This window comes from Macrobrachium nipponense, chromosome 3, assembly GCF_015104395.2.
Source record: "Macrobrachium nipponense isolate FS-2020 chromosome 3, ASM1510439v2, whole genome shotgun sequence".
In the NCBI taxonomy this organism is placed as follows: Eukaryota; Metazoa; Arthropoda; class Malacostraca; order Decapoda; family Palaemonidae; genus Macrobrachium; species Macrobrachium nipponense.
Window position 1 is genome coordinate 94,655,969 of NC_087202.1, and position 65,584 is coordinate 94,721,552.

General features: G+C 36.0%; 1 protein-coding gene and 1 long non-coding RNA gene across 3 annotated transcripts; one reads left to right on the forward strand and one right to left on the reverse strand.

The window, feature by feature from the left end:
• Window positions 1–29,659: 29,659 nt before the first annotated feature.
• On the reverse strand, window positions 29,660–49,759 carry LOC135222249 (uncharacterized). 2 transcript variants are annotated; one of them, XR_010316244.1, is made up of 6 exons: window positions 49,619–49,759; window positions 42,498–42,600; window positions 42,203–42,332; window positions 38,521–38,628; window positions 30,632–30,759; window positions 29,660–30,311 (listed from the first exon to the last, which is right to left on the reverse strand). It is a non-coding gene; the product is annotated as an uncharacterized LOC135222249 (long non-coding RNA). The 2 variants fall into 2 exon arrangements; XR_010316243.1 differs by lacking the exons at window positions 42,203–42,332; window positions 42,498–42,600.
• Window positions 49,760–55,122: 5,363 nt separating this feature from the next.
• On the forward strand, window positions 55,123–57,246 carry LOC135222247 (uncharacterized). The gene is made up of 3 exons (XM_064260366.1): window positions 55,123–55,399; window positions 55,822–56,023; window positions 56,401–57,246. Exons 1-3 carry the CDS (start codon window positions 55,205–55,207, stop codon window positions 56,799–56,801), a joined length of 798 nt encoding a protein of 265 aa, XP_064116436.1. The 5' UTR covers window positions 55,123–55,204; the 3' UTR covers window positions 56,802–57,246.
• The last annotated feature ends 8,338 nt before the right edge of the window (window positions 57,247–65,584 follow it).

Here is a 65,584-nt window from a genome sequence, read left to right on the forward strand (position 1 = left end):
TGTGAGGAGTGGTTGGGTAAGCAAAATTCTACAAGTCAAGGGATCCAACAGGGAAAGCATCCCAATTTTAAAGAAGAAATGCGGAGATAAATAATCAATAAGAGGAGTATTAGAGAACAGCAAATTGTAAAACATTATCTCCTTTATTTTGGAATAATTTGTAAGCAATGATTGTAATACACATATCGTAATTTTGTAATCAAGTTCTTGATTAGGCTTAAAATACTGCATGTTACCCAGCTAAAGAAGGAGCCTTCTAGGATCAAGTTGCAATATATTGAAATTTTGCTTTGATATGAGTCAGTTGTGATGCAAAATAAGAGTTCATATTCAGTTCCCGTCCCGTGGATATCCAGTACATCAACGGTTCAGGAGTAAATTTGAGGTTTTATGTTCTGTAGAATTTAAGGAATGGATAAAATTATTAATGTTAGACATTAAAGCTAAATGTAAAAAATACACGAACACTGCAGTTCTTCTTATTTGTTATTATGTGTTTTGTATAATGGATAAGCTGTATACAGAAGCTTTACTGAAAATGAAACTTGGTGTTTTCGTGGAGGGAGATTAGATTATGTGGGATGATTTGCGTTAATGTTGTATGGGGAAAAATTGAAGAAGATTGTTACAAACAAATTCTTGTGTTAAACATTTTAATTGTTAAAATAATATAAATATTGTATTTTTTTATTTGTAAATAAAAGTAAAAAAAAAAAAGAATACTGAAGCGGACGATTAGATCCTACGACATGTAACAAAATATCCCTCAGGCGCTTATATTGTGACACACAAACGCACACTCATATATATCAGTAGTATATGTTTATATATATTTGGGTATATAATTATATATATATATATATATATATATATATATATATAATATATATATATAATATATATATAATATCTATATATATTATATATATGAATGAACATATGAACAAGGTTACAGCCACAAAGTTAAATTGAAACACTGGAAATGCCAAGTACTCTCGTCTAATTACCAAGACATGTTCCCAGCAACTAAAAATACACAGAAGCTAGGGCCTATACGAATGGTGGGTACAAATCATAAGGGAATACAAAAAGGTCGGAAGGTCACGGAATGGTCAACAGATTAAAATCGAAATCTACTTATTGGTAATGCTATTTATTCTAGCTCTCGATTCCTTATGGAACATGTGATTTATGACCGGGTCAAAAGAAAATAATCCTTGACTTACATTAGAATTATTCACTCAGGTTAACTTAATCAAAACAGATTCTAACAAGTTCCTTGTTAAAATTTGTTTTGATTCATTCAACCTTGGTGAATAATTCTAATGTAAGTCAAGGATTATTTTCTTTTGACCTGGTCATAAAACACATGTTCCAGAAGGAACTGAAAGATAGAATAAAGAGGATTACTAATAAGTAGATTTAGATTTTAATCTGTTGGCCGTTCCGTGATCTCCCGACCTTTTTGTATTCCCTTATGACTTATACCCACCATTTATATAGGCCCTAGCTTCAGTGAATCTTTAGTTGCTGTGAACATGTCTTGGTAATAAGACGAGAGTACTTGGCATCACCAGTGTTTCAATTTTCCTTCGTGGTTGTAACTTTGTTCGTATAATCATCAGGTTTTTTTATTTCTTCGTGATTTAACACACACACACACACGCACACACACACACACACACACACACACACACACACACACACACATATATATATATATATATATATATATATATATATATATATCGGGAAACTAAGAGAATATCAGTACTGTCTTTGCCACTATAATAATAAAACAGTAATCAATCCATGATTTTAAGTCGCAGTAATAGAATGTTTAGTATTTTTTGAAAATAATTATACTTTGAAATGTTTATACAACCAACAATATAATAATAATAGTCTTTAGGACGAATGCATGAAGCATGCAAGCAAAAACTTAATCGAAAATAACTCATAGCAACATCTGTGTAATCCCATATATTTTCAGATCATAAGTTGAGGAAGTATCTGAGTTTATGTTCATCCTCTTCGACAAATATAAGGAAAATATTTTATATAAAAACAATATGCTTTATCATTGTTGAAGGATATTACGTGCGTAAAAATCCCATTAGTTCCCTCTATAATAGAAACCAACAATTGTTTCCCTTGGATATTTGTTGCTGTTTTTGATTATGCTGACCTTGTATCAGCACGGGCTCTTGCTCACCTCCATAAACAAGAATTGCAGGGTTGTCGGAACTGCCAATCTGTATTATGCTTTTAAAGTTGAAAAATTAGAGTAGCTCATTATTTCAATTAAACTCCAGTTCAGAAACCATAAGTTAAAATTAACCTTAATAAAATTTTTTCGCTCAGAACTACAGAGTTCTTGCCCAAAATACGATATGTTGAAATTTATGTTGCTGGTATGCCTGGAATGTTGGATTTGTCAATCTATATGACTTTTAAAGGAGATGAATTAAACGTAGTTCAGTATTTCACATGGTCTGTAGTAAGTTTAAGAAACCCGAATTTAAGTAAATAACTTCGTGATTCGATCAATTTCGCTCAGAGCTGTGATTTGTTGTGTCCAAAATACGATGTTGCATTTCATTTAGTTGGTATGCCTGGATCATCATATCGTCTATGACGGGCGGTGGCATTTTCGTTATGGGGGAGGTTTGTCTGGAAGTTGATTTTTATCGTCTTCCGTAACTTCGAATTTTGGGTAATTTTTCCTTTACATGAATTACTCATTTCCAATTGAAGTTGAATGCTTATATCCCAATAGATTTATCATTTTAGATTATGAAAAAAAGATGGAATAAGAATAATCAAACTAGTATCCTCACCCATCTTTGAATATGCAGTTGTCAACTTGTGCTGAAATTCCTAGGTGGCCAATAGATGGAGTTCACGACTTGCTTATAGTAAAATATCCTCTGAATTGTTCTGTAGAGAAGGACTTCTTGGCGACCACGTGGCTGCTTCAGAGTGTACGGAGAATTGAAGACATAATTTAAGTACAATTTCATTAATTGATCATTTTGATACTATTACATAACATAATTAATGGAGTTTTCACAATTATCGTTCGTTAGTTTGTAGGCTGAAAATGAACTCAGACTGAAGCGAAATTTAACCTCTGAACAAATAACTTCCAATAATCAAATGAATATTATAGTTTATTTTTATTTATTTGAAACTAAGTCAAGACTGATGGGCAAAGAATATATTTAGACCCGAATCATTAAAATACAAAAATTCATGAACATGTCATGCAATCATTTTATTCCAGAACTACTTTTACAGAAAGCTTTTATAAAGGACACAAAATATCTACACTAACTGCAGTGTGCAATATGCGGTAATGTTGCAATCAACGAAAGAATCGTCAAAGTAATAAGGTTATGTATAGGGAGCACAATAGTCTTTAAATATAACACGATAAAATTATGTTTCTTGGACTTCTAGCAATGAATGTGTGCAAAGTTACACCATTTTGCTATTTTTTGCAATACGACAATGTTGAAAGTAGGGATTGATACTGGATAAAATGTTGTCTACTGGGCTTTGAAAGGCTTCCATATATGCATAATTTAATTCGTAAACATTAAAAAAGGTTTGTAATACTGTTGCAAGGAAAGATAAATTTTTTGGAAATAGCAGGTTTATATTCTTATTTTTTTTAAAGGAATAAACAAGTTTGACTTGAAATTGAATAAAATGTAGTCTATTGGATTTTGGGAGTTCAACCAACTACTGAAGCATCGAATCGAATAAAAGGCAGTCTACTGGGACTCTAATGGCAAATATACATTCTAAATCATAATATTTTGCAATTTGCTTGCAAGAGAGTGAGGTTCCACGGAAACTCATAACACAAAATAGCAAGAATATTAATAAGCGTGTTTTTGGGAACGAGCCCTTTTGCTTTAGACTAGAGAAAGTGAAAGTGACTGGTCTGTTATTGTAATTTGCGTCAGCAAAACTTATTATTTCAACATGTGTTTCTGTCATCAAATACTAACTTTAAGCGCTCTGTGACTTCATGGTTTTATTACTACAGTTACAGTCCTTCCTACTTTATACATTATCCAGTACTTTTCCGATATTTTGGTATCATAAAATTATGGTGAATTAATTTATCAGTTTCAGCAGGATAGTTGAAGAAGAACCTGTATTTGATTTGTTCATGAAAAATTGTAGGATTATATCTTGAACGATAACTATATGGTTTGTTAATCTTGAAGGATATTGAGTGCGTAAATAATAAGTCATTCCTTCTTATGAATTATTTTCATAGGATTGCCAACCCCCTCTCAAAAAATAATATATACTATGAGCATTTGTTTTCTGCAATTTTTAATTCCACGTTGGACGAGTAGATTTCGCGCTCAGCTACCAATCCGGTGGTCCGAAGTTCGATTCTCGGCTCGGCCAACGCGGAACCAGAGGAATTTATTTTTGGTGATAGAAATTTATTCCTCGATATAATGTGTTTCGGATCCCACAATCAGCTGTAGGTCCCGTTGATAGGTATCCAATTGGTTCCTAGTTAAGTAGAAATATCTAATCTTTCGGGCCAGCCCAAAGAGAGCTGTTAATCAGCTCAGTGGTCTGGTAAAACTAAGATATACTTAACTTTTTCTGCATTTATTTGTTCAAAGTAAAAGATGGCGAGACCTTTACGTCTACGAACAGTAACAGCAGGGTTATAGGAGCTGCCAATCTATACAGCTTTAAAGTTGATTAATTAAAGATAGTTTATTGTTTAAAGTATTCTGTAGTAACTTCAGAAACATTTATGTTAAGTAAATAACTTTTTATTCCAATATTCAATGCTCAGAATTGCAGTGTTACCGTCCAAAATACTATATGTTGAACTTCATTTTGTTGTTTTGCCTAGATGTCGAAACTGCCAATCTTTACTGAGCTTTGAAAGGAATTGATTTAAATATAGTTTCTTATCAAAGTAGTCTATAGTAAGTTCGGAAACATGAATATTACGTAAATAATTTTTTATTCAATTGTATTATGCTCAGAACAGCAGTATTGTAGTTTAAAATACGTTAGTGAAAATGCCACGTCATTTTCACTAATGGCGATAGTTTTAGTGTAAATTTTCCTTTTTATGAATTATTTATTCCCAGTTGATGTTGTATTTAGTTATCTTCACACAATTAACATGTTAAGTAATGAAGAAAATTTGTCATAAAAATACTCTAGCTTGCGTTCACAGCCATCTTTGAAGATGCAGTTGGTATATTTGCTCTGATTTTCTTAGGCGGCCAAAAGATGGTGATGACGACTTGCTTATAGTTTAAAATATTGTAAATTGTTCTGTGGAGAAGAGATCGCATGGCCACTTTGGAGCATACAGAGAATTGCAGACAAAACTGAAATCCGATTTCATTCATTATTTTGATACAATTTTCTGAGATAATGCTTGGAAATGTCTCAATTGTCATGCGTTTAGACAGAGCACTGAAACTGAGAAAAAATGTAATGTAATGTAGCATTTGAACACTTGGTAATTTCCTGTATCTCATGAAAATTACTGTTGAGTTTCATGTACATAAAACCGAATTAAGACCAATGAATAACTGCGATATGTAGACCCATATCATTGCTTGTCATTTGATTAAAGAATTCCTATCTCAGAAGGCTTTTATAAAGAGCAGCAAATACACGCACTCACTGCAATGGTACAGATGCAGGTGCTGTGTGAAAAATGATAGTAGGGGGGTAATAAGTTATTGTCGCAATTATTGCAAAATTGATATAAAATAGCAAAACCCCCTTAATTCTAACACGATATAAAATGATGTTTATTGGATTTTTAACTCGATAAAATTAAGTTTATTGGGTTTTTAATGAAGATTGAGCTCAGGCTTACAATATTTTGCAGTTTGCTGACGACAGGACAATGTTGAAAGCAATGGAATACTTGTTAGCATACCACGGAATAGCTCTAAGATTTTTTCTAGGTGAAAATCAGCTTTAATTTGAAATAGGACAAAATGTATTCTGTTGGAACTTAAAAACTTGCATGCATGCACAATGCTCTGTTATTAAAATAGGTTTGCAATATTGCAATGTTGCCAGCAGGGCTAAATTCGTGAAAATAACAGGTCTATAGAATTGTGTTTTTTATAGGCGCATACATTTTATTTGAACTTGAATAAAATGTAGCCTATTGGATTTTTAAGCTTCGAACTGAATAAAAGGCGACCACTGGGCCGCTAATGATAATTATGTATTCGAAATCACAATATTTTCCAATTAGCTTGCGTAATGGGAAGGTTACAAGGAAACTCATAACATTTAAAATAGCAAGGCAATTAGTTTTTTTAGGGGGAGAAAGAACCAGCTTTTGCATGAAACTAAAATAAATGGAGAGTGATCGGTCTGTTCTGAAGAAAATGTGGTCGAAAGTTTAGTATATTACAACTTTACTGCATTATTGCGGTGTTGCAAGCCCGGCATAATTCATGAAAAATACCAAAGCTGTAGATTTTGGAGATTTTTTTAAGGGCCCGAATGATTTCTCCTTCAAAGTTGATAAAATACAAATTAATGTGCTACGAACATCCAATATTCATGGAAGTTACAAAATATCGCACTGTCCTTGTAATATGGATATTTCAAGGAAGGCATACATTGCCAAAATAGCAAAGAAGTTTTGCCTTGGCAAACATCTTTTTCTTCAAACTCGATAACATTCACTATGTTGACATTCAAATAACAAAATTCTTAAGAAGTTGTCATATATGTCAATGTCCTTACCATAAGCCAATGTTGCAGTCAAACCAAGATTCGTTAAAAGCAATACTATAGCCAAAGTATTTGTTTGTAAGCGAAAATGATCTTGGTTTCGAAGTGGGCAAAATACGACTTTTTGTCCTTCCAATAACGAACATACATTGCATTGAAATTGTTTAATATCGTTGTTTTATACCACTACGCTCCCATACTCAAAGCATTTATGCCTAAAATCTCTACATGATGTCGAATTGATGAATGGTAATTCTCTGTCATTGTGGAGAATAAAAAGAAACTGTGCCCTCAATAATATCAATGAATTCTTTCAGAACAAAAACGATATCGAGTTATAGTTGTTTTGAAGTTAGAAATATTTAAAATTTAGTGCAGTTTGTGTAAAACAGGATAGAGTATTCCACTAAGTGTTACTGTCATTATATGCTACATTTCAAACGCTCTGTGCAAATTCATATTCTCATTGCAACCCAAGTCCTCACTACTTTATGCATTGCCTAATTGTTCTTAGATATTTTGGTATTATAAATTATGATGAAAAAAATCGTCAGTTTCAAGAGGTGAGTTGACGAAGAATCTGTATATGATCTGTTTATGATGAACTTTGGAAATATATCTTCAACACTAGCAATATACTTTACTTTGAAAGGAGGTTTAAATATGTAAGTAATGATATAATATTCCTTCTTCTTATATTTATATTCGAAGGATTCCACACTACCTCCTCCTCCACCACTGCTAAAAATACAAACTGGTAAAGGTATGAAATTTTTTTTCCTGCATGTATTTGGTCAGGGTAAAACATGCCAGGATCGGTATTCCTTCTCACAGTGACTGTAGGGTTCTCGGAACTGCCAATCTATGCAGCTTTTAAAGCAGATGTATTAAAGGAAGTTTATTATTTGACGTGGTCTGCAGTAAGTTCAGAAACCTAAATTGAAAATAGATTGCTTTTTATTTATTTCTCTTATGCTCAGAACTGCAGTTCTTATCTAAAATACTGAGTTAAATCTTTTCATGTTGGTATGCCTGGATCTTCATATCGTTTATTTTGCCATGTGTCTGTAATACGAGAATGTTGAAAAAAAATCGTCTACATAGCTGGGATAGTTCCAGGATTTTTCTCTGGGAGCAAAACAGCTTTACTTTGAAATTAAGGCGTTGGTATGGATATGCGGGTGAGGATGTGGATACAGTGGCTATAGATATGTGACTGAGGATGTTGATGTAATGGATGTGGATATTTGGATGAGGAAGTGGATACAGTTGTATAGATATATGGGTGAATGTGTGGATGTGGTGGATGTGACTATGCGTGTGTGAGGATACGGATGTCGTGGCTTTAGATATATCACAAATAGATGAGTGTGGATATGTGCGTGAGTGTGTGGATGTGCATATGTTCGTGAGGGTATGGATGTGGTTGGAGTGGATATGTGGGTGAGAGTGTGGATTCCGCTTGCAAGCAGTATAACACTGACAAAACAGTCTTCGAAGTGAGAATAATCTCCCAGCATAAAATGAGTGATCTGACGGTATAAATGGAGGGAAAGTATAAATGAGAGTTGATGTGTTAGCTTTGATGAAGGCTGAAGAGGCATCTGACGTTAGAGAGAGAGAGAGAGAGAGAGAGAGAGAGAGAGACGGGGTCGTGTTCCTTGACAATGACTTCTGTATCGTACATTATATGAGAGAATCGTCTTATTATAAAATAAAGTGGTTCCTGACTTCACTTTCGAAATCTTCTAATATGTGAAAGTGTAATGAAAGACGATGTGGACAATGTGGAATAGAGATAGCTGGAATAAAAGTATATATTAATGTTTCATATCGTCAGGCAGTGTGACTCAGGTAACTAGTAATGGAAGAAGTGGCGGAAGTTACCATGGGGCGTTTTGAGGTCAGGTTAGCTTTCCCAGCTGTCGTATTACTGACAGAGAGAAAAAGAGAAAGAGAGAGGGGCCATCGCCTTGTCTGAGTGTGCTGTCGCACTATTAACACTAACTATTATTATTATTATTATTATTATTATTATTATTATTATTATTATTATTATTATTATTATTATTATTATTATTATTATTATTATTATTATTTGCCTCTTCATGTTCTCTTATCACTCCCTTTTTTAATTGTTGTCTTATATTGAAGGATATTTATTCTATAAGCTACTGAAAAAAATGTTAAGTTTAATTTTCCCATTAACGTAGCAAGAGATGCAAAGTAATTAGAATCAGAGGACTGTAACCAGTAAACGGTTCACCAACATCGTAAGGATGGCTAAAACTTCTCTTGTTGGGTCATTACCGTATTAAAATGATGTTTGTAATGTTATAGAGAATTCTGGAGTTTACAGTGGCCTTTATGCCAGCCCAAGCACAGACCAGTGCTCCTTGAGCGGTGGGTAAGTGAAGTATGACGGGAGAAAAGCGTCTTTCGTGAGAACGTTTATATAACTCTACGGGAAACAATGTCCACATTTCAGTAACAGTGCAAATGGCAGTGGGCCTGATGGTTGGATACTTTCGGTCATTCATTCAAACGAGACCTGAAAAAAAAAGTTTGTAGAGAAATGCAGTTGAAAGGATGCTTGATGGAAATGGAAAGAAAATTCAGTTACTAAACCTAAGGAGGTGATGAAGGTAAAAGTTGGCGAGCTTCGGTCGGAGTAATAGATAGTTATAAATAAAAGTAATGAAAAGTAAGACTAATGACAACAACAACAAATAATGAATCTAATAATGGGAAAGTTTCATGAAAAACGAAGATATTTCAAAGCAATATGATACTTAAATATTAAAATTTAAAAATAAAAGTAAATATGTCATTTAGAATGGTAAACAAGAACTTCAGGAATAGGAGAAGTCTTGGTCTATCCTTAGTGCTCGGTAAGAACAAAGGTCAGCAGAACATGAAGATATGGTTTCAGGAAACATCTGTCTGGGGTCAGAAGTTCGGAAGATCGTGAGTAACGTCATATGCTTTCAGGTCAGTTGGGCTAAGGTGATTTTCCTCCACGCTGGGAACTCTCTGGGGTCCTTGCTTGGGGTATTTCCTGAGGGAGGCAATGACCCGTAGGGCTTTACGTACTGTGATGCCTTCTTTGGTCCAGTTTCTGAAGGATGTTCAGCTGTTAGAAGAGCTAATAATAATAATAATAATAATAATAATAATAATAATAAAAATAATAATAATCATAATAATAATAATCAAATAATATAATAATAATAATAAGAATAATAATTAAAATAAATCTAATAATATAAATAATAATAATAAGCATGGCATGGATAGACTATAAGAAAGCCTTCGACATGATACCACACACATGGCTAATAGAATGCCTGAAAATATATGGGGCAGAAGAAAACACCATCAGCTTCCTCAAAAATACAATGCGCAACTGGAATACAATACTTACAAGCTCTGGAATAAGACTAGCAGAGGTTAATATCAGGAGAGGGATCTTCCAGGGCGACTCACTGTCCCCACTACTCTTCGTAGTAGCCATGATTCCCATGACAAAAGTACTACAGAAGATGGATGCCGGGTACCAACTCAAGAAAAGAGGCAACAGAATCAACCATCTGATGTTCATGGACGACATCAAGCTGTATGGTAAGAGCATCAAGGAAATAGATATCCTAATCCAGACTGTAAGGATTGTATCTGGGGACATTAGGATGGAGCTTGGAATAGAAAAATGCGCCTTAGTCAACATACAAAAAGGCAAAGTAACGAGAACTGAAGGGATAAAGCTACCAGATGGGAGCAACATCAAACACATAGATGAGACAGGATACAAATACCTGGGAATAATGGAAGGAGGGGATATAAAATACCAAGAGATGAAGGACACGATCAGGAAATAATATATGCAGAGACTCAAGGCGATACTCAAGTCAAAACTCAACGCCGGAAATATGATAAAAGCCATAAACACATGGGCAGTGCCAGTAATCAGATACAGCGCAGGAATAGTGGAATGGACGAAGGCAGAACTCCGCAGCATAGATCAGAAAACCAGGAAACATATGACAATACACAAAGCACTACACCCAAGAGCAAATACGGACAGACTATACTTAACACGAAAGGAAGGAGGGAGAGGACTACTAAGTATAGAGGACTGCGTCAACATCGAGAACAGAGCACTGGGGCAATATCTGAAAACCAGTGAAGACGGGTGGCTAAAGAGTGCATGGGAAGAAGGACTAATAAAAGTAGACGAAGACCCAGAAATATACAGAGACAGGAGAAAGACAGACAGAACAGAGGACTGGCACAACAAACCAATGCACGGACAATACATGAGACAGACTAAAGAACTAGCCAGCGATGACACATGGCAATGGCTACAGAGGGGAGAGCTAAAGAAGGAAACTGAAGGAATGATAACAGCGGCACAAGATCAGGCCCTAAGAACCAGATATGTTCAAAGAACGATAGACGGAAATAACATCTCTCCTATATGTAGGAAGTGCAATACGAAAAAGGAAACCATAAACCACATAGCAAGTGAATGCCCGGCACTTGCACAGAACCAGTACAAAAAGAGGCATGATTCAGTGGCAAAAGCCCTCCACTGGAGCCTGTGCAAGAAACATCAGCTACCTTGCAGTAATAAGTGGTACGAGCACCAACCTGAAGGAGTGATAGAAAAACGATCAGGCAAAGATCCTCTGGGACTATGGTATCAGAACGGATAGGGTGATACGTGCAAACAGACCAGACGTGACGTTGATTGACAAAGTCAAGAAGAAAGTATCACTCATTGATGTCGCAATACCATGGGACACCAGAGTTGAAGAGAAAGAGAGGGAAAAAATGGATAAGTATCAAGATCTGAAAATAGAAATAAGAAGGATATGGGATATGCCAGTGGAAATCGTACCCATAATCATAGGAGCACTAGGCACGATCCCAAGATCCCTGAAAAGGAATCTAGAAAAACTAGAGGCTGAAGTAGCTCCAGGACTCATGCAGAAGAGTGTGATCCTAGAAACGGCACACATAGTAAGAAAAGTGATGGACTCCTAAGGAGGCAGGATGCAACCCGGAACCCCACACTATAAATACCACCCAGTCGAATTGGAGGACTGTGATAGAGCAAAAAAAAAAAAAAAAAAAAAAAAAAAAAATAATAATAATAAAACCACCCATCAACTCAAGAAGGAGACGAACTTCCTGCCAACGATTCTACGAACACCGACTTGATATGATCTCTAAGATACGATGAACTCTAGCAATTCAATTAAGCAAAAGACATCAGCTGACTAAAGCCTCATCCAGATGATGCAGGACATGAAGCCCCCAGTTCAGATCCAGCCCCAGGAAATGGTCCAGTGTGTGGCATCTCACCATCCTGAAGCACGTGACGTCACCTAATGCCTGACGGCAGGCTGAGAGCGTCTTTGAAACCCCCTAATGGTCATTTCAATCCGGTTTCTGTTTGTTGTTCTCAGTCCAGAGGTTCATATCAGTCATCTTGCTGATTTTAACGCCTTTGTATCAGTTATGGGTTGATGTGTGAATGCCCGTGATGATATAAGGCAAACTAAACCTGTAGCACCCAAACAACATCAGTGTCATCCAGCACTGAAGAATCACGGAACGATCACACCATTAGTGGAATAATGACAAAATACCTACAGATATTTTTCGAACCATTTCGTACTTTGTGTAATTTAAAGGTGTAGAGACTAACTTGAATCTGACTTGGCCTCTGTCCTAGAGAACTACAGACTTAAATAGAGGACAGAATGATATTTGCAAGACCAATCCCCCAGAGACTGAGGTCATAAGAAACTGAACAGACTCATTTTAAAGTAAACACCGCAGAGAAAGCGTTTGTTTTTAATGAGACAAGTCTGAAGGAGGGTCTTGTACTAAATTATTATTATTATTATTATTATTATTATTATTATTATTATTATTATTATTATTATTATTATTATTATAAATAACGAATGCGCCCACGCAGCTTAATGTATAATCAAGTTTCCCTCGCTTTTTTATAATTCTTTTATAGTGGGAAGGTCAGGTAATAATTGTCTTAAATTCATTTTATCAAAAGAAGGAAATAGAGATATTCAATAAAGCTTTCACTTTAATAAGATAAAGATAGAAAAATGTAAAATACAGCCGATAACGTTTTGCTGCAGTTCAACACATCACGGCCTCAACAAATTCTGAGATATACTGTATTATTACAAGGCTGTTTGTTGAGATGAAGAAGCTGGCCTTATGCACAGACAGAAAACAACTTCGGGTCCTTGGCACTCTCGTCTAGCTTATTTAGGGCATATGGAGAGGGAAGTGTCAACGGAGGAACCTCTGTTGGGCCTGTGCCTTCACTGTCGGAGCGAGTGCTCTGAAGGACTGAAGCTCAGTGCAATGACTGCTTCCGTTGAAAGGGCTCCTTCACACTGATCTTCTTGGCACTCCACAAATAAAGAACTCTAAAGGGCTGCCCAGGTGTTCTTCATTGATGACGTTCATTCTAACGATCAAATAGATAAGGAAAATCAAAGATCGTTGGGAAATGGACACTCGTCATCCCCAAGCGACGACAGAACACCAACGATTTATTTTTGGAATGAAATGCTGTCTAATGTTCTCCTATGCATGGAAGGTTGCAATATATTGCAATTTCCCTTCAATAAGGAATACTTCCAGGATGTGTAAATTCGTGAAAATGGCAGGTATGTAGCCTTAGGACGTTTTTCTTTTTCTCGGCAAAGAAACTTTTGCTTGAAGCTTGATAAATTACAGTATATTGACCTTTTAGTCACGAAGATGCAACAGAAATTTTTATATATTGTAATGTTCTAGCAATTTGCCAATGTTGCAAGCCTGGAAAAATTTGCAAGAATGGAAATTATATAGACCTTTAATTTTTTCGTCGAACAAACCAACTTTTCCTTCAGACTGGATCATTAATATGCCTACGACGAAGATTTGTCAGAAAGCAAAGCTATAGCCTAAGGATTTGTTCGTGGACCAAATGAATCTTTATTTTAAACTGGATATAAGATGCAGCTTATTGGCTCGCCAATGACGAATAAACATTACACTCGAAGTTGCAGAATATTGCTGCTTTCTACCATTACGCACCCATAATCAAAGTATATATGCCTTGATTATGGGAGCCTTAATAGCTGTACATAATATCGATATAATGAATGATAATTCTCAGCAATTATAGAGAATAAAAGGAAAGTTTACTTTCTATAAAATCAATGAATTCTTTCATAATGAAGTTAACGTTGAGTTAGAGATATTATTCTGTAGTTGAAAATGTTTTTGTTTTAGTGTAATTTGCATAAGAAAATGATTATTCCAAAATTTTTTTCTGTCATCATATACTAACTTCAACCACTCTGACAATCCATTGTTTTTATTACCACACTTATAGTATCATGAAATTATGATGAATTAATTTATCAGTTTCAGCAGAGTAGTTGAAGAATAACCTGTATTTGATCTGTTCATGAAAAATTTTAGGATAATGTCTTAAACAATAACTAAATGGTTTGTTAAACTTGAAAGATAATGAGTACGTAAATAATGATGTCATTCCTACTACTTATGAGTTTATATTCATGGGATCCCCCACCCCCTCTCAAAAATAATACAAGCTTTATGTATTTGTTTCCTGCATGTATTTGTTCAGAGTAAAAGATGGCGAGACCTTTACGTCTAAGAACAGTAACAGAAGGTTGTCGGAGCTGCCCATCTATACAGCTTTAAAGTAGATTAATCAAAGATAGTTTATTATTTAAAGTATTCTCTACTAAGTTCAGAAACATGATTTTATGTAAATAACTTTTTATTTCATTATTTGATGCTCAGAATTGCAGTATTCCTGTCCAAAATACGATATGTTAAATTTCATTTTGTTGGTATGCCTAGATGTCGGAACTGCCAATCTTAATGTGGCTTTTAAAGAAGGTGAATTAAATTTAGTTTTTAATTTAAAGTAGTCTATAGTAAGTTCGGAAACATGAATATTATTTAAATAACTTTTTATTCAATTAATTTATGCTTAGAATGCAGTATTGTAGTTTAAAAAGTATTATTACAGTTTCAACCATTATGGGAAATCTATTATATTAATATTTTTCCCGAGTAAAGGACGTGATAACAAAACACTTCTTCTCAATACATTATTGTCGCTAATGCATACTTACAGAGAAAAAAAAAATTAAGTTTTTACCTCGAATTTTATTAAGTCGGGAGAGGTGTTTCCTCTACGGTAATGTTTACTTTTAATGAGCCCTCTAACTTACTTTCTTACGCAAACAAAAGCAGTTCCAGTTACTCATTATTGGCTGAGAGGTGTGACATCGTTATGACGTCATGGGTTTCATAACCAATTACGAACGACTTTAGTCGAAAACTAAGTTTCACTCAAAGACAATACACGAAAGATGGGAAACTGGCTATAAATACCATTAAAAAAACATCATCCAACCCGTCAGAATGCGCGCCATCTATTGATCATGCCCTCAACTAAAACTCGGCTGTGGCGTAGCGCGGCTTTTTTAAATGTTAAAATTTATTCTTATGCTGCAATAAACTTCTCTTTATAAATTATTGAATACTAAATCGATTAATATTGCTTGTTAACATGATTATAGGGCTCTATCATAGCTTATGACTTATATATTAGGCATTTCTGAATCATTAAATAAAATCCTTCAGTTAATGTAACATTAATTGCTAAGTATCTTTATCTAAAATTGAGAGGGCAGTTAACATTAATTGCTAAGTATCTTTATCTAAAATTGAGAGGGCAGTTAGAATAAAACAAACTTATTCTCATATTATCTTATTATTTCACCAATATAGTATACAGTAATTACTTTCCTTTTTTTGGGCTTGCTCTTATGATTGTATACTGTACATACCTAAGCGACTGTACACATATGTTCTTGCAAAGAACATAAACAAAGTAAAAGAAATGGCACATGCTTCATTTGCATGCAATAGTCATACAAGTCATGCAAACAAAACATGCATATATCAGAATTTAAATAGCAAACAAAGCATGGGATAATCAAAACCAATAATATGAAATCAAAATGAAAAAGCAGACTTAACTTGCATGCTGATTAGGCAAAAGTTAAGCAATATTTGTTAATAAAACTAAGAAAAGTACAACAACAAAGTAGTAAAAGTAAGGTACCCTTTTATAACAAATGCAATGCTGTATTTTACAGAATACTGTATAAGCAAAAATCTAGGTTTAACTTAATTCTTATAAAAAGCAAATAAAAATTGAAATCACAAATCAAATAGGAAACAAACCTATTTATAACAATTTATTAAAATCTCATAGCCCAATTGTGGGAGTTCTCAAAAATGCATATTCGATTGGCACCCTTTTATGAAGGTAATATAACCAACACTTCTGCCTGGTATTTTCTAGTAAAATGCCATTTCTGCAAGAAGCATGCACATTCCTAAAAAAATTTGAAACAATTATTCTAATTGACTTGAACCATGTTTCTTTTTTGCATCATGTACAGTACAAGCAAATATCATAGGTTTTCACAACTTGCTGCCAAATGGTAAATTTACTTTGGAATACTATGTGGGGTGTTGGTACCAATTACAAGATTTCATTTTAAAAATTGAACAATTATGAGCATATAATGCAGAAACATAGATGAAACGGTAAGAATGGATCTTGTGGGAGCAGATATGCTGGTTTGCATGTAATTTTTTTATATTTTGAATGCTTTTATCCATACATATAGGAAAATTCAATCATAGATTAAAAGGTTAGTGAACTTGAAATTAAAGTAAAACACTAACTTAACTAACCTACTAATGCTCTCCCATATGAATGCTCCCACAAGATCCATCCTTCCTGATGAAACAACTTTGGTTTGCTAAATTAAGGTAAACATTTATAACTACAACCCAAGGGTAAGCTGCTGAGAATATAACATAACTACAGTATATATACAGTATATCAAAGTTGCTGTGAGTAGCCTATCTGGAAAAGGCATGGAGACCCAATATTCACGAATTGTATGACAGTGATAGGAATTGGTATGTTTATTTCATATTTCTAGAGATTTTCAAGATATGCAAATATAACTTTAAGGTATTTGTTTGAAATACAATTGACACCTGTAAATGACAAGAAAATATAGTTTTTCTAGTTGATTTTGATATGTTTTGCAAGATAGCTTCATTTCCATTGCAAATTACTGTTGACATGGTTAGGTAACTGTTGGCATGGTTATGGTACTGCTGATATGGTTAGGTTTACTGTTGACATGATTAGGCTACTGATGTGCACTACCAGGAAGGTTAGGTTGGTTATTGGGGTTTCAAATGGCAAATATTTTTTTCTAGTCGAAAATCACATATAAATATATTTTCTTTCCGCTTAGAGGGGTCCACCGTATTGTAAATATTTTCCAATATTTATTTCGGAATAACACTGCACCGACATTCAATTTTGCTTTGGTCTGTTTTATTTCTTCATTTTCTCTAAAGTCATCATGTACGTTGTAACAGATGTAATGGTTTTATTACCTTTCTTTATCCTGAGGAAAAGCATGAAAAATCATATGGGGAAAATCATTTTTCGTCCTATTGCAAACCACACAAGGGTGATGATGCTGGCTACGTCCACTCATGATTGAAATTGAATGCCCCGCTTTGTGAAAAAGTAAACAAACAGACGATGTAGGCAGGTGCAATGCTACCGCCATCTTCATTTCATGCCAGGTACTAAATTGTATGCGGCCGATGCGGCTGTGGCTTGAGCTTCCCATCTTTCGTGCATTGTCTTTGAGTTTCACTAGCATTTCAGCAGAGTAAAAAAGTTACCTGTCCAGTGTCCACTGGTATCCTTGTTTGACTGAATACTCGAATAATGAAGCAAAAAACGGCATTTTGTCTTCCTGTACCTATGGCAGAGGCAGTGGCTGGCCCTTCTGGCATTAATTTTGACAGGCCTTCGATTTCCTACCGATTGTTTGCAGTGCAATGTGGGTTACGGTGAATTTTATCATTATTTGTCTAGTGGTGGTAAAGAAGTTGTGATTGAATATGCTCAAAAGACATAATTTCATTCTAAAGCAAAAAAAGTGTTGTGGAGCTACTAGTATTTGTCGGATCGACTTCAACAGGAACGCCTTCAGGTGTGATCTGCCACGGTAAGTAGCCTTACTGTAAACCCTGTGGCTAGCGCGCGCAGCGCAACATTACCTCTTGCCGTACATGCCGTGCTTGCCAAGAATCTTTAAATATGCGGATAAGGCGCAAAGCGCTGTTCCGCCACGGCCTTACTGACAGCACACACAAATCGATCGTCACGGATATGTTGTCGCTCCCTACTTTGTTTGTTGTTGTCTCGGTATCGCCGCCATATGGGTTTTGGTGTTCTTCCGCCGATTTCGGTCGGCGGTCGAGTGGGCCCGCGGATCTGTAGGTGCTCCATGGATAGGTCTAGGTAGGTCTAGGGATTTTTCTGGAAAAACTCGTTGTTTTAACTCCAATTACATAGTAAATCTCCAAATCGGATGGTTTGCTGTCAAAATAAATGTTAAATCCGTTGGAACTACATTATTTCTGATGCAACAAATATATTTTTATTCCAGTTTTCCAATAATGGTTGAAACTGTAATTTTACCGTTTAAAATATGGTGTTAAATCTGGTTATGTAGGTATGCCTGCATCTTCATATCGTCTATAATGTTCCACGTCATTATCACTAATAGCGATAATTTTAGTGTAAATTTTCCTTTTTATGAATTATTTATTCCCAGTTGATGTTGTATTTAGTTATCGTAAGACAATTAACATGTTAAGTAATGAGGAAAATTTGTCATAAAAATACTCTAGCTAGCTTTCACGGCCATCTTTGAAGATGCAGTTGGTATATTTGCTCTGATTTTTTTTAGGTGGCCAATAGATGGCGTTAACGACTTGCTTATAGTGGAAAATATTGTAAATTGCTCTGTGGAGAAGAGATCGCATGGTGTCCACGTGGCCACTTTGGAGCATACAGAGAATTGCAGACAAAACTGAAATCCGATTTCATTAACTATTTTGATGCAATTTTCTGAGATAATGAATGGAAAGTCTTAATTATCATTCGTTTAGACAGAACACTGAAACTGAGCAAAAAAGGCTATGTAATGTGCCGTTTGAACATATGATAATTTCCTCTAATCTCATGACAATTACAGTTTAGTTTCATGAATAACTCCGACATGTCGACCAATATCATTGTATGTCACTTGATTAAAGAATTCCCATCTCAGAAGGCTATTTATTATAAAGAACAACAAATATACGCACTCACTGCAATTCTACGGATGGAGGTGCAATGTGAAATATGATAGGAGGGGCAAAAGGGTATTGTCGCAATTATTGCAAAATTAGTACAAAATAGCAAAACCATCTTTCCATCTAACACCATAAAATGATGTTTATTGGTTTTCTAACAGGATAAAATTAAGTTTATTGGGTTTTTAATGAAGATTGAGCTCAGAATAACAATAATTTTTAATTTGCTGGCAACAGGGCAGTGTTAAAAGCAATGGAATATTCGTTAGCATACCAGGGAATAGCTCTAGTATTTTGTCTAGGAGCAAACCAGCTTTAATTTGAAATAGGATAAAATGTATTCTGTTGGAATTTAAAAACTTGCATGCATGCACAATTCGCTGTTATTAAAATAGGTTTGCAATACTGCAATGTTGCCAGCAGGGCTAAATTCGTGAAAATAACTGATCTATAGCTTTGTTTTTTTTATAGGCGCTTGCACATTTTATTTGAAATTGAATAAAATGTAGTCTATTTGATTTTTAAGCTTCGAACTGAATGAAAGGTCGTCTACTGGGACTCTAATGACAATTATGCGTTCGAAATCACAATATTTTGCAATCTGCTTGCTTTACGGGAAAGTTGCAAGCAAGCTCATAATATTCAAAACAGCAAGATGATTAGGGTGTTTTTCGGGAACGAAACTGTTTTGCTTTAAATAAAAAAAAAAAAAAAATGGAAGTGATCGGTCTGCTATGCAGAAAATGTGGTCGAAAGTTTAGTATATTCCCTTTCAAACCTTTCTATTATTCCTCTCAGTTTCCCTTTCAAACATTTTTATCCTTCCTCTCAGTTTCCCTTTCAAATATTTTTATCAATCATCTCAGTTTCCCTTTCAAACCTTTCTATTTTTCCTCTCAGTTCCTCTCAGTTTCCCTTTCAAACCTTTATATTATTCCTCTCAGTTTTCTTTTTAAACATTTCTATCATTCCCCTCAGTTTCCCTTTCAAACCTTTCTATTATTCCTCTCAGTTTCCCTCATAATCTTTTCTATTATTCCTCTCAGTTTCCCTTTCAAACCTTTCTATGATTCCTCTAAGTTTTCCTTTCAAACCTTCCTATTATTCCTCTCAGTTTTCCTTTCAAACCTTCCTATTATTCCTTTCAGTTTCCCTCATAATTCTTTCTATGTCTCCACTATTTCTTTTTCAAACTTTTCAAAGCGTAATAATTTAGAGTAGTGTTTAAGGTTGTCAGATCGATTATATAGTAACTAAATGATTATATAGCTACTAAAGTGATTATATAGTTGCTAAATATAATTTATAGTTATTAAATACCAACTTACTTATAAAGACATTTACTAAGAGCAGATTTCTGTAGCTATATATCGAAATTAATTTACCGTTTGCCCCGGGGCCTGGTTGTCAGAGGCACTGAGGAAAGAGTACCTGCTTAAACAGGACAGACAACCTTTTGTCAGCAAACCTGGTCCTTTCACTTTCTGTCAAAATTCCCTCCATGGCCCAAAAACCCTAATAAAGTGGCCGTCCTCCTCTCAAAAAAAAAAAAAAAAAAAAAAAAAAACTTGAATAGTTTGTGGAGCAACAGTAATTGATTTTTCTGAGAATTGGAAGCCTCTCTAGCACCTGCTTTGCTGAGAGAAAGGGAGATGGTCCATTGGGCGAGAGGGAGAAGACATGAAAGAGAGAGGGAGAGAAAGGAGAAAGAGACATTCTTTTTTAAATTTGGCGGTTAATTTTCATCAGCGTAGATATTCACCTAATTTCCGGGGGCCTACGAAAAATAGACGCTGCCTTCCTAGGCATTGGACATTTAGGAGAGGAGACTGCCAATGGTGTCAATATTTGCTAATAGATGGCGTTAGCAAAGTTTTTTCTTTTAAGAGTTTATAAATGTAAACATGCAGTGTCAATAGTTAATATATATTCTGTTTTTGACACCGTAAAGTTTCCTTTGCATAATTGTATTTCTGTAATAATGTAATTCTGTCAAAATTTTTTAAATATCCTAGTTGCAATAGAAATTATTCATTAGACAAGGATTTATTATTTGGAAGTATACATTCTTTAGAATTTCCTAAATTTATGGTTTTGGCTCAAATATTTTTCAGAGCTGGGACATTCTCTAAGAGGCTTATAAGTTCATTTGGACAGATTTTTACTTATTGGTCGTTATTGCTTTAATTTAACACAAAAAACCGTTACATTTATGAGTATATGTATTGTTTAAAGTTTCCTAAACTCTGATCACATTTTGGTATTGGTTCAGATAGTTTTGGAAATTGAGACATTATCTAAGATACTGATAACTTTATTTGCACATACTGTATGATCAATCTTTATTGTTTTAGTTTTGAAGCGAAAGTTTCATTGCATACTTCGTAATTCCATTTTATAACGATTTTTTTTAAATGTTTAATAATCAGTTCCAAAAAGGAAGCACCACCATTCACTGACTGACTTAGTGTTTCTTCCAGTCTCCACCAGATGCTTGTATGTCTGAAGTTCTCAACTGTTATAAGTCTGTGTTTTGCTCAAGTAACCCAAGTTATTATTATCAAATTATATTGAAAACATCATTAATTTATTTCAAATTGTGTGTGAATACAAAGCTGCCTAATTATGTTGATATTTATTGGGGAAACAGTTACTACATATATGCTGTTTGTTCCTTCCAGGCTAATTTTCTACAAATCAAATGAATCTAGACTCCATGATGGTTGACATGCCATCTCCCTGGCTACTCAAGGGCAGAAGTTTGAAGAATTTCAATAATTACGGACCGGTGTGCCAAATGGCTATTGATTCTTTGTGGCTTCCTTGTTGCAAGGTAAGTTAGTCTTTGTTTTCCGGTTAGGATAAAGGCAGAAATTGTCTTTATGAGGTCATATTATTACTGAAATGGATGGTGATAGGCTACTGATAAGGATGTGGTGCTATAATTCACTCTAAGGGTTTATGCTTCGTACTTGAATATTTTTGAGTATTCACATGTAATTGGAAAGAATTTATAGGTCTACCTAAACATTTTTGTAGTGTATTAATTTGAATTTATGGTCTGATAAGTCTGACATATGTTAGTTACTATCACTTGACTTACTTAACCCACCACCAAGATATACTACCTGTCAGATGACCTACGTACCACCAAGATATACTCTGTGTTTTGAGCAGTTGAGACTTCGAATCTTTGCAAAATCTAGGGACACCCTAGAACTAAGCTATACATAGTGTGTAGAAAGAAGCACAACTGGGTACCATACCATTATCAGTGAAAATGAGTGGTAGATACTACCTACTGGTAAAATAAACAGTAAACCTTTGTGGTTATGCAGGCAAAATGTCAGCATCAATTAAACATGGTTTAACCCACAGAGCAATAGATACCAACTGGACCAAACCTAACCTAGGACACACTGACCTCTCAAGCCTTGGCTGAAATTTGGAATTTAATAAATTATTCCTTACGAAGGAGAAAGGATGGATTAATGGAGTATTTGACAAACCTTTATTTGTTTAACTGCTGCTTCAGGTAACACACTATTTCTTATTTGACAAATCTTTAGGTGAACTGCTACTTCTTGAAGTAACTCTGAAATCGCATGCTAGTAATTTCTTGTGCAATCTTTATTTTGTTTAAAATTCAAAGATGGTGATACCTTAAGATATTTCAAGTGGTAACTTGCAAGCTTTTTGACTTTTAGAACCTTTCGAGTAACTGCATGAGTTAGCCTACAGCTTCAAATATGGTTACAAGCATAGAAGAAGGATAGCCATTACAAAGTATGATTTTAGATTTAGCCTACAGCTTCAAGTATGGCTACAATCATAAAAGAAGGGTAGCCATTACAAAGTATGACTGAAGAGTTAGCCTACAGCTTCAAGTATGGTTACAGACATAGGAGAAGGGTAGCTATTACAAATGATTTTAAGAGTCAGCCTACAGCTTCAAGTATAGCTACAAGCATAGAAGAAGGGTAGCCATTACAAAGTATGATTGAAGAGTGAGTCAACAGCTTAAAGTATGGTTACAGACATTGAAGAAGGGTAGCCATTGCAAAGTATAATTTCCGAGTTAGCCTACAGCTTCAAGTATGGCTACAAGATAGAATAAGAGTAGTCATTACAAAGTGGACACATTGCTATACAAAGGTTAGCTTGGTATTATTATGTGGTGGCAAACAATTCTATTTCTGAATGTGTTTAGGATCTATTAGGGCCAAATTCTTCGGCCCTCGAATTACTGGAGACAATCTGGGCTCTGGTTGAATGTTGGCATAGATCAAACTGTGACCAGGCAGGACAGCCTTTAGTATAAAATTCACATCATGAAATAACATCACAGTCTGGGTAAATCATTATTTTAATCCCATATTCAGGATATTTTTAAAAACTAGGCTAAGACAATAGTATTACTTGTTTATTATGTTCCGTTCAGTATTAAATAAGCAACTTATTGACCAAATATAGCATAATTGATGCATATGAAGATTCGACTACATAAAATACATTGAAGTTCTTATTTCATTATTTATACCTGTTATCTGAACCCTTGTGCACACGGTTAAGGAAATCAATTAGCTATTCGTTTTATATTCTCAAAAGTTCCAAGTCAGTGAGGCTGCTGATAGATATGATGTGCATAATGTGACTTGCAGAAAAATAACTGCAGGCTTCGCAATGACCAATTACTACTACACAAAATATATCTGCTCCTGTACCCCATATTACTGTAGTCAAATGAGAATCTGATATATAAAACTTTAGTCAAAATATTTTGTCAGAAAAATTGAATTGTATCATTTAATGACATTTGTTAGTGTAAAATGGACCCTGTTTGATCAAAGGAGAGAAATCTTAAAATTAGAGGTATCTAGTAGCACGACCTACCTTTGTCGTTCCCAGCAACCGGCCATCTTTGCAGCAAAAATCAGTCATTAACCCTGGGTTGAGATTCAAAATAAAGCCTTTATTTCCCCAAAATAGCTGACATGAAAATTAAAGAAAATGAATATTAAATCCTAAAAAATCCATTAAACTTCATTATTAAAATTGTCCCTCATTATTCTCACTGTCAGAGAACCCAACAGTCTTTCTCAAATAAATGTCAATGGAGAATTCATTTCTGGTAGAGACAAAACCGAATCCATCTGTAAAAGAAACCACATTTATCAGAAATGTAATATTAAAGTATACCAATAATAAGTGTCGCACTGCACTTCCCCTCTCAGAGTATCTGAAAAATAACTGTCACTGTTTTCTAGATGTTCTTTATCCCATCACTCTACCGTAATCAATGGATCCACTTGCCTCCCTTGGCTTTCCAAGGTCTCTTGCGATGATTGTGTAGGCTTGTCTCGTCTTGTTCCAATGTTTTTAAGCTTTTTCCTTAACACTCGAGGCTGTCGTTGTGTATTCCAATCTTGTTCGCGTCACCCGTTGTTGGCCTAATTTAACCATTAATGTATCCAGTGCCTATTACACATTTTATGACTAGGGAATGTCGTCAACATAAATGGAACCGTCGAATAAAAAGCTATATACTATCGACCAGATTTTGGGTTTGTTGCAGACAAAACATCGAGATTACTATTTCAGAGAGATGGTTGCAGTAAATTTAGTTTATTTTGAGCAACTGCTGATATACCTTGAGAATTATAGCTTCATCTAATAGATAAAGTGTTTCACTGCTAAACTGTTATCTTTCACCAATTTGGATATCAGATATTCAGAGTTAAATAATTTTTCAGGATTTTTCTACAATCTGAGGGCTCTGAATCCTAATAATTCAGCTTGAATATGGATTTACGTCATGGAAGTGACTGCATGGGACATAGCACAGCAAGTTTTGGGAGTAGAGGCAAATGAATCTTCATTCAAAATCATCAGTTAGGACCAGCCTTATCACTATTCATCTGAACTGCCCTGGAGGGCTATTAATCTTCAACTTCACTAGTTTAAGGTAAGGGAAAATCTTCAATCTTACTAATTTGAGGGGCACGCCGACCGTCGAGTTTCTAGGAATGATCGAATTTTACTTGTTAATAGTTTTCAACTGATTGTCTGTCTAGATAAACATCTTCTGAAGGAATAATGTTAAAAAAACTTTTAGACTGGTTTATCGACAATTTCATTCGTCGCTTGTATTGCACTGTGAACCACAAATTGTGAAAAAGACTTGTAAAATGTTTGTAAAAAACGTCTGTATGAATAATTCGTTATTCTTTGTTTTGTACTTTTATGCATAAAGAACATATCTAGCAACGTTATTGCTTAAAAAGGATGTTGTATCTACGCGATATACAAATCCTCTGTACTTTCAATAGGAATTACTCTCAGCGAAGTTTGCTGTGTATGCTTGTGTGTTTGATATTGATGTTAATATGAAAACCCACGAATAATCTAATTCTGCTCCGGAAGGCTGTCTCCCAGCATGTGTGCCCAGGTGTTGGCAGCAAGGGTTTTACCTGCTGCAGTTCTCCGATTGATGTTGACTGACACTCATGTCCTCTGCACAAGTTGCAGGGGGCATGACTGTAGCCCTAAATCTATCCGTTCTGGGCGTTGCTCTTGGTCGCCCCGGCAGTGGGCGAAGTCTACAGGAAGGAAACATGGAAAGACCTCAAGGTCTTTGCATGTCACTGCCGCCAGACCCTTGGTCAGGCCAGTGCTTCCTCAGCCCCTGAGAGGACCTAGGCTTTGAAGGACGCTTGCTGAAGTGCCCAGCTTTCTTCTACCTCTGCAATAAGTGAGTCTTCCTTATGTAAAGGACCGAGGGATTGTATATCATGGAGAATTAGATTTTTTATGTGGTTAGGAACCAATTGGTTACTTAGCAACAGGACCTACAGCTTATTGTGAGATGCGAACCACATGATATCGTGAAATGAATTTCTGATCACAAGAAATAAATTCCTCTGGTTCTGCATTGGCAGTAGCGGGGAGCTAACTCTGGTTACCAAGTTGATAGGGGGCTACTACGTAACCCACTCGTCTAACGAGGAACATCCTTGTGTAAAGGACCTCAGGTGTGTATAGTTAGGAAAAATATTAATTGCTTTAAAAATTTTTAATTTTAGAGCGGTTCATGGACAATTTTGTTCATGGCTTGTACAGCACTGTGGACGACAGATTGTAAAAAACGTAAGTGTCATTGGATAAAATTTGAGATATACACTATTTTGGACTGTTTCACATGTAAATAAACATATCTTGAAATTTTATTGCTAAAAGAAATGTTTAGATTGGTTCATGGACAATTTTGTTCATCGCTTTTATTGCACTGTGAACAACAAATTGTTAAAGGCATGAAAAACGAATGTGCAAAAAATTGATTAAAAATGAAAATATTCCGTTTTCTCCAGCGTTAGTGTCATAGAGAAAACATCTTATAAAGAGATATTGATAAAGAGCTTCAAGAATCCAGATATACCTGATTTATTTTTTTTGCGTCCAAAATTATTGATCTTTGCTGTTTCCTGAAAGCTGCTTTTTTTTTTTTAACCGAAGGCTTAGATCTCCAAGACAACTAAAACAGGACTTGTGTTTATTCATTATTATTTGTAGAATAAGTGGCAAACTTGAAGCAGGGCCCTTCAATCATAAGGTAACAACAAACACTTTGTTTATAATGGGACGTTTAGGCGTCAGTGCTCCCAATAAATGGAAATTTTATGTAACATAAATTAAGAAAGAGCATGGTTTAATTCATTCGATTGTATTATTAATTTCAGGGAATATTTGTTATATGAAGAAATAGTTTTAGTACAAGAATCAGCTTTGTGTCATATTTTCATAGCTATTACAAAATAAGCAATAATTTTTTCTTTTGCTATTTTCCCAGAACTTAGTTTTTTCCAAACAAAATTCTGATTTTTCCAAGAGGACCGAACTAAATTCAGTGAAACTTCATTTTTGAGTTAAACTTTTTCTGTTGCATATAATTTTTTTAGACTTTCAAAATGTTTTTTCAAACTGTATGAAAATAAGCTTAGAGGTCGAATTTTTAAATTTCCCATCGAGAGAATTTCCGTTATTTGATGCAGAATAAGTGATGAAAATTTGAAGCAAATCCCTCCTGTCATAAGGTTGAAACAAGCATATACTTTACTAGCAATTTAGCAATCCTTACTAAAAGCATATTCATCTGCAGCTTCAAATAAGTGACTCGCTAGTGTTTTTTAACTATTATGTCATTGACTTTTACCCTATAGTATTCTTTTTCAAATGATAAGTCGTATGTATACAGAAATTTATGTATGAAAAAATCCAGCCACGTTTCACGGGCAGAACCAGCTCTGTTTCAGGGAATCCCTTCTCACCCCCACCCGCTTCGGAGGGGCTGGGGAACGTAGGATGAAACCTCATTAAAAACTATCTTATGGGTCCCCACTATAACCCTGCCAAGTTTCATGCCCATCTGACCAGCCGTTTGGCCCTGATTGAATGACAGACGGACGGACAGATATAATGCCCATGGGCCTTATGGTGTCGGCGCTCCCCTCAAGGTAAGGTAAGGGAAATTTCGCTAAATATTAGTATGCAACATCCCAAGGTTAAGGCGAATCATTCCTGAACCAAGCTAGGGTTGGATAAGTAGATCCTTAGGGAGTTAGGGGTGGTTGGTGTTTTGGGCAAGAATAATCTGATCAGTCTTGGTTGTCCCAGCTCAAGTTAGGTTATGACAAGATGGCCTGTGTAGGCTTCATTTGGTCTTAACCTATTTATAAACACTAAGTGAAATGGACCTATAATCTCTATATAAACAAGAAAAGACTGGCCTATAACCATCGTTTTCTTGACTGTAAAGTATATAGTCATTGTCATAATCTTAGAATGCGTTAAAATATGATATACAGGTGATGAAAAGTGTCGAACACTAAGACAAAGTAAGCTGTAACACTTGTGAGAGGTGTATACAAAAGCTAATTGTGCAAGAAACTATTTTCCTTTCACCTGCATAGAACTGTGTTACCGAATACCTGTGATCAGTAAAGTTTGAATGGAATATTTTCATTAAAATTCAGTAAGAAACCTTTCAAAAGCACTAAATGGGTGTTAGTGATTATCATACAAATGCACAACCTTTTCCAAGCTCTAAAGGCCTGTCCACACGGCCCAGCTTTGCTCGACGAACTTTGTTCGACGTGACGTCAGAACCGGAGGAACTGCGGCAAAGTTCTGACTTTTCTCGCTGTTTCTCCACTTCTGACGTCACATCGGACCAAGTTCGTCGACCAAAGCTCGACCGTGTGGACGGGGCCCAAGTGAACTCAAGTGTTAAGTAAGAATGCTACTGCTTCAAATGAACTCAAGTGTTAGTTACGACGTATTCTATAGTTCAGAAAGACTTAAGAGTTGAAATATTGAGTGTTGAAATATAGTTACCAGTTACTAATCAGAACATCTGTGAAGTAATGTTATTTATTGCTTTCAGAAACTTGTCCACAGCTGTCATGAGAGGTTCTCAAGAGGCTGATTTCGGGAGTTTTGGTGAGCCTAAGGCTCCGTCCACACGGTCGAACTTAGCCCGACAGACTTTGTTCGATGTGACGTCAGAAGCGGGAAAAGTCAGAAACCTTATCCTCTGTTTCTCCGCTTCTGACGTCACATCGAACAAAGTCTGTCGGTCAAAGTTCGACCGTGTGGACGGGGCTTAAGAATACTTTCAGGGGAAAAAAATTGTCAATTATTGGAAGACGTTCTTGAAAGCGGCATAATATCATACACAAATATATCTATTCAGTTGATGACTTTTCATTCACAGGTGAGTTTAGACTCGTTTTGGCAGGATTTTATATTAGGGAAGGGAGCTAGTTTCAGCAGACTTCCAGATAACGATTTTTTAGCAAGCAATGTACAAAGCAGCAAAATAGTTTCTAGATTGTATGCAAGCAATATGTAAAACAGTTAAGATCATGTATGCTCTTTGCATCAGCTAAGCATGAGTGGTCAAATAAAGCTATGCAATTTTTAATATGAAATAACCATAATCAATTTATGATTCATATAGTTCTTGGCGTAAGGAATTTAGATTTTGTTCTGTTTCTGGTAGGATTGATGAGAAATATTTTGTAGATTGATAGTATAGTCAAGATAGAAATTTTCAGTAATATCCGGGATAAGTAATTATATCTGGGCCTCACTACCATTTTCTAGGAAAGACCGGTTACACTTTCTGATTTCAGAATAACACACCACCACCAATGAGAAAGGACCCCAGAGGTGTGAAAAGAGGTTGCCAGGAAGATTTCTTCAACTTTATGGAACTTCAAAAAACCAGGGTAGTAAAATAGTGTTATTGTTAAAAACCAGGGTAGTTAAATACACAGTTATTACTGACTATTGGTGCTGTTAGCTGTTTAAGCAGCTCAAGACATCGCAGCAAGCAATTTTGGACCCAACGATCGAGAGGCGCCTTTATGAAAGTAGTGTGCAAATTTTCAGTGCACTGTGAATGGTGTGTGCATTCAACTTGTGCACAGAGAGGTATATGTCTGTAATATATATTTGTTCAACAGGACAGTTAAAAAAAACAGTAATAGCAAATTTGTAAGGGACCATGATTAAGCAATGCATTAACAATTTTTATTTATATAAACCAATAACTATATTAAGCAATTTTATGCATATATTAAAAATAAACATTAAAAGATATCTATATAAAGCAATAAACATTAAATGATATCTATATAAAGCAATTAAATTTTATACATTTGAAAAATTTTAAATTTATATAGTTTATTTTATCTTAACTAAATCAAATATGCATTATATTTATTACAACACCTCACCGTATAATTATTACAACACCATCCATCACTTAAAATCTAATTTCTCTTTACAGGTTTTGACTGTTGCATGCTGGGAACACTTGGCAAGTTTGTGTAAAACCCCCACACAAACTCGGCAGGCTTTTGTTACAAGTTTGCATACACCTCACGATGAAATTCTATTTGTAAATATACTAAGATATACTTATTACATTTGTTCGCAATAAATAAATATCCATAAAGTAACTTTAACAGCTTAAGAAGGAAGATTAAAAAATGGCCTGGAAATCACTTTTAAACTGCCATTGAAGAATACTACTTTCCCTGTTACTTCAACAAACTGATGTAACAGCATTGTTGTTAGGCTGTCCACCAAGGTCAGTAGACAGCCATATATTGTCGGGCTGTTACCAGTGCCTTCATCTCCTCTGCCACTTCTGCGGCAACGAGAAACTGAAAGGGAAAAAAAAAAAAAAATCAAAACGCAGTCCAAAATGTTCAGTCCAAAATGTTAAGACATGCACTTTAAAGATTAAGCGCTTAAAGCTTTAAGAGGAAAAAAAAGCTTTAGCGCTGAAATGAAAAAAAAACGAATAAAAAGGCTTGCCGAGAGTATAATTATAGTAGTAAGTGGTAAAATAAAATTGTAAAATTTTTTGTGGTGAAATTTCAAAATTACAATGAAACCAAAACGGCCAAAAACTATATAGTAGTGAAATGAAACCACACACTAATGGCCCAAACAACTGTATTTATGGCCTATATATATTTACCTGGGTTACATTTGCATTCTGGATGCTAGATGTGTTGCAGTAAGGTAGACACCAAGAAACAAGCTTGGGCAGGGCTGGGGAGTTTTTGAGGCAATATTTGCTTTGATATCTTAAGCTCCTGTTCTGACCTGAAAAACAAAGTAAGTGTTAGATCAACAACAAGACATTTTACACTCGGTTTACTAAGCATCTAAAAGGGAAGACGGTGTAATTTTTTTCAGTAAAATCTGAAAATAGTGTACATACTGTATTTCACTTTTAAAGTATTCTTCTTCAAATGTATACCACAACTGCTGCTTTTTTTTTTTAATATTACAAATGGCTTCCCGACCAAAAATTAAGAAAGGTCTTTTTTATAAGAAAATTTTAGATAGGCTTTTTGTCTTTTTTATTCATATACATAGAAAAAGCCTGAAATAGAACACGACAGTAGACATTTTAATGTTCCTCATTAAAAAACATTCATTCCAAAATTAGTTTACATCTTGCACTTTTTTAAAAGTTTATATACAAAAAATATTACACACCTTTATGAATATATGAAATATAAAAACACAGGCCTTTAGCTTTTTAAGTATAGAAGTAATATAGGTTTTTGAATATCGAAAATATAATAGAAAAGACAATCCTTTTTGAACATATAATTCAACAGACAGGCCTTTTTCAGTATAGACAACGTACAGGCCTTTTTCAATATACAAAATATATAACATACTGGCCGCCTATTTGTATATAGAAAAATGCAATATCAGACACACGTTTGAGTATAGGATATAATATGACAGCCTTTTTTTAATTGACAAAAAAATAATACTAACAGCGCTCTTTTACCTTCTAAAAGATAAGAGATTATATGCGTGTTGCAGTTTTAGCAGTGAAATCATAATGCATTACACACTTAAAAAATATTTCATTCATAATATGAACGGTATCGTACTGCAGAACACACCTGAAAAGTATGTCATTTATAATATATGAACAGTAAACTTCATACACTAAGGTAAAAATTTTTATACGGTGTGGTAAAATATTTATATAGTGTTATAACGAAAAAATTGTGTGAATCAAAGCCTAATCAGATTAACTTGCTGATTTTTGGATTATTTGGTCGAAATCGAGAGTGTGTGTGTGTTTAGGCATACTGCAAGCACTTGGGGGCAACTATGGGCCATTTAACGCCTAAAATCAAACATTAATTTAGCTAAGGTTCACAAAAGATAAAAAAAAAAAATTTCCCCCAAAATATATATACTACTATACGTTTACTAATTTAACTAAAATTCATTAAAACTAAGATAAAAACGTTTAAAAAAATGTCTTATAATACGAATTAAATCTAAAATCTGTTAAAAAAGTGATATTCTGAAATAAAAGTTAATTTTCTTTAAAAACAGCATTAGTTTACTGATACGTATTACAATTGTCAAGTACCTTACTCATGGACCTGCCATAGAGTGAGGTAACTCTCCTTTCTCGAGTAAAAAGTGGGCAGTCCGTTAGCAAGTATATATATGCGTAGCATGCGTATGTCCTCTATAAGTAGCCTAGTTTTAAAATAATGCTAGCCCTCCGATCTGGATGATCTGACGGCTACAATCTCTTAACAACTTCATGTTACCGATTACGTTTTCCAACCCAATTTTCCACTTCCTACTTAGATAAGTATCAGGTAAGAAAAATTTGCTTAAAATCAGAGTATGGGAGGTTTATGAGTGCCTGATTATGTAATCTTATCGATTCTTTAGGCCCCGTCCACACGGTCGAGCTTTGGTAGACAAACTGTGTCCGATGTGACGTCAGAAGCGGAGAAACTGCGAGAAAAGTCAGAACTTTGCCGCGGTTTCTCCGCTTCTGACGTCATATCGAACAAAGTTAGTCGAGCAAAGCTCGGTCGTTTGGACAGGGCCTTAGCTGCCTTATCGGTTCTCTTTCCCACTTATACCCACATGAGCAGGTACCTGACAAACGTTAACCCTGATTCTCTTGCTGAAGTAGAGGAGGACCAGCTATTCCTGTACTCCTGGTACAAGTGTTTCAATAAGGATAAAAGACTACTCGAGTCAGAATATATGATAAACCTTTCGTTATCCTTTCCTTTATTAAAAACATATCTAACAGCTTCAAGAAGGGTGTGAATATCGAGCAGGAAGGGGGTAATTTCCTTCCACTGCTACACAGCCAACACCATCCTCCGACTTCTAAGTCATCAGTAAATATTGTTCTTCCCTCTGTGTTGGAGGGAATGCCGAAGAAATAACATTTTACTTTCCTCGCTGGAAGTATGTTTCTTCCCTCCAACAACTGGGCATATATCTATAGGTGATTTGCACAAGGTGGAGATTTAGGGAAAGCACCTGTGCTACTGGTGATGTCGATATGTCAACATCTCTACTTTCTCTTTCAAGTCTTACCTCCGGAGGTTTGTATAGTCGGTATCTATTTGCTGCCCGATCTACCTTTGGGCTTTCACGTAATTATAATTTGGATTGCTCAGAGGTTGAGGATTTGGATATGTACCTTAAGCTTAGTTCTTCCCTGTGGATTGAAAAGGGGGCTGAACCCAAGTCTACAGGAGAACTTAGTGCTGTTAGTTTTACAAGAAGATCCATGGATTTGACAGGCATAATCCATCTTGCTTAAGCATAAAGATACATAAAACTTTAGCAGAGTTTTTCGGTCTGCTTCCCAATCGAAATATATCACCTTCAATTATTTAGTGATCATTTAACTCTGTTGGTGAGGTCATTTATGTGTACCAAAGGTATGTTTCTTATCAAATGTCACCTTAAGAAACTTAACTTCATCTTCATATGGTAAGATAGGTCTTTTAAGAAGAGGGTTGTTATATTCTCACGTTTTTTTAGTTCGTGTGAATCTGATTGCTTTAGTTTTTTGATGTGATAACTTTGAGGCTGCATTAATTGCAGTCTGAACCTTCCTGCAGGCTTGTACAATAGTAGATCCCCTGCGGTAGATAGCAAAGTCATCTACAAATAATGAATCTTTGACCACATTTGGTAGGTGGTCCATCAGACTATAGATTACTTTCACAAACAAGGGACCCCTTTTTGTATATAACAAGAGGAGAATGCAGATCCAATGCGAACTTTTAGGTAACGATCTGATATAGAATCCTCAATGAAATAACACATATTGCATCCAATACCCCAAGAAGCCAACTGCTTCTGCATACCATCCCCCTAAATGGTATCACAAGCTTTCTTCATATCAAAGACGACTCCAACGACTTGATTCTGGATGGGAAAAGCGTTTTGGATCTCCCTTCTATTCTTTCTGAATCCAAATTGCCTTTTGGATAAACGCTGTTTTGTAAATACCAGACTGATCTGCTATTCACCATCCTTTCAAACAGAATACAAACACAGGTTGTGAGAGATGTAGGCCTGTAACTTTGCGTTAGTTCTAGGTTCTTACAAGGCTTAAGACTGGAGACTGCAACTGACATCTTCCAAGACTTTGGAGAGGTATGAAGTTTCCAAAGATCAATAAGAGTATCCAAGAAGAAGCGCCCACTGGTCTCTGGAAGATGCTTTAACATTTCATACCAAATATTATCCTCTCCAAGGGACGTTGGCGATGAGTTAGCCAAAGCATTTAGCATCTCCTCCATGTTGAAAGGCATATTGAAAGCCTCTGTATTATTGGATTGAGGTGGAACTATCGATGTAGCCTTTCTTATTTGCTGAAATTTAGGAAAGTTCTGTGTTACACTAGATACTTTGGCAAGGTGCTTGCCAAACACCTCTGCCACTTCTTTAGAATCAGATATATAACTATTCTCTACCTTTAGTATACTAGGTAAGGGTTCTGGAATGTATTTGCCTTGCAATTTCCAGATCTTATTCCAGCTTTGGTTAGATAGCGTTTTTGCATACTCTTCCGAGATGTACTTTATCCATGGGTGTTTTTCAGTCTTTTTTATAGATCTTTTCTGCTTTGCACAGGCTCTAGTATACGCTACTTTGTTTGCCTCACAGGGCGATTTTGAATATCTATGAAAGCATGCTTTAGGAATTTGCCTAGCAACTGGAGATTTCTTATTCCGCCAAGGGACAGATGGACACCATGTCAAACATGCAGTTCTTGTTATACATTTCTCTGAACTATCTACTACCATTTCAGTAAAGTGCTCATAAACTTGAATTGGAGAAGGGAAGTCCTTGGAATTCTTTTCAATATGTTAATCTTTCATAAGAACTTCAATCTGCTTCATCTATTTTTCACACTGGGAGGCATGAGGATAGAGTATTAAGAATACATATCAGATGTATGGGACAATGGTCACTGCCATATAGGTTCTTATTTACTGGTCACTGGTGCAACAGCCGAAGGAAATATAGTTAAATCTATGGCCGAGGAGTAATTATGGTATAAGTCATATATTGTGGGTGATCCATTGCTCAATAAAACTATATCGTTCCTGCCAAGTAACTGCTTAATATGTTAACCCATCTATCACATACATTATCCCCCCAGAGAGTAGGTTTTGCAGTAAAATCACCCATCAATATGAATGGGGTGGCAGTTGGTCAATTAGGTTTTGAAGGTCAGAGATATGTACGTAATTGCCTGCCGTTACCAATCATATCATATATAGGTGATCTTCCAATCTAGGCTGCAGATATTGAGACAGCAGAGCGATTTTTTTTACCAATATAAAATTTTACAGCACAACCCTGTAGTATTGTGTCAAGTTGGATGATGCTGCATTTTACAGATTTATGGATAAGAAAACCGGTGCCTCCTTGAGCTCCTTCTCCTGGTTGAGGAGGAAATCTGTAGAAATTATAGTTTAAACCAGGGTTATATAATTATTCCCCAATTTTTGTTTCTTGGGGCATAATATCTTTGCCTCTGAATCCTTGATTATTGTTTTGATTTGTTCAGCACGCGAAATAATACCAAGGCAGTTCCACTGTAAAATTGACAGTATCTATATTTAAGTTTTTTAGAATCCTTTACCTTGATAGATTTGTTTCCTTGGAATATTGAATTTATGAATGGTCTTTAGCATGAGGATGTTTGTTTGTATGGTGTTTTTACGTTGCATGGAACCAGTGGTTATTCAGCAATGGGACCAATGGCTTTACGTGACTTCCGAACCACGTCGAGAGTAAACATCTCTCACTCCTCTATGGAATGGCCAAGAATCGAACTCGCTACCACCGAGGTGGGACGTCAAGACCATAGCAACCACGCCACTGAGGCGCCTAGGATGAGGATGGATCTCAGTTATTTATTTATTTATTTTTTAAATCAAAATGCTGGATTCCTTTGGTCTCACTGAAGTACCAGTACATTTCCCGTTAAGTTCAGGGTAACCATCATTTTTATTTTGGCTGTGAGGAGATGGAGGAAAGGAGAAAGATGAAATTCTCTCTCTCTCTCTCTCTCTCTCTCTTCCGTACTTTATTTTTGTCGAATTCCTTTTCTTGGAGCAGATAATCTATTTGCGATCCTTCGTCTATTGTGGGAGATGGTAAATGTATGGGTAGATTTTCTTGACCAGCTGGTGCCTTATCCACCCTAGTGGTGACTTACCTACTTCAGGGGACTGTGCTCTTGCATAGCCAGGCTGAGCACCTGACCCAGAGGACTGTGCTCTTGCATAGCCTGGCTGAGCACCTTACCCAGAGGAATGGGCTTCTACCACAGGGGATGGAGCTTCTTCATTGATTGGATCCCTTGTGTTATTAAGGGATAAAGGATTGAAGAGCTCTAGCATAGCTCCAAGAGATTCCCATTTGTCAGTTTGCCTCTGCTCAGTATTTGCTTGATTGCTCCTTGCTCAAGTTTAAATTCTTCACATTTTTTTAACATTGGATTTATGATCCAAGTGACAATTAAAACCATGTTCAGGGGTTGAACAATTTATACAAACTCGAGGGTTTTTACATACTCTTGATGAGTGACCAAACCCGAAGCAGTTAAAGCACTGCTTAGGTTTTGGGTTGAAGGGTCATATACTATTCTATTTTTAAATGTGACATGAGATGGTACATTTGAGTCATCGAATGTCAAAATGATCATGTTTGACTAGATATCTATTTTTACCTTCCATACTGATGGTGGGCTCATTTCTAAGATTTCTTCTTCTGAGAATTCATATAGGTCTTTGTCAAAGATTACCCCTCTCCCATAGCTGAAGTTCATGTGGGGTCTAATCTCTTTTAGCATTTCATTATCTTAAACTTGCATCAAACTCAACTTCTGTGCCTGGGTCTTTAATTTCTCATGAATTTTTCTTTTACCAAATCACGATATCTAACCACTCTTTATGATTCCTACTTTTCTTTAGGGATATCTACTGAATTTATAATAGTTTTATTTGTCCTCCTTTGCTGTTACTATCAGCCACATGGTTGGTTTGGGAGACCTTGCTGAAATGTTCTTCTGTTGGCTTTGATGCCTCACTACAGCCAATTAGAGGGTACATAGACATCCATATTTCTAGGAGTTTTATCAGTCAAACTTCCTTTTTGGTAGCTTGGCCTATTTCTAGCGTCTTATTATTGCAGCTGCTTTTGAAAGCATCTTCATGCTTTTTAAAAGTAGCTTAAGCTTCCCACTTAGCTTTTATTTCAAGATAGTTCATTCTAATTTCCGTTAGTGGACCAAACGGTACTCAGATTAGTAGAGATGGTTTCATAATCACATTTGACTGGTAGATCCTCAATATGCAATGCTCTCAAATCTTTCACATACATTGATTTGATATTCCTGCGCAGGTCGTCAACTGTGCCGGGATGGTTCCATCAAAGGACCCAGGGGTACTCGAATTTTTATTTTGACTTGTCATAAAGATTTGAGAGGAAGAAGAAGAAGAAAAAAAAATGTAACCTAGAAACCTTAAAAAGGACGATAACAGCCTTTCATGGAATTTATTCTTCCATCAATGACACATGTGAGAATCGACTCCCAAATGTCCTCGGCCCTATCCTACCCCATAGGGGATGGCACAACACATTTAGTGGAGCCCAAGTGTAAGCCAAACCCGCTTCCTAGGACCAAGGTTATTACAAGAATACAGTCATCTCAACCCTAATCACATTACGTAAATGGATAAAGCGGATAGAATGCCGAGAGTCCTATCTCAATAACCAGATACACCTGGAATCAGAGGCCCAGCCCTGAAGAATAGTTCAGCCCCTTCACTATCAATTTGACAATTCTCAGGTCAAAACATTATCGGGTAGATGATGGTCCTACAACAGTTCCTACTATTTAGCTTAGGATATAAACCCAGTCCCAGCATTGATTTCTTTTCCTGTTTATCATGTCAAATGAATCTTAGCAGAGGTAAAAAAAAAATATTCCAAATCAATATTTAATGATATATAGGACTCTTGAGTTTGAACCGAGGAACAAATTCTTGGGGTTCACGAGCCCCATCACTAAGTCAAGATGGTCCCAAGAGTATATACATACATACATACATACATACATACATACATACATACATACATACATACATACACATATATATGTATATATATATATATCTATATATATAATATATATATATATATAGTATAGAGAGAGAAGAGAAGAGAGATAGAGAGAGAGAGAGAGAGAGAGAGAGAGAGAGAGAGAGAGAGAGAATTGTAATGCTAATACACACATACAGTGAGAGAGAGAGAGAGAGAGAGAGAGAGAGAGAGAGAGAGAGAGAGAGAGAGAGAGAGAGCGAGCCAAAAATGGTTATGAATGAAATAAAAACAAAGTGTTTGATTGTAGATATTGGTATATATGTTGCAGTATAGCGGGACTTACTAAGTCTTGTGCATTAGTCAATGTATTGATATATAAGCTGATGTAATCATAAATCCAGATATTGGTAGATATGTTGCAGTAAAGGCGGCACTTACTAGGTCTTGTGTATTAGTTGATGTATTGGTATATAAGCTGATGTAATCCTAAATCCTCATACATTCCTTTGGCCTTCGTGTTGTGATGCTTTTTCCAAATAAATTTATCTGAAAAGAAAAATCTGAGTGAGATTACAGTTTATCATTTTAACATTATTTTGTTAACCTAAATAAAAACTATATAAAATTAGAAATAAATATGCAATTAAAAATATTTGAAATATATATACGGTATGGCCTTGGGGTGGGTTATAATTATAGAAAATTTATTCTAAAATGCAATTGTTTTAAGAAGGGTAAATATGTCTAAAATTAGTGTTATAATTAGTAAAAATTTTATGTATAAAATGTAATGGTTATACTTATAGAAAATTTATTTAAAATTTAATTGTTTTGAATTAGGGAAAACATACTTAAAATTTGAATGTTATATTTATCGAAATTTTTTAAAAAATTTCTTAAAAATTAAATATTTAATTTGGAAAAGTAATTCAAAATTAAGGGTTATACTTACAGAAAATATATTTTATAGAAAACTTATCCAAAATGCAATAATTTTAGATTAGGAAAAATATATCTTAAATGAAAGGTTATAATTAGTGAACATTTATCTAGAAAACTATTGAAATTAGGAAAAATTGATTTAAAATGCAATGCTTATAATGAGACAAATTCAAAAGTAAGGAGTAATAACTATGGAAAATTTACTGAAAAGTAACTTGTTTTTTAATCATGCAACATTTATGTAATATGCAACTGTTTTCAATGGGCAAAATTTATTTGAAAAAATGAAAGGGTCAAAATTTGGAAGAGTTTACTTGACAGCCGTGTCACTTACTGTTAGGCTAAGTCAATTTATGTTAAATTAGTCACCCAATTGTTGAGTTAGATGAATTTAAGTTAAATTAAGTACAGTGGTACCTCGTTTGTCGAACGTTTCATGTGTTGAACTTTCCGTTTTTCGAACAAAATTTTCGGGAAAATTTTGTATCGTTTGTCGAACAAATGCTCGTACTTCGAACTGACTGATTATCTAGTTTATACTTGTATTAGACGGCCTACTGGGTCTTACAAGTTAAACTGTACTAATTTATCTTTTCATTTACAATACATAGTTTAATGATAACAATATTCGACAAAATACATTAAAGTATAAAGCATTTAATATAAAATAGCTTTCAATATAACATCTAGCATAAAAGATGTATAAAATCGTACGTAACCGCGGTGACGTCACGCCCAGCTGACTTGAGACTGAACGAGGGAGCGCTGATATGTTGAGGAGAGAAGGGGATGAGAGAGTTAAAAATTACTGTATGTATGTGAAAGCAATAACAATTCACATAAAAGGGAATTTCTCAATTAATTTAACGTAATGATAAGGTATGAAAACAATCAAATGCAATAACAAAAAAGTCTTAATCGAGCCAGTGTCCAGTGCGCCGAGCGAGACGGTCTAGTTAAACAATATTAACAAAATAGTAAATGAAAGAACAAAGGTAACTTGAGGTAGCGTTTATATTTTCTTAGGAATAATGAATGAATGATTTTAAGTTACCGTGGTTCGTGGTATTGTTGAGGAGAGAAGAAGAGGCGGTAAAATCTTTACTATAATATGCACGTAAAAGCAGTACCAATTTACATAAAAAATAAAATGTTATTTCACAATAAATTGAGCGTAATGATTAAATATGAAAACAATCAAAGCCAGTGCTCGGTGTGCCGAGTGAGACGGTCTAGTTGAACCAAGGTCTAGAGAATATAAGGTCTTGTCCTGCTCAGCTGAAACTGGGATACAGGATTAAACGGCTAGGTGCGTGACGCCACAATAACCGCAGTCAGGCCCCTTAACCTATAGTAATCCTGCCTTTACTTTCTCTTTTTTTATTTTTCTAAATACTCTAAGCTATTCGATAATTAATTAATAGTCAGATGTAGGTTCTTCATTCTACTATGCTAAGAAGAATAATCATAAGAGAGATTAGAAAATTTTCGCCAAAAAACATTGAAATTATAGAAAACCTACCTTTGCTTTCTTCTTTTTATCCGTTATTAAATACTATTATCTGTTTCCGAAGAAAAATGATAGAATAAAAACTATATTTTAATATATTAAATAATCATGAGCGAGTTCTTTAGAACATTCTAAACAATAATATAAATATATGTCTAAATTACACATTTAACAGATCTCCATAAAATAACATTTTGCACATCTGTAGCTATGTCACTTTTTTTTAATCTATGCACCGCTACCCTGGAACTATTAATGTGTCTGTTCAAATTTCGTATTCTAAAAACTGTATGGTATGGAACAAAATATTTCGACTTCTGAAGTTATTTGGATGTGACTGCTAATTATATCCGCTGATTTAATTATCGCTCCTTTTAAGGCTGTTAAAACATTTTCCCACATGGTGAGAATCAAACATCTTATCCATACATTTCAAATTATCAAGAAACACTAGGTTTCATTAGTTTCCCTTCACTAAAGCTTATGGTACCAATCTTTGTGTCATCTTCCTTTGTTACTTTTGCTCCTAAATGTTCCAGTTGTGGAAACTTGCGAGTAATGAACCCGCCAACATATGGCATCTTCCCATGTTTGTTCTTCAACTTCCTGGTCTTTGAAGTCATCACTTTGATTATCCTTATTAAATACCGGTAAGCAAAATAAAATTGCTGATATACTGGGTTCTTTCTGAAGAGAATTTCCTTCGTCTTCGAGTGATGCGTCTTGCGGATGTTACATTTTCACTGTTGCAGTTTTAAACGTTGCTCTTTGAGCTTACAAGTGAGCTGTCTTTTCCTAAAAGGTGGGCTCTGAGACGATGTTTAAATGCAACTGGTGATGGGTGCTGATCGTACGCTCCCATTTGACTTTTGCAAACAAAGAAGTGGCCAAACCCAGCCTGATTTAGTCTGAAATTTAGAGTAAACGTCATACCAAGTTTTTATTTTGCCATTTTCAGCCAGTTAAGACAAAGGATAAAGGATTGTACTTTTCTTTACTTTCATTTCTCTAGCGGTTCTATTCATGTCTTGAAAGATTTTGTCTTGCAATTACAGGTTTAGTCACGTAAGCATTTCTTGATGATTTTCTATCTGTTAACAGTCGAAAATAAAACGGATCAAACTATCTATCAACAAGCCGAATGAAATGACTTGTAATTTTCCAGCCCTTCTCTTCAAAAACCCTTGGCTGTCGAAGTGATCAAAAGATTTATAAGTACTTTTGGACAGCAGTTGCACGGCAAGTTTAACTTTCATTCGTTGCATACCTATAGTAACATTGATATGTTTTTCAGAAAGTTTATAAGCTGTCCGAAGATCACTTCATTCCTCTTTATTAGCTCTATAACTGGACCATTGTGAGCGTACGTACTACATACGGTTGTCTTAAAGTGTTCCTTTACCCCTCCCCTTATGTTTCATGAAAATGGTCTGGTAACACAGCAATAAAGCCTTTTTGTCTTGTAACGACAGATGTGAATGGACGAGATATTGGATGCCAATGTTCATATTTTCTAATCACTACTGTAGACAATGTGTTAATAATATTAATGATATAAGAATAATAGTTTACATTACCAGTGAATTAAGTTGTTCAATATATAGAAAAATTGTATAATAACAGAATAATAAATAGCAATGGTGAAAATCATATTCAGTGCTTACTAACCATAATCGTCAACCTTTGTTCCATTCAGGTGGAGCTGCTGCGGCCATTTGCTGGGATCATACTTTTGTCCATGGTAGGTCATTATTTAGTGTCAATTTCACATCCTCACCAATATTGCTCTCTTCGTGGACTTCGACACAGCGATATAAGTGAGGGTGTGAAAAAAAAGTTATTGAAGTCAAACTAACTTTCAAATATCTCGTTCAATATTTAAAATTTCCCTCCACATGTGCCCTAAGAAAACATCAAGAAGAAATCATCAATTGTATTTTCATTTTTATGAAAGTAAACTCACGATGATCACTCGCAGAATAGAGGTTCATACGAGTTCATGACAGCTATGGTGGTATTTCGAGAATTCATCGGTTGTTGAAGACCCACTTGACAATGGAATTACCCTGTGTAATGAAATTAAGTGCTTTGTAAGGTATTTCACAATTAATACCGAATATTTATATGTATACAATTAGCAACTTGACCTTGCAACCAGATGCACCTTAAATGGCTAGATACATAGAAATAAGAGCTGGATTGAATTGCTTTTGCTTTCAGTATTCGTCAGGTTTTGATTTAATTTCTTTACATTTAACTTAAATGGCTAAATCTCTCCCCTCATTTGAGCTGGTCCTTGGTCATAATCATTGCTAAAAAGAAAAGCACCCATGCTTTTTGTAATTATATAATTGAGTTTTCTTTATTAAAATCAGCTGGTTTCATAAATGAATTTATAGCACCTATCTAAAAACTATGTAGTAATACACAAATATCATGTTCAGTGCTTTTCACAACCATAATTTCGTATTAGCCTTTGTTATAGGACTCGAGCAATACAGATTGATTGAAGCTACATGTTCCTATTTTTTTTGGTCAAATTTCCTTTCTCATAAAATTCCTTACATTGAAAAAAGAAACCCACAAGATTACTGAGTATAAACTGTTTAATTGTGAGTATTAATATAGTATTTTACTAAAACTTGAGTACTTTCAGGCCTTAACTGTGGCCCATTCTCAATGAATATGGATAATTACTAGAGAGAAAAATTAGTCTACACGAATGTAGATAACTACTTACTGGAGGCACCATTGAAGTCTCCAACAGGAGACTCCAATGCTTCTCTCCAGTAAGTAGTTATCTGTGACCTGGAGACTTCAATGCTGCCTCCACTAAGTAGTTATCTGGGTCCTGGAGACTTCAATGTTGCCTCCAGTAAGTAGTTATCTGTGACCTGGAGACTTCAATGCTGCCTCCACTAAGTAGTTATCTGTGACCTGGAGACTTCAATGCTGCCTCCACTAAAGTAGTTTATCTGTGACCCTGGAGACTTCAATGCTGCCTCCACTAAGTAGTTATCTGTGACCTGGAGACTTCAATGCTGCCTCCACTAAGTAGTTATCTGTGTCCTGGAGACTTCAATGCTGCCTCCACTAAGTAGTTATCTGGGTCCTGGAGACTTCAATGCTGCTTCCACTAAGTAGTTATCTGGGTCCTGGAGACTTCAATGCTGCCTCCACTAAGTAGTTATCTGGGTCCTGGAGACTTCAATGCTGCCTCCACTAAGTAGTTATCTGGGTCCTGGAGACGTCAATGCTGCTTCCACTAAGTAGTATCTGGGTCTTGGAGACTTTCCAATGCTGCCTCCACTTAAGTAGTTATCTGGGTCCTGGGGGGGGGGGGGGGGGGGGGGGGGGGGGGGGGGGGGGGAGACGTCAATGCTGCTTCCACTAAGTAGTTATCTGGGTCCTGGAGACTTCAATGCTGCCTCAAGTAAGTAGTTATCTGTGTCCTGGAGACTTCAAATGCTGCCTCCACTTAATAGTATCTGGGTCCTGGAGGACTCAATTCTACCTCCACTAAGTATTATCTGGGTCCTGGAGACTTCAATGCTACCTCCACTAAGTAGTTATCTGGGTCCTGGAGACTTCAATGCTACCTCCACTAAGTAGTTATCTGGGTCCTGGAGACTTCAATGCTGCTTCCATCAAGTAGTTATCTGGGTCCTGGAGACTTCAATGCTGCCTCTACTAAGTAGTTATCTGGGTCCTGGAGACTTCAATGCTGCTTCCATCAAGTAGTTATCTGGGTCCTGGAGACTTCAATGCTGCCTCCACTAAGTAGTTATCTGGGTCCTGGAGACTTCAATGCTGCCTCAAGTAAGTAGTTATCTGTGTCCTGGAGACTTCAATGCTGCCTCCACTAAGTAGTTATCTGTGTCCTGGAGACTTCAATGCTGCCTCCACTAAGTAGTTATCTGGTCCTGAGACTTCAATGCTGCCTCCACTACGTAATAGTTATCTGGGTCCTGGAGACATTCATGCTGCTCCACTATGTATTTTAATACTGTGTCTGGAGACTTCAATGCTGCCCTCTAAGTAGTTATCTGTGTCCTGGAGACTTCAATGCTCCTCCACTAAGTATTTTATCTGGGTCCTGGGACTCAATGACTTAACTACACTAAGGAGTTATCGGGTCCTGGAGACTCTTTCAATGCTGCTTCTACTAAGTAGTTATCTGCGGCCCTGGAGACTTCAATGCTGCTCAAGTAGTCAGTTATCTCGTTGTCATGGAGAATTCAATGCTACCTCCAACTAAGTAGTTATCTGGGTCCTGGAGACTTCAATAGACTTAATTGCGCCTTCACTAAAGTAGTTATCTGGGTCCTGAGACTTCAATGCTGCCTCCACAAGTAGTTATCTGGGTCCTCGGAGGACTTCAATGCTGCTCCAACTAAGTAGTTACTGGGTCCGGGAGACTTCAATGCTGCCTCCACAAGTGTTATCTGTGTCTGGAGACTCAATTGCTGCCTCCACTAAGTAGTATCTGGGTCCTCGCGAGACTTCAATGAGCGTCACTAGTAGTATCTGGGCCTGGAGGACTTCACTGTGCCTCACAAAGTAGTTATCTGGGGTCTGGAGATTCAATGCTGCCTCCAATAAGAGTTATCTGGGTCATGGAGGACTCAAGCTGCATACATTAAGTAGTTATCTGGGCCTGGGGAGGACTTCAATGCTGCCTCACTAAGTAGTTAATCTGTGTCCTGGAGACTTCAATGCGGGCCTCCACTTAGTAGTTATCTGGGTCCTGGAGACTTTTCCAATGCTGCCTTCCCACCTAAGTAAGTTATCTGGGTCCTGGAGACTTTCAATGGCTGCCCTCCAATTTAAGTAGTTATTCGGGTCCTGGAGGACTCAATGCTGGCCTCCACTAAGTAGTTATTCTAAGGTCCTGGAAGACTTCAATGCTGCCCCAAAGTAAGTAGGTATCGGGTCCTGGAGACTTCAATGCTGCCCTCCAATAAGTGTTATCTGGGTACTGGAGACTTCAATGCTGCCTCCACTAAGTAGTTATCTGGGTCCTGGAGACTTCAATGCTGCCTCCACCTAAGTAAGTTATTCTGTGTCCTGGAGACGTCAATGCTGCTCCACTTAGTAGGTTCATCTGGGTCCTGGAGGACTTCAATGCTTGCCTTCCACCTAAGTAGTTAATCTGGGTCCTGGAGACTTCAATAGCTGCATCCCCCACTAAGTAGTTATCTGGGTTTCCTGGAGGACTTCAATGCTGCCTCACTAAGTAGTATTCTAAGTCTGGATAATCAATTGCGGACTCAAGTAAGTAGGTATTCCTGGGTACTGGAAGCCTCAATGCTTACCTCCACTAAGGTAGTTATCTGTGTCCTGGAGACTTCAATTCTGCCTTCCAACTAAGTAGTTAATCTGGGTCCTGGAGACCTCCAATGACTGCTTCATTAAGTAGTTATCTGGGTCCTGGAGACTTCAATGGTGCCTCCACTAAGTAGTTATCTGGGTCCTGGAGACTTCAATGCTGCTTCTAGTGAGTAGTTATCTGTGACCTGGAGACTTCAATGCTGCCTCCACTAAGTAGTTATCTGTGACCTGGAGACTAAAATGCTGCCTGCACTAAGTAGTTACCTGGGTTCTGGAGACTACAATGCTGCCTGCACTAAGTAGTTATCTGTGACCTGGAGACTTCAATGCTGCCTCAAGTAAGTAGTTATCTGGGTCCTGGAGACTTCAATGCTGCCTCCACTAAGTAGTTATCTGGGTCCTGGAGACTCCAATGCTTCTCTCCAGTAAGTAGTTATCTGGGTCCTGGAGACTTCAATGCTGCCTCCACTAAGTAGTTATCTGTGTCCTGGAGACTTCAATGCTGCCTCCACTAAGCAGTTATCTGTGACCTGGAGTCTTCAATGCTTCTCTCCAGTAAGTAGTTATCCATATTCTGGGAGACTCCAATGCCTTCTCTAGTAAGTAGTTATCTGTGTCCTGGAGACTTCAATGCCATCTCTAGTAAGTAGTTATCTGTGTCCTGGAGACTTCAATGCTGTCTCCAGCAAGTAGTTATCGGTGTCCCTGAGACTTCAATGCAGGTGACCCTAGCGCCTACCCTGCAGTAGTCACCGTGGGTCCCACGTGCAATGCCTGAAGCTACGTCAGGTGACATTCTTTGAACATTTCAAAACTGGAGTGGGCTACGGCGCCCTAGTGGGCGGAGCTTAGAGCCCGGACGACCTGTCACCGTACGTCCACGATTTTACGTATGTTTTACATTACATTTATGGTTTACTGACGTAAGCTGTTGCCAACTACCAATTTCCGCTCATGCGTGGGTGTGCGTGCGTTGATACAAGAATGTGTGACCTTAGCATTAGGCGAGGTTGAGTTGACGTCATGCTCTCGACCTGGCAGAAGCTTATTTTTGGTCAGGGCTGACAAGAACTCCTATACTCTTTGGACCTTGAGTTGAACAATATTAACAAAATAGTAAATGAAAGAACAAAGCTTTTCACAATAAAACTTAGCACAAATGATTAACAAAATCATTCGTCATTGCGGTGATACACAGCTAACTTGATGTAGAGGGAGGTAGCGTTTATATTTTTTAGGAATAATGAATGAATGATTTTAAGTTATCGTGGTTCGTGGTTGAGGAGAGAAGAAGAGAGTAAAATCTTTACTATAATACGTACCAATTAACATAAAAAATCATATTTCACAATAAATTTAACAATGATAAAACATGAGAACAACAATGTAAAAAAAAACAACGCTTGCTCGAGTCAGTGTTCAGTGCGCTGAGAGAGAGAGAGAAAAATTATTTTATTTCTCTTTCCTTTTCTTGCATTCTTGACTTATTACTTATTTGTTTGTAAAATCCTCGTGTTAGTTTTAAAAGTCTGCCGTTTGCCAACAGTAAGTTGATGTATCATGGCATTATTAATCTATTTCGTGCACTTAAGAACCAAGTGTAAACACGCTGATTACTCTCTCTCTCTCTGACACAATAGGACATACAAACACACTATCGATTCATTTAATTATCTTTGTACCTAATGTGAATAAAATGTATTTTGTTATCAACCTTTGCATACTGCAATCAATTCGGTTTGCTCAAAAGGGTTCCTGTCTCTTCTCCATCCCCCAGCCGGCAGGCGCCATTTTTACCAAACAGTTCGTAAATCATACACAGAAATAATAAAATTGAGAAAATTTTACTTCATATAACGTACTGTTTCATTACTTGACACTCTTGATTTAACTTTTGAACTTATTAATTATTTCTTATGGGGATATTTGTTTCTTTTTTCGAATAAATCATACTTTGAACAGCCTTCTAGAACGGATTAAGTTCGAAATACGAGGTACTACTGTACCTTAGGTAAGATAGCGTAAGTTATTCTATATTATTCACCAAGGGTTAGACTAGGTAAGGCTTGGATATGCTACATCAGGCTACCAAAGTCTCCTGTTGTTAGGCCAAGTAAATTTTGGGTTAAATTAGTCACCCTTTTTTTGAGTTAGGGAAGTTAAAGCGAGTTAAGCACCTAGGAGTAGCAAGGATAGGTTAGACTGTGTTAGTCACCTGGGGATAGATTAGATGAGGCTAGGTTAGGCTAAGTTAATATGGGATGAACATAATTCATAGGATGTATTAACACTTGAAGTAAGGCTATGTAAAATAAGGCCATATTACTAACACCTTATGTTAGGCTATGCAAGTCCAAGGATGTGTTAGTAACCCCCAGTTAGGCTAGTCAAGGTTAGACTGTAAGGCTATCAAAATGCTTTTTTTCCTACATTTCATAGTGTAATTAACACATGGACTACTGAGGGTTAATTGCTATGAATTTTGGACCAATAATTAACCATACTTAAAGTCATAAATTCTCATAGTTAATAACATTAATACGGGACCAATTTAATAACCACACTTATTCAAGACCTATATTAATCTAGTTAAATTTAATTAGACCAATTCACTAATTACCCTTACTTAAAGGCTAAATTAATCAAGTTAATAACATTAATATTGGGCCAACTTAATAACCACACTTATTTAAGGCCTAAACTAATTTAGCTAGACTATGGCAGTTGCGGTTTTTCTATGCAGTTTTACCCCTGAACAAGAATTTTAAGTAATATTTATTCGGACGACTATAATTAGGGACCAGGGGCTCGCACTAAACACGGCAAAATACATTTGACGCCCCAATTCCTGGTGGCTTTCGTATTCGCGGGGACGAATGATGTGGAATGCTTATATAAAAATACCAATGACATTAATTTTGGACCAATTTAATAACTATACTTAAGGCCTCAATTCATTTAGTTAACATTAATTTTGGATCAGTTTAATAACCACACTTATTTAAGGCCTAGATTAATTTAGTTAATAACATTATTATTGGACCAATATAATTACCACACTAATTTAAGGCCTAAATCAATTTAGTTAATAACACTAATTTTGGACCAATCTAATAACCATACTTATTTAAGGCCTAAATTCATTTAGTTAATAACATTGATTTTGGACCAGTTTAATAACCACACTTTCTGAGGGCCTAAATTAATTTAGTTAATAACATTAATTTTGTACCAATTGAATAACCACTTCTATTTAAGACCTAAATTCATCTGGTTAATTAACATTAATAGTGGATCAATTTAATAACCAAACATAGTTAAGTGCTAAATTCAAGGTTAAGTGGACCAATAAATAACCTAACTGATATTTAAGGCCTAAATTAATTTAACTTTTCACATTACCTTTAGTTGATAACTTTAATATTGAATAAATCAATAACCACAAGGTCTAAATGTATTCAGTTAACAACATTAGCTTTAGTCAAGGCCTAAATTCATTTAGTTAATAACATTAATTTCGGTTGATAACATGAATATTGGACCAATAACTAAAAAAAACGTGAGGGCCACATTCAATTATTTAATAAGATTCGTTTTACCCCATAATTGATAACTCTAGTTAAGAGCAGTCATATTGGGCCGATAATTTACCCACTTAAGTAAGGCCCAAATTCAGTCAGTTAATAACATTCACTTTACTTTCATGATTCCACATCAAATTATAACAATTTAACATAATTAACCTCTACTCACCTTAAAATTACATTTCACCAACACTTCATAATGTAATTAAACTTACTGTTAATTAGTTAACTTGCAAATATATTAAAAAAGTCGATTATTTTCTATAGAAACTTGTCTCAAAGTTTTTGTTGGTCCGCCATCTTCCATGAACTCTCGAGTTTGGTTAGTTATAGACAATTGCCTGTAATGCCATCTGTTGAGTGAGTTTTTAAATTCAGAAAATTTACTCAATTTTACCATTTGTAAAATTTGTCATTATTATTATTATTATTAACAACAACAACAACAACAACAACAACAACAACAACAACAACAACAACAATAATAATAATAATAATAAATAATAATAATAATCATAATAATAATAATAATAATAATAATAATAATATATAATAGATTATTAGAAAATCCCTGAAAAGGAACCTGGAATAACTAATGCCGAAGTGATGGACTTATAAAACGGCAGGATGCAACCCATATATATATATTATATATATATATATATATATATATATATATATATATATATATTATATATATATATATATATAACAGTCTGTCAATTTACTGATTACTTTAGTTTTCGTGACTGTTAACGCTGCTTTTTACTGATTTTGTATCTTTCTTTCAGTTTTAGCGAGATGTTAATTTTTTATACACACTAAGGTTCTTTTTTTTCGAATTCCCATGATGCTTTTTTCCTAAGCGTAATTGTATTTTCAGAAGCAGTGTTGGTCCCTTCTGAAGAACCCCTATTTTAGTTGTTGGAAGGCACTACCCCTACATATATATATATATATATATATATATATATATATATATATATATATATATATATATATATAGATATTATATATATATATGATTCACATCGATAACGAACTTTATTAGGTCAGTCTATATACCGTCTTGGCTTGTTACCCGGGAGACTTAAGTTGCGGTCCGATGTGGGTAAAGAATTCATATATATATATTTATTCCCACATACTCGGGCTTCACACACATTCAGTTGTCCTTCCGTTGGATCTTGATAAAAATGGACATCAACAATAGGTGGGGGAGGGAGTAGGGGGAATGGCTTCCTACAACTAAAATAGGGGTACCAGTGTTTCAGAAGGGACCAACTACTTCTGAAAATACAATTACGCTTAGGAAAAAAGCATCATGGAAATTTGAAAAAAAGAACCTGGTGTGTATAAAAAATTAAGATTTTTCTTAAACTGCAAAATGCAGCGTTAACAGTCACGAAAACTAAAGTAATCAGTAAATTGACAGACTGGTTTCCGCAGAAGTGAAAAAAAAGAAGAAAAACCGAATTACCCGTAGCTGTATTCCACCCTGACATTATTCCAGTAACGAATTTTTGCGTAATCAGTACCATATATTTCACGGGACTCGGAGTTTATATATGATCGAGCAATGTTACAATTTTTACGTTTTATAAAACTTGGCTCATTAAAAAAATATGGAGGTCTCGTAAAATAGCACCAGTTATGATAGTCATGCAATAATAGTGCGATTAGTTCCCATAATCTTGTGAGCCAAACGCAATTACGGTTAAGAGACTCCAGAGTAATCCTGAGGCAGGGAACATACATTGATTTATCCAGACACCGATTATTGTCTTTAATAACAATTTTGCTTACCATTCGCTTCAATTAAATTGTCAACGTACTCTTAATTGCTTAAGTTTCCCATTACTATAATTCCGTTTTCTTCATTCCCATTCAAATATACAGAGAGAATTATATTCCAAGACTAAAATAAAACCACCTTTTTACTTGCCACGCTTTTTAACGTCCTGCCTAAAGAGCTAACGCGTTAGGTTCGTGATACATTTATCTCTGTATTCACAAATATAAAGATAACGTTTTAATCTGAAAGTAACTACCAGGTAGTAATATCGATCTACAGAGATAGTAATAGATATGCGTTACCTCCTTTACGTCAGTCATACCTTAAACGAAGTGGATATTTTGCCGTGTCAAGGCAGGCTACGTAGTATCTGACTATTTAACCGACGTTTCCGGTGCACTTGCACAGTCGATTATCTATTGTCGAGGATGACGTAATCACGAATGTATCCGAAGTGTTTCACATCATTTAAAGCCAGTGTAAGGACAACGCTTTATCTGCAAATCCCTTGTACATATTCCTACAATCGCGTTGTTCTTACTTCCATCCGAGAGAGCGTTCAGTGGGCTTTCCGCCAATGTATATATCATGTAACATTGTATTTTGTATACTTTTATATTCATAATTATATACCTCCTAAGAAACACACGTCGGCTGTCGCCGACCCATTTTTTACTCTCTCACGGGTCGGACACCACATTTCCGCCCGCACGTTGTATATATGAATTTCCCTTACCGATTATAAAGATACGGGCTGCTGTAATGGGAAAAATATTACTTTAATTATTAGTGATTTATTTAGGAATTGATTCATCATCCTCCTCTAATATCTTTACACTGCTGATTTAAAAGTGATTGGAACTGTGAAATGTTTTTGTTGTGGCCACGAGTGTGCCAGTGTGGCCAGTCCCTTGTTTTGTTTATCTTTCACTTTGAGTGTGGGAACGCTGCCCTGAATCTTTCGTCTGCAATTTGGTAACACTAGTCATTAGCAACACATGTAATAATCAGGAATGCTCTCGAAGGTGTGAGGACGTCATCCGGTCCACCCTTCATTCTGGCTATTTTACCAAGTTATTAATACAAATGATTATCTGTCCCTTGCAAGGTAAGCTTTTAAAGTTGTAATATTACCATTAGTTCATTGGTAGGAACAGATCACAATCATGTAAGAACAGTAGCAGACGAGAATTCAAGTGCAGAGTTGCCGGCCCAGTCAGACATGTTGTAATGCCTTAACGTGGAAAATTTTCATTGTCGTGAAGGATACTTCGCGTTCATAAGTTGTCATGAAATTTTGCTGTGTTAGTTTGATTTGTAACTTAGCGTTTGATAGGGTTGTAAAACGTTAAAGTAGTCATAAGAGTTTTGTTTGTATACAATTTTTGCAAATACCAGTGCCAAAGGATACCACAAAAGGGAAATTTCCACTGCCGAGCATGATCTAGACTAGGCTATACAGTAATTTAAGAATGACCACCCTAGACTAATCCTGTTTGAATGAGGAATTATGACTATTTTTGATAAATATAGTTAAGCTATATGTATATAAATTCATGGAAAACTTAATTACATAGAACCTAGCCTGTACCCTCCTTAAACTAACCTAACTTTGTGGCCTATTGTAACCTAGTCAAAAATCAGCCATGTTTGATACTTATCCTATTATGAGAAAAGCAATTCCCATAATCTGTAGTTGATATATTTTTTTGAAGTCTCTCAATATAAAGAGTTATTTTTGTTGTTGTAGTTTTAAACTACACACTTGTATTGTTTTCTGGAAGTCAAAAATTAAATAAAATGAATATTTCCAGGGATCTAATCAAGGAATCTAGTCCAGAGATCTAGTCCAGGTGATCTAGTCCAGAAATCTAGTCCAGGAGTTCTGAGGACTAGGTAAATTAATCACGTCCAGGAGACTAGGCCTGGGAGAAATTTGGCATGATGTAATGAGTAATAAAGAAACAAGCTGAATACGAGGAATTTTCTTCAATACCCCTAAAATGGAAATCAGCACTTCAACTGCCTCCCAGTGGGAAGACATCACCTGGCCTCATCAGTAGTAAGACCCATACACACAAGGAATATCATGTAATAGCAGGTAGGAAAGGCCTACCCTATTTTCCAGGCAGCGTAAACGTTAGTCTTCATACCCACAGTGTCAACTATGACACAGTACCATTCTCCGACCTGTCTCTCCAGGCAAGAAGACTGACAAAAGTGTATATGTACAGTAGTATTCTTCTTCTCGTATCTTAATGTCATGGTGAGGGAAAAACCGCCAGCGACACTGCTCTTGAGCAAGAGCCCGTGCTGGCATAAAGCCAGCTTAATCTTAAACAACAACATTATAAAGTATACGGGCTGCTCTACGAGCAAGAGCCCGTGCTGGCACAAGGCCAGCTTAATCTCAAACATCATCATAAAGTCAGTACACTTCTACCTGCCTCTTTGTTCACACCCTCACACCGGTGACATTGTCATTTTGACTCGTAAGTACTATATACTGTAGTGTAAACGGTCCCCCTTTATTTCCTTTGTCTTTATGCAATCTCTGGTTCTGTAAGCAGACAAACTGGTTTTCATGATTCAACAAATATTTGATTAACCTGTTTGCTGACCTTGACTTTACGGAATGCAGTGAATTGGGACCCCTAGTAAATTGTAGGATTACCCAAATTTCAAATATTCAAGACAAATTTGTAAGGAAAGAGTACCATAATGAGTGGTGGTAAAGTCGAATACAGCCTGGTTTGTCGTCCTTCACATGAACGCAGAAGCCATATATAGTACGGTAGAAAATTATGTTAGCTTTACAGATCCATAAAGCTAACAATCTTCTACCGTGCCGCTCAAAACAAAACCAGAGAGATGCCCAACAATAAAATAAAAATCCCACACCTGGAGAGGATTAAGACTACATAGACTCATGCAAACTATAAATACCGCTTTTCTGTAACTTCTCATGCATCACCTGCCTGAAGAGAGAGAGACAGTTGTTCACTGAAATAAAGCATTAACTTTTTACAATGTGGCATTTCTATGGGCTCCTGTGAGAGAGAGAGAGAGAGAGAGAGAGAGAGAGAGATTCATGGTCATTAAAAGAGGTGTCGCAGCGTCTAGGTTATCGCCTCGTGTGGAAACTGAATTGAACTCGTATCTACACCAATAGTGACGTCACCTCTCTCTCTCTCTCTCTCCTCTCTCTCTCTCTCTCTCTCTCTCTTCTCGTAAGCCAGCAAAACCTCAACCTGTTTACCCTTCCCCTTTGCAACCAAATCGACAATTTTTCATACAAATGAGAGTATTAATGGAAAACTGAACGTACCGTGAAATTTGATGAGGCTATCTACCTTTAAGGACTGTCTGTCTGATTAATATCCACTGCTAAGGAAGATAATTAAAGGTTCAATGAAAAGAATTTGTAAACCATATAGGCACAGAGGTCTGGGCTAGTCTGTGGACGATACACGCAGAGGGAAGGGTAAGGATTAATGGAATATGAACAACCTATGTAAGGAAAGTTCAATTGTACAGCAAACAGCGTGCCAAAACCGTGAGAGAGAGAGAGAGAGTGAGGGGGGCGGGGGGTGTTGAAGAGTGAATCTCATGTAAAACATGACAGTGCGGTTAAGTTACTTTCATTTCGTTGAGACTCAAATTTGCCTTGTATAGTTTATTAAACACTGCGAAGGACTTAAGTCCCTTCTTGACAACATCGGACCCAATCGAACCCCATATGACCCAGTTAGATACAATCTAAATGTCTCTTCTCTAGGACTACTCATCTCTGAAGATGGATAGCCAATAACTTAAAATTTTTGTATAAAAACCTGGCTGAAAGCCATTTGTCTTGATATGTCAGACCGGGTCCTTTAACCCTTTAACGACCAGAGATCCCATTTGGGATCTTTAAAACAGCTACTTTCGGGTAGTCGTGGTGAACAAGTTTGAGCTTGTATGAAATTGACGCTTTGGCAACTCATAGCTACACTCCTCTGCTCTTCGAATCAACCAATCAGAAGCCACCAGGCCCTCGCACAAAGACTGGAGGGCCTTCGACAGACACCTCAGTCGTGCGCAAGTTGGAAAACAGTCAAGACGTGTCGCAGTAACCTCCAAGTTCCCCCCCCCCCCCCCAACTTCGTAATCATGGTAAGTACACAGTGACTGTGGGATAGTGAAGCCTAATGATATGCTTACCTTTTGATGTTGGTTTGAAGGGCTGTAGTGTTACTGACATGTCGTAGTGACTAAAAACAAAAGTATAGATCCCATACGGGATACTTCGGTCGTTCTTAGGCGGACCACGCTCATCCCATGAGGGATGTATCGGACCGTAACGGTTACAACGGCCAGCAGAATACGACGTCAAATAATTTTTTTTAGTGCTTGTTTTAGACATTTGTGAATAATTTTAACAATATTTCTAGATATAACAGTGATGCTTTATAGATGTTAGGCTCATGTGCATATAAATGATTACCTTACAAGGGATTGAATGATAGGTTTTTGTTAGGGAAAGTTACTTTTTTTTTCATTACATGATTTTAAAATAGTTTTTTTTATTTTTGCAGTTACAAAGCAGTATGTTTTCTGGGCAACGCAATGCTGCATTGGAGACTCAGGAACGTGTAACATGGGTAGCCCCTGACGACGCTGAATCAAGTGATATCGACATGAGCCCTTTGGACATTGACAGTGATGATGACGACCCTACGTACGTTCCTGACGAAGGCCTTACTCAGGACGGTGCCTTTGACCTTCCTAACTCTAGAGGTTATATGAGACATCCTTAGAGAGAGAGAGAGAGCAGAGAGGAGAGAAGAGACGAGAGAGAGAGAGAGAGAGAGAGGAAGGAGGACAGAGAGAGGAGAGAGAGAAAGAGAAATGTTGTTACAAACATTGTATTTAAATGTCTCGTTGTTATAATGGTATTTAAATTTGTTGCCCTTTAAATGGTTTGTAAACAATGGGTATTTTAAAAACTTATTTGTTTACTTGCATACTCACTGACATACACGTGCACACACATGCACACGCACATGCATACTCACTTGACATACACATGCACACACACATGCATGCACACACACACATGCATGCACACACGATTCATTTACTGTTTCACTAATGTTACTTTATTCTTGTTTCAGATCGCAAGGTCAATGTTGTCCCTCAAGCGATGCCTATGGAAGAGGAACCTGAGCCTAACCCTAAGAGGTCTCATGCTGATGAATGGAAGAAGGAAAACATTGATATCCATGCCCTGCCCGACTACATTCATCAGAAGCCTGGTGCCAGGAATTCTCTTGGCACCAGAGATTTTGCTTTGCCAAGAAGGGGCCAACAGGCAGTTTTGCAAAATATTGAGACACGCCAGAATGCCACTGCCCTACACATGCCAAAGCGTGTCACCATGAGGCAGACCTGCAAGTTCTGTTCTGGTGCAGGCCACATCCACAGTTCCCGCTGGATGTGTGAGGATTGCAAGGTTGCCCTTTGCCTTACTGAAGAAAGAAATTGTTTTGCTTTGTTCCATAAGATTTCTAAGTAAGTTGTTTGTTATGATAGTTGTTTATAGTGTTTTGTGTATTTTTTTACTATTTTTGTATTAGTTTTTTATAGAGTTTTCTGTATTTTTATACTATTTTTGTATCTAATGTATATTTATTTTTTATATTAATTAAATTGTAAAGCCATATAAGTGTTTCTATTATACATTGTGGAACAAAAAAAATGAATAAATAATAATAATCACATGATTTATGGGCAAATTAACAGTATTTATAAACTTGAAAAAGTTGCCCGCACGGCCCAATAGATCCCATACGGGATGAGCGTGGTCCGCCTAAGAGCGCCCGAGGCACCCATACGGGATACTTCATTGCATGCAATTATTTCGCTTACTTTGGAAATTTTGTAAAAGTACACAAGAGTAAAAAGGTCTTGTATTTACTAATACTACAACATACTAAGAGGATTTTTTAATGTTTCCCATAAAACCCAGGCAATAATTATGATACCAACTGAATAATAATTTGGATCCTAATTTAATGATAATTCAGATGCCAATAGAATGATAATATTTTACGCCAATTTAATGATAATTTTGACGACAATGGAATAATAATTTTGACGACAACGGAATGATAGTTTTGAGGCCAATTTACCAGTTTACCACTGGTGGGCGGTCAATTAAGGGGTTCACGGTAGGGAGGGATGGGGTACTGAATGACACCTGTAATGGGATGTGATCGTAGCTCGTTGCAAGATCGTAGCGAATATTGCAGGTCATAATAGAATCATGAAGTTGTGGGGATGTGATGCAATGGTCCAGCCAGAAGCTTGTAATTGCGTCAGCTCTATTTCTGTCACTCCTGTAGGTCATCACGTTTACCATATTGTCTAACGATTTGTGCCACAGGAAAGAAAGGCCCCCTTTCAGGCGACCGGCTACGATTTGATCTGTAACTTGCATCAGTGAAGTCGAGAAGGCTCTGAAGTCTTCATTTACTGAATCGCAGACGACAAGGTCGTGTGGCCAGAGAAGCGTTTCTTGTAATGTAATGATGCTTTTGAATTTTTTGCAGGCGCTAAAATCGCCCTCTTTCAAGAAATATTATTGACTGAATCCTTGATAATTTTCCTGTACGCAATATTTCCTGGAAGGGGACGCAACATAAGGGATATTATTGAAAGGAGTCTTGGGTACGACTTCATTAGGGTTTCCTGCTATTTGACACGTGGGGCACGAGGCTACAAAGGCCTTGACAGCCTTTTGCAGTCCTGGCAAGTAGAATCGTCTTTCGATAGTCCAGGTGACACCGAAGCGCCAACCGGAGGAAGTCATGTTGTAGGACAGGAGGAACTACCACCAGACTACCAGTCGGTGGACGATCTGAGCAGCCTCATGCCGTCCCCAGGATACTTGATAGAGTACCTCGTCTTGCAGGAGGAAGTCGTCCTTTACAAGGCGTCTTCAGCCAGGGCACAGATAAGTTGTTCTCTGCTTAAGGTAGGAGAGAAACAAAACAACATAGGGTCACTGGCGGATCCATAAAAGTTTCATGGTGGTGGGTTGGGGCCCACCAATTTTCATATATATATATATATATATATATATATATATATATATATATATATATATATATATATATATGTATATATATATATATGAAAATTTTCATATATATATATATACATATAGCTTGATGATAAATAACAGTGCCAAGACCAGGAAGAACATTCTTTATTTAACGAGCTTTCGAGGTTCAAAACCTCATCTTCAGGCTGAAAAAATGACAGGGATGAGAAATCACTAAAAATTACATTAAAATGAATTGTCTTATTAAAAGCTTCAGTAAAAACATAAAATAAAACGAACATTACATGTCATTTTTTCAGCCTGAAGATGAGGTTTTGAACCTCGAAAGCTCGTTAAATAAAGAATGTTCTTCCTGGTCTTGGCACTGTTATTTATCATCAAGCTAAGATTTCCAAGTAGCCGCCCAATTACTGAGACTATATACATATATATATATATATATATATATATATATATATATATATATATGATATATATATATATATATATAGATATAATATATAATATATATAGTATATTATTCAAGTACAAATTATGAAATGGACAGTAATCACCTGTTCTATCAGGAAATACCGAATTCATTATTATTATCATTAAGATTATTATTATCATTGTTGTTATAAATCTTTTTTCTCAAAATCTTATTATTTCTATGATAGTTTGTATTTTTTGCCCATTCTTATGTCATTGATATTATTATTATCTGAGTCTTCAATATTATTATTTTGTCAGGGTGGTAGGTGGTGGGGGGCACGTGTCCAGATAACCCCCACCCCTGGATCTGCTAGTGCATGTCGTATATAGGCCTACACACATGTTACAACAATCTTCTTAACACATTCATATTGGGGTGAATTTTCTTTTATTATCAATACGGTTATTAAATTTAGAAAAAACCTCCTCATTACAATAAAGATGTAACTCGTGTGTATAGTTATTAAATATAAAAAATGAAATAAAATATAGTTCGATAACATACTCTCCGAGAAAGACGCTCACGATTCCTTTTCCAAAGTTGCGGAGCGTTTGTTACTTCAGGGGACACTGATTGCTCTCTCTCTCTCTCTCTCTCCTCTCTCTCTCTCTCTCTCTCTCTCTCTTTCTCTATTTGTGCTTGCTGTTGAAATTGAGGTGTTTATGAAGGAAAATGAAGACCTCCCAAAAATGTTGGTCACAGCGATGAAATAACTTGGAGGGATAATAATAGTATTGTTTCTCCAAGTGAAATAATAACCCCACTCGGACACCTGGGGGGAAGCTATAAAGCCGGGTGGGTGTGGGGATATTTGTGTGGGTGGGGTGGGGGGAGACCGCCACCCTAACTCGAAGCATAAGTACGCCTAAGACGGAAACAGCACTTCTAGTGATGACACGATAATAAACATCTCCATCACAGCAACCAAAGCATCTATATCATTATTCTATGATTCTCACCTCCTATTATCACACATTCTTTGTCTTTTATCTAACATTTATCATCCTTTTGCAATTAACGTTCCTGAAAGAGAGAGAGAGAGTGAGAGAGAGAGAGAGTGAGAGAGAGAGAGAGAGAGAGATCACTACTTATAAAGAGTTGAAGTTAAGTTCTTAGACATGTCAACGCATCTGATGACGTCATAAGAAGGCGGAATGCTTCCCCTCAAAAGCCAATTTCTAAATTCTCGACATTCGGAATCTTTAAATTTTCGTTTCACGACGATTTAAAAATACTTTTATATCGAGAATTTATAAATTTTCGTTTCTCGAGAATTTAAAAATTCTCGGTTCTCGAAAACTTAAAATATCTATTTTCTCGAGAATTGAAAAGAAATATAGTTTCTCGTGAATTTATAAATTCTCGTTTCTCGAAAACAAAAAAACCCGTTTCTCGAGAATTAAAGAAATCTTGTTTCTCGAGAATTTTAAAAATATAATTTCTCGGGAATTTAAAATTCTAATTTTTTGAGAATTAAAAATCTAATTTCTCGATAATTTGAAAATTCTCGTTTCTCGAGAATTTAAGACATTAGATTCTCGAGAATTTAACAATTGTAGTTTCTTGAGAATTAAAAGTTCTAGTTTTTCGAGAATTTAAAAATTCTCGTGGCTCGCGAATTAAAAAAACCTAATCTCTCGAGAATGTAAGTTTCTCGAGAACTTGCAAAATATATAGTTTCTTGATCATTTCAAATTCTTGACATCAACCTCAACCTTGACCTAAACCTCAACTTCAACATAAACCTTGACCTCAACAATAACCTCAATATAAACCTTATGGTAAACATTACCACATCGCGGTGGGATGTAAATCCAAAAACACAGATAACTATTAAATTTAATAATTTAAAATTACAAGTGCTGTTGAGTGCTGTTTCTCTGCCCTGAGAGGAAATCACACATGGCATTTTCGGAGTGAATGCACCACTTCCCCACTTCCTCTCCAAGAAAATTTATTTCACCATACATAAAGGACTTACAATTAAGAAAATAGTTCTTGAAATAACCAATTTATCGTGGGAAAATACTTTAACGTAAATAGTAAGAAATTCAGCAAACCTTAATAAAGAACTAGCTTTGTTTAATATCGTCAATTTCGGTAATGAAAAGTAGTAACTATGCAGAGAATTAATTTAAATTACCTAGGAAAATGTCTTAGACAGAACGAAATACGATTATTTGCAAACAACAGGCTTATGGGGACAAGTTAAATGGTAATTTTTGTGATAAAGACCTTTATTTCAAATTTTATCGACGTATCGGCGACCATGATTTAAGCAGTAATAAGCAAAAATCAATCAAAAGAACAGAGCAGTTACATTGAGCCTGCTTAAACTCAAGTGACTGACGTTTCGTAAGATCCTGGTCTTCCAAATGCCATAAAAGGAAGACGACAAAGCCAAAGTTTCATGGGTCTCCTTCCTTAGGCCTCGAAATCTCCTCAGTCGGCCCTGGAGGAATTTATTGCTCCATGTCTGCTGGAAGCTTTCCAAAATATGAAATCTCCAAAAATCTAAACGGGTTTGATGAAACTCCGCTCTGGGCTGGAATCTGGACTCTGTACTGGACTGGGTTGGACTGCTGAACAGAAAAACTCCAAGGCGGAATCATAAAGCATGTTTAGTTGGCAGTTTCAAGAGCTATCGAGGCACTATAGTAAACAAACAAATTCGTTAATTACCATATAACCATTAAATCATTGCCTATAGTTCAAACCATCACCAAAGCAAACAAAAGACATATTGCATTCTTGAATACAAATAAAAAGAATAATACACAAAAAAGTATAAAGCTGTTTCTTTACAAACTCTGACCTAATCCTTAACTTGAACCTCGACCTTCACCTAAACCTTAAACTAAACCTTGACCTAACCCTTTACATCAACCTTGACCTTGACTTTAACCTAGACGTAAACCTTGACCTTGTCCTAAACCTTGACCCAAACCTTGACTTTGACTTAAAAATTAAACTGTACATAAACCTCTTACCTTGACTTAAACCTTAACCTTGGACTTATACTTTAAACATGACTTAACCCTTAATAGGCAGATACCCCCACGAGTAATAGTAACAGGTTTTGAGTGGTGGATGGATTACCTTCTCGTGATTATCAACACTACACACTATCGATTTGGAGAAATCGAGCGGGAAGAAGTTCCACTACTTCAGAGAGAGAGAGAGAGAGAGAGAGAGAGAGAGAGAGAGAGAGAGAGAGAGAGAGAGAGAGAGAGAGAGAGTTATAAGTTACAACGATTAGGATGCCTCAATCGTGTCCTTACTTATCTTTAGGAGTAGGTTTTACTCTTCATTCACAGTATCCCAATGATTGTGTCTAGTGTTCATTTAAACCTTGATCTTGACTTGAACTATGGAGGGATTCCCAAATATTTTTCTTAAATAAGAACGCAGCTTTAATCAAAGAAATCTATTGCTTAGCAATAGGATAACATTATTCATCTATCTTTGTATAGTACTCATCTGCTCGAATGGGATTCTCCCTAGTCTTTTTATGTTCCATCCTGATCTAGAGGGGAATCCAGTTTCAGGCGAATCCAACAGTATTCAAAGATGAAGACGAAATGTTTCATAAATCCACAATCGCCTTTTTGGCTCTGAAACAACTGGGGAACTTCAGGCAAGAATAACGGAAAGGAATTCCGTTATAGATGTTTTTTTCACAATACACCAATAACGTTGAGAGCATTTTGGTAAAAGAGTATGTCATTAAAAGTATTTCATACTGATCTATTCATACGTTACGCTGATATAGAGAATACATTCTGAGAACTTATGAGGTGACTATTTACTATTGAAGGATAACGATAAAAGCTTCATGAAGGTCGTTTTCATCCTGGTATTTTTATTCAGTATCATACGAGTATGATGATCATAACTGCTTTTCGTAAGAGCAAACACATTTTTTAAAAATATAATGTTTATTTCATACGTCATGAAGACCTACTTTATAGTTAAGTGCGCACATAATATGTATGATTGTATGCACGGATATATTTGCAGTATACTTGCGATTGTATATTAAATTATTGTTTTTGAGAATTATCTAGAAAACTGTATAATAACTCTTTTGGACTCTTTGTATATAAAATCTACAAAGTACATGAAAATTATTTCTTCTTAGACGTTACTCCATTTAGATAATAACACGTCAGGGAAAACAGAATTTAATGTTACCTTGTCGCATTAATCACTACAATTTATAAAAGATGATACCACTTTTCAATTTAAGATGGGACAAAATAACTCCTGTCTGAATGTTTAAATCACAAAACTAAAAGAGTAATAAACTGTAATGAGAGTATGTGTAAACATTTCGAACTTTCAATCTGCGATCAGCTCGTTTGACCTTCTTCACCCGTGAGCTGGTATAGGAAAATTGCAATTTGTATTTCTTTAAGTCACTTTGTTGAGTGCTTTTACCTTTCTTTAAAAAAAGAGCCTTGTTAGGCCGGCCACTCACGTCAGATGGGATTTGTAATGCCCGATCGAAATGGGAGGGGTTTAAGCAATTTTGAATGTGAGTGGGGTGTTTTTTTAGTCAAGTCAGACCTGATCAAGCCCGGCAGTTAAGTGGGATCGACAAACCTGACGGTTGAGGTTTGAATGAGCAACTCACGGTCCGACACGACAGTCAAATAAGGGGTTTTCAGATCAAGTCGTTCAAAACTGATAGTTTGACCGTGAGTGGTGTCTTCGACGAGGCTTGATGAACTAGGAAGTTCATTTAGCAAGAAACGGCACAGGAGAGGATATCGTTCAACATGTCAGACTTTCGGTAGATAAAGAGTTCTGGACGTGGTTCTTCGAGATTTATAAGTGGTAGCAATGCCTATGGAATATAAAAAGTAAAGAATATTCTGACAAACACAAAAGAAATGTAGCTTATCAATCGAAATTTGAGAAACTAAAGAAAAAGTGTCCTGATGCAACGAAAGAGACGCTGAACAAGAAGATAAATGATAAATATAAGACCTTCATATCGGAAAGAAAACAGGAAGTAGAGGCATCTAAGAAATCAGGAAGTGGTGCATAATACGTTTTGTCCCTTAGACATGATATATATACATATTTTTCTAATTTCCTTACATATTGAATTTTGTAAAATTTTATATAATTGCAATTGACCTTATGAGTGTAAACAAAATTAAATTATATTAAACTTTCATTCACCACAGTGATGTTGGAGACTGAAGGACGTAGCGTTTATAGATCCTGGAGTAATGCCAAGGTTTCAAAGTACCAAATTGCGTAATATATATATATATATATATATATATATATATATATATATATATATATATATATAATATATATAAAAATATAATATAAATGTTTAATAGTAATGTATATTATACATTACGTAAAGTAATCTCTCAAAACAAAACGAAAAATTGGTGCCTTGCTCAGGACGTTTAATCAGTTATATTCCAAAGTAAAAGAAAAATAAGAAAATAAACGAAATAAGAATATATGCTAAAAAGCTTCTAAATGATATATGATTTAAAGGAGAACTTGAGACAATGCAATAGTAGAATCATAATGGGGGTAATAAAACCTTCCTCACACCCTCATAATTTTCTTGTAGGAACTTGGTGTTGATTGCGAAATAGTGTAACGCAACGACTGGTTACACAGATTTATTACCTTTTCACTTTTGTAATTTCCTACACTAATTTTATACAATACAATCTGCTTGGTATATTTGTAGAAGAGTTAATTATTTCGAGTTTCTAAAAGCTAGTTTATTTTTTTTATCAAAGATATAAATATGTATACATGAGTTTTATTTATATTTATTATGCAGTCTTTGCAGAGTGTTGTCCAAACAACTTAACATGTCTCCAGCATGACTCTTCCAAGAGTTTTGGGCGATATGGCCACACTCAATTTTATATCTTGATAAAAACAGTCAGTCGCTAAGTATCGTAATGTGGCACTTGGCCTTTCATTGGGCGTTGTGGATTTCGTCATGCATGTGTCCTTTTGCACGACCGTTATCTTCCTACAAAATTGAATGTTGCCTCCCAATCCCTGGGAACTACCTGTATTTCCTTTAAAAGCAATAAATGTGATATTTTCTTTCTTCAACAACCAATCATTGACCCAATATTCTTTTTCGTGACTTTTTTTTTATTTTTATATTGGCTGCAACGGCACAATCTGAGCATATATGGTTCATTATCAGATATTCCCTCCGCCACGTCCGAACTGTGTGGCTGCCAACTTAATAAGACTGACTACTTTGTTCATTCCGGGCAGTAACGTGAGTTAGCAGTCATTTTTTTGGTCTCCACCCACTCAGTTCTCATCGTACGACCAGATCGACTCTGAGTGGCCTGCCTTAAGACATCGATATCTGTATGGATTAAGGACAATAAATGAAGAGCCAAGTCACTAAAAAACATTCAGTTTTACAGGACGTCAGTGAACAAGGCCAACAATTTAATATATGGCAGTTTTCCTCTCACGACTGCAAGTTCCCTCTCACGACTGTAAGTCTGGATCTGTATTTTGTCATTTGATTTCGCTTACTGAAGAAGTGCCATAAGAAAGAATTCCAAATATTTTGGAAGGTTCTTTTACAAACCTTAAGAACAACACTGCTGATTCCCACAGAGTAAAACACATTGCTTCTTATCACTGTAATGGCTTGGTGACCAAATGAATAAGTCATAGAATTCAAAAAGGCCGCCGCCAAGCGACTTTGGGAATGGAAATGCAGGCGCTGCACTTCAGG

Bases quoted from the DNA above. Each gene is read 5' to 3' on its own strand.
- LOC135222247 (XM_064260366.1), top strand. From the start codon at position 55,205: ATGAAATTGACGCTTTGGCAACTCATAGCTACACTCCTCTGCTCTTCG. The intron at 55,400-55,821 runs GTAAGTACACAG...TTATTTTTGCAG, and splicing joins CCCCCAACTTCGTAATCATG to TTACAAAGCAGTATGTTTTC. The intron at 56,024-56,400 runs GTTATATGAGAC...TTCTTGTTTCAG, and splicing joins TGACCTTCCTAACTCTAGAG to ATCGCAAGGTCAATGTTGTC.